Source organism: Lupinus angustifolius, chromosome LG06, assembly GCF_001865875.1.
Source record: "Lupinus angustifolius cultivar Tanjil chromosome LG06, LupAngTanjil_v1.0, whole genome shotgun sequence".
Classification (NCBI taxonomy): Eukaryota; Viridiplantae; Streptophyta; class Magnoliopsida; order Fabales; family Fabaceae; genus Lupinus; species Lupinus angustifolius.
The window spans coordinates 16,037,328-16,098,926 of NC_032014.1; the positions used below are offsets into that span (position 1 = coordinate 16,037,328).

General features: G+C 32.7%; 5 protein-coding genes across 8 annotated transcripts; 1 reads left to right on the forward strand and 4 right to left on the reverse strand.

Moving 5' to 3' along the window:
- LOC109350063 (probable glutathione S-transferase parA) lies at window positions 17,062-31,382 on the forward strand. 2 transcript variants are annotated; one of them, XR_002108065.1, is made up of 3 exons: window positions 17,062-17,588; window positions 17,971-18,376; window positions 31,369-31,382. XR_002108065.1 is itself a non-coding variant. In XM_019591190.1 (2 exons), exons 1-2 carry the CDS (start codon window positions 17,274-17,276, stop codon window positions 18,313-18,315), a joined length of 660 nt encoding a protein of 219 aa, XP_019446735.1. In that variant the 5' UTR covers window positions 17,062-17,273; the 3' UTR covers window positions 18,316-19,162. The 2 variants fall into 2 exon arrangements, 1 of the variants encoding a protein (XP_019446735.1); XM_019591190.1 differs by lacking the exon at window positions 31,369-31,382 and having other exon boundaries at window positions 17,971-19,162.
- LOC109350062 lies at window positions 19,075-40,959 on the reverse strand. Of its 2 annotated transcripts, XM_019591189.1 has the most exons (7): window positions 40,955-40,959; window positions 30,344-30,347; window positions 20,663-22,331; window positions 20,432-20,570; window positions 20,082-20,229; window positions 19,748-19,993; window positions 19,075-19,494 (listed from the first exon to the last, which is right to left on the reverse strand). In XM_019591189.1, exons 3-7 carry the CDS (start codon window positions 22,317-22,319, stop codon window positions 19,216-19,218), a joined length of 2,469 nt encoding a protein of 822 aa, XP_019446734.1. In that variant the 5' UTR covers window positions 22,320-22,331; window positions 30,344-30,347; window positions 40,955-40,959; the 3' UTR covers window positions 19,075-19,215. The 2 variants fall into 2 exon arrangements, with proteins under 2 accessions (XP_019446734.1, XP_019446733.1); XM_019591188.1 differs by lacking the exons at window positions 30,344-30,347; window positions 40,955-40,959 and adding an exon at window positions 22,798-22,875.
- Window positions 24,714-27,077, reverse strand: LOC109350065. The gene is made up of 5 exons (XM_019591193.1): window positions 26,901-27,077; window positions 25,330-25,439; window positions 25,156-25,218; window positions 24,968-25,015; window positions 24,714-24,872 (listed from the first exon to the last, which is right to left on the reverse strand). The coding sequence occupies exons 2-5, from the start codon at window positions 25,417-25,419 to the stop codon at window positions 24,807-24,809; spliced, it is 267 nt and encodes an 88-aa protein (XP_019446738.1). The 5' UTR covers window positions 25,420-25,439; window positions 26,901-27,077; the 3' UTR covers window positions 24,714-24,806.
- On the reverse strand, window positions 30,902-34,462 carry LOC109350064 (probable LRR receptor-like serine/threonine-protein kinase At1g56130). Of its 2 annotated transcripts, none has more exons than XM_019591192.1 (5): window positions 34,233-34,462; window positions 32,850-32,972; window positions 32,578-32,693; window positions 31,761-31,911; window positions 30,902-31,331 (listed from the first exon to the last, which is right to left on the reverse strand). In XM_019591192.1, exons 3-5 carry the CDS (start codon window positions 32,640-32,642, stop codon window positions 30,966-30,968), a joined length of 582 nt encoding a protein of 193 aa, XP_019446737.1. In that variant the 5' UTR covers window positions 32,643-32,693; window positions 32,850-32,972; window positions 34,233-34,462; the 3' UTR covers window positions 30,902-30,965. The 2 variants fall into 2 exon arrangements, with proteins under 2 accessions (XP_019446737.1, XP_019446736.1); XM_019591191.1 differs by lacking the exon at window positions 34,233-34,462 and adding an exon at window positions 33,050-33,647.
- LOC109350066 (DNA repair protein recA homolog 1, chloroplastic-like) lies at window positions 45,423-53,662 on the reverse strand. Its single transcript, XM_019591194.1, has 13 exons — window positions 53,352-53,662; window positions 51,489-51,580; window positions 51,265-51,340; window positions 50,666-50,728; window positions 50,452-50,581; window positions 50,264-50,349; window positions 50,036-50,161; window positions 49,756-49,860; window positions 49,544-49,600; window positions 47,937-47,999; window positions 47,785-47,861; window positions 46,679-46,751; window positions 45,423-45,897 (listed from the first exon to the last, which is right to left on the reverse strand). The coding sequence occupies exons 1-13, from the start codon at window positions 53,550-53,552 to the stop codon at window positions 45,790-45,792; spliced, it is 1,257 nt and encodes a 418-aa protein (XP_019446739.1). The 5' UTR covers window positions 53,553-53,662; the 3' UTR covers window positions 45,423-45,789.

Here is a 61,599-nt window from a genome sequence, read left to right on the forward strand (position 1 = left end):
CCTTATTCCGTGTAATTCAATTCATTCATTTTCAGTAATGAAAAGTATCAATTAACTAGTTAATCGATTAACTAGTTAGTATATAAAGGGTAATTCTCTTATTCCTTGTAATTCAATTCATTCATTTTCAGTAATGAGAAATATCAATTCTTTAAGCTTTCTTTCTCATTCTCTTTTCTCATCTTTCTTGTTTCATCAAGAAGATTCAAGCACACCTCCTACCATTTTAACATGGTATCAGAGCAATAATTATTGTTTTGATCGCTTCCACTTATGCTTCTATCATTCCAAGATTCAACAAAGAATCATCATCATGCATCAACCATCAAAGTAAGAAGAAGTTGGAGTTTGGAGTACAAAGCAAATCAAATCACCAACAATTTGTCTTTCATCAAGTTATTTTGGCTTCTTTGTTTATACCTACGTAAGATCTCTTCCAAAACCAGTTTCTAGTTTCTACAAGATTTTTTTCAAGAAAGATTATGTTTTTTATGGGATTAGAAGAATATGGTGTGAATGGTTAGGAAAGAGAATAATGGTCAACAAGATTTTGTGATTCTTGATTAAGAATTATTCTCTAACTACAAGGAAGTCTATGTGGTATAATTATGAGAATGATTTTGAAGTTGTCATGCACAAAGACACTTTTGCTTATTATTCTCAAAAGGCTTCAAGTTGGATTTTAGAAGATTCTTGTCCTGATTATATGCTTAAAGCTGGAGAATACTTAAAACGAGAGAAAGATAGGGTTGTTCATTGCTTACACTCTCATTCTATACAATTCTTATTGAACTCTAATCAAGTCTTCTTCTAATAACATGTTTAACATCTTATGCTTCAATTGCTTATCTTTTACTGATTGAAGTAAAACTCATGATTCAAGAAGGTGGATAATTACACTTGACCAATCAAGGACTCGTCATGCATTTCTTAAGTGACAATGTTTTGATTTTTCTTATCACACATATTACACATTCTTTTCTTATTCTTTATCATTACCCTCCAATTATCTCTCTCTGTTCTACTCTATTTTCTTTACATCTCTCTCATTAAACACACAACATTATAGTGTGTAATTTTGTTTCTCATTGAAGTAACATATAAGGATCAAGATTAAGGTCTACCTAATTTCTCTACTTCATATGTTATGATTGGTTTACTTTTGTCAAAAATATGGTTAAGCGTTGGATGAAATTGCTTCGGTCAAATGGTGGTTAAGCGTCAATATTGCTTCACGTTGGGATTTCAAGACTGGGAGACGAAGATTCGCTCACCAGCAAGAGAAGGTTAGAGTATGTGTGGTGTTCAACATAATTGTTTCAAGCTTGAAATTGTAAATACATTCTAGCTTGTGGAGGAATGTTAAAATAGTTGAGCTTTTATTAGTTGGTTAGTTAGTTTATTTAGGATAGTTAGTTTTTCTATCCTTTATATAAAGGATTTTATGTAATTTTGTTTTTCTATCTATGATGGTTAAGCTTGGATATAATTTATGTCATGAGTGGTTAAACGTTGTTATTACTTTGAATCAAACTTCATATTCACTCACGAGCTCGAGGGGATGTTAAAGTTGTTAGTTGATTTCGGTTTGTTAGTTGTAATATTGTTTTTGTTAATTGATTAACTAGTTAGTATATAAAGAGTGATTTCATTATTCCTTGTAATTCAATTCATATATTTTCGGTAATGAGAAATATCAATTCTTTAAGTTTTCTTTCTCATTCTCTTTTCTCATCTTTCTTGTTTTATCAAGAAGATTCAAGCATACCTCCTACAATTTTAACATACATGAGTCAAGAAATTAGGTGTAGCATCGTTTGTCGGCTTACCGTATAACACAATTGATAAGAGACCGATGCCCTCCATCGATGAGCGTTGATATCCATATATCAACATCTTACACCTGCCTATAAGCGAGATGAGCATTGAGATATGTCCCCATTATGACACATACTCGTATTTGGCACACTAGTCCCTCGATCAAAACCATATGAAAGTGTTGTTGTGGAATTAATGACATCATTGATGGATTTTTCTACATTTCATGCTGCTAATGAGACACGTTTAACCAATTGTGGAGTTGTCCATTTCCAAATAGCTGAGAAAAGTCACTTGGTGTTATCTCCTAATATTGATTGACTCCACTTCATTTTTGACAAGAGTAAGACATGTTAGGGAGCATGGTGTTATCTCTTAATACCATGGACTTATGAATGGTCAGAAAAATATTTAATATTTAAATTTTAACTTCAATATATTTTTTCTGACCAATCACATGTTTATGGGACATGGAGTGACACAAAATATGAGACAACAGATGTGTACCCGACATGTTAGGGGCTAATATCTTATGCATTTGACGATCTAAACATTATCCAACACTATGTTTAGGGTGCATGTGGTTTGTCACATCTTACTGGAAGCATAATGGTTTTACATTTTCAAATTAAAAATATTTTAGTGGCACCAACTTATTCATTTCATATTTTTCTGTTTATCATATGATTTGACGATTAATAAAAAATTAGATTTGAAAACCATAAACAAAGAAATAATCTTTGACGAATACAATATGATATTGTAGTTCGTGCTTAAAATTGTCTTTTACAAATAACATGCAATATACGAGGAATGTTTGATTTATGTGTCCAAAATCTATGTTGTCTGATATATTTTTTTTTTTTGAGGTTACTCAAACACATCTAGTGACTAATTATGTTTACTGATATTGCATTCAATGACAATTGCGTCCAGTCACATGTATGAATGAAATCAAGTCATGTTGTTTGAGACAAAGTGCCTCCAAATGACAATCATGTCTATTAACCCCCACATTCAATGATTTAAAGTGTATCACTTGCATTTTGACTAAATATTTACTCGTCCAATCTTTAACCTAAATATTAAATATGCATATTTATTGTGATAATTAATGATTCAATTAATAAATATTATGTTTCCTAATAAGAGAAACTTACTACTATTGAGATATGATGTGATGTATTCTTTAATAGAAAGAGACAAATTTATGCTCATAAAGGAATAATCAGTATCATGTGAGCAATGTATACGAATTACAATATGAAGTTAATGATCAAGAGGAAAGATGTTAATAGGTCAAGGAAGATAAACTTGAATAAAATGAATCAACCATATTTAATGAAGAACCAAACATGGCTCAATATACAATAACTTCCTTCTCAATATAAAAGCTCAATAAACCAATGTATTTAATGCATACTCTAAATGAATAATTTTGAAGATCCAACGGATATTCTCTATAGTAGTTGAAGCTCATATATAAAAGGTGAAGAATCTCAAGACACAAGATAGAGACATATATTTAACTCCATGCGATTATTGCAAGTACCCTTTAACAATAGGCAGACAAAGTGCTAATATCTTCCTCGGTCTGTAATTTTGACTCTCAAACCTAGAATTCTAGCTCATAGGTCAACCTTTCCAATATTTGGGCATAAAAGAGTTTTTCTATGTTTTGATCGCAACAATGTGGTAGCGACTCCAATAATTCACATAATTGGTGTTCAAACAAAGTTTGGGGCACGACGGGTAAAAATTAGTATGAGTGGATGAGGTGTTAACACTTTCCCTGACGCATAATCAGCCCTGTAATCTATGTCTCTGACTTAAAGATCACTACTTTCTAAAATTAGACATGAAGACAGTTTTTTATATTTTGACCACAAAAATGTGGAGACTCCAACAAGTCATGTAACTAGTGTTCAACCAAAAAAATAAGATGTGACAACTCGCAACTTCACTAGGATGGGGACCCACCTATGAAGTGCCTCAAAGGACTAATAGGGATTGTCCTCATTTGAGAAACCTGACTATTGAGACATATAATATACCTTTACCATAGGGAACTCTATGGTAGTAATAACCCAAACCTTGGGAAATTGGAAGATAAGTGTTGTTTGTTTGAGGAAAGATTGAAGGCAATAGAAGGGGCAAACTTCCCAAATTTAAAGAATGCATTCGAGATGTTGCTAGCGTCGAATGTTGTACTATCCCCAAAATTTCAAACTATGGGAGTTAGAAAAGTATAATGGGGCTACATGTTCTACGAGCCACATGCATATGTATGCTAGAAAGATGGCAGCTACCATAACAATCATAAACTCTTGATTCATTGTTTTCAAGATAACATATTAGGGGTTGCGACAAATTGGTATATATGACTAGATAAGACCCAAATTAAAACTTTCTTGGATCTACCTAATGCCTTTGTAAAGTAGTAAAAACATAATGAGGGCGTTGTGCCTGATAGGACGCAACTACAAAATATTTCCAAGATATGGACAAAGATTTTCACGGAGTATGTATAACGACGAAGGAGACTCATATCTCAAATTGTATCCACACTAGAAGAGAAAGAGCAATTATCGATATTTTCCAATATAGTATAAAATCGTTACGTTGAGCGTCTCTCATATGGAATGTGGCATCCAACTTTAATGATTTGATTAAGGTTGGGGAAAATATTGAATGAAGAATAACTAGTAGTATATCACCCGTATTTTCGGCTATATGACATTTTGGAGTTGTCATAATGTTTTTTATGGTTAAAACGTAGAAAACTATATTTAAGCCAATTTTAGAGTTAACTGATCTTTCTCTTAGAGATTTAGATTCAGGAGTTTGGCTCAGGGAATATATTAGCATACTGTCTGACCATACTAAGTTGAAATCTTCACTAATTGCATGAATTATAATTATATCGTAAGATTGTTTTATTATTTATTATTATTAAAACTAGTGTGTCGGCCGACACGAGTGTCGGACGACTCATATTCTTATTTTTCTAATATAGAATATATAATCTTCATGTTATATTATTTAAGAAAAAATAATTTTAATATAAGAAATGCAATATATAAATTCAATAGAGAGTAAAAACTTAAGAAGATAACTTGTGGTAATTGATATGATATACATAAAATTAATGCAAATTCTCATTTTGTGTCTCTTATAATCATTAGAGAGTTGTTGAATGTTTTTTTGTGTTATTGTGTATTCTTTTTGGGTTGAGAAATAGAGAACATAGAAATAAGAGAATATGTAGAAAATTAATGATATATTAATATAAAAGTGAAAGAAATAAAATCAATATATGGAAGTTTATAATAATTATTAATGAGAGAGATTACAAAATGATAAGTTTAGAATATAAATATCATATTATGATGGTTATTATCACTTGTTTTGACTTTATTAATAGTATTTTTGCTTTATTAACAATATAGATATAGATTAACAGTATAAATATGAAATTAGAAATAAGAAAGAGTAAATTTGGGAAACATAAATTACTACATGGATAGTTATTTTATGTTTTCCCTTTATCTATTAGTATAGATGATTTTTTTTTTGTGTGATCAAATGTCAATTAGTAGAAAATGTTGGTTTGTTGACATGTGTATAGTTATTTTTAGGAGCAATAACATGATCGTCCAAAAGATGATTTGAAATAAAAAACAAATACTCCATACATTTCTTCTCCTTGATAGATTTGTTACTTTTTATTTTTTATATTTTATTAGTTACAAATATATTTATTTTTTTATATATATAGGAGTAGAAGAGGCGTTACGCAATCATCCAAATGATGAGTTGAGAAAAGGAAGCAAATAATTGTGACATTTTTTCTCCATGCTTAATGTATTGTATTTTTTTTTATATTATCTATACTATTTATAAAGGGAAAACCCAAAATAACCACTCACCATGGTGTAATTTGTGGTTCTCCCTATTCTGCCCTTACTATTTTCTAATTTTTACAAAAAAATCATATATAACTCAATGTTCCTCTCCACCTAATATATGTTCATATTATTTGGTTAATTATTTCTTATTCTTACATTATGATTATCAATTTTTAATGTAGAACATGAATGTTACACCAATCGAATAAATTCAACTGTAGATTACAAATATTTAACACAAAATATTATATTTGACATTTATGACATACAAACTATACATTAAATATTTAATACTAGGAAATAACAATGTGGGTTGACAGGCACGAAATGTCTGTCCACACATACACTAGTAATTAATAATAGAGAAAATCTTTACTGATTTTGAATTAGGAACTAATTATAGAGAAAAATAATCTTTTAACTTTGTATTCATTATTTGCTAATAAATAATCAAAGTTGAGACATTTGGAAGTGTTTGTTGGCATAGACAGTATTAAATAGTTTTTATTATCAATTTTTCCTATTGATTATAGAAAGATATCCTATGAAATTAGCACTAAGTTATTACAAGAGTATTATTATTTATTTTTTTAATTCACCTAACTGCAACTATTAAATTGATTTTAATATTATACTAAAAGGGAAAGTTATTATTTTAGCTATTGTCATTGTTGTAAAATAAAATTAGAGTTTAAAATCTATGCATTGTCAATATAAAGTTTTTATACTATTAGTATGTTATATACTATTTATTTGTATTATTTTATTTCAAAGTCAATAATAATTAACATAAATGATAAATTATTTAGTGACAATGCAAAAACATTATACTTTCAGTGTACACATATCAAATTTATAAAATTATTATCTTTGTTAGAAAAATATGGGAACGTGTATACATAATAAATAACATAGGCTAAATATAAAACCAAAAGTTGAAATAACTTCTTTTGTGGTGTAATTTTTACTTTCTGTTTTGCCCTTAACATTATTTAGTTTTTACAAAAAAATCATATTATCATAAACAAGCACTACCAACACATTAATTAATCACATATCTCACCTTAAATTAAATATTATCATAAACATACACAAAATATAATATAAAGTACACTGTACACCAAATATTTTTAAAAAATAAAATATATAAAAGTTGAATATGTAGTATCATACAATACACACTAATATGAATAAAGGGGAAGACATTTATTAATCAGCGTCTAAAAAACATAACAATTTATTATTTATTACTGAAAATATTATCATAAACAATCACTACCAACACATTAATTAACCACATATCTCACCTTAAATTAAACATTATCATAAACGTACACAAAATATAATATAAAGTACACTGTATACCAAATATTTAAAAAATATATATATATAAAAGTTGAATATCTAGTATCATACAATACACACTATATGAATAAAGGGGAAGACATTTATTAATTACAGTCTAAAAAACATAACAATTTATTATTTATTACTGAAAATATTCATTTTATCAATTTTATAAAAAGGGTAATATAAAACTAAGTGATATTCTTTTTACAATTCAACACCAACAATTACCAACATACTTGCCGTAATCTCCATCGCATTTATTATTATTGCTATAGCCTCGAGTGGTCCCTTAGGTTTCTGAACACCTTGTTATTTCATGTGATGGTAAAAAGAGAATTAAGAAAGAGAAAAAGATATATGCACTCATAGTGTATAATATTTATACATCATTATTGAATCATCCATTATTGATGTTTAATTATTGTGATTTTTCAAAAAAAAGTAATACAAATGAAGAGTAAATGATAGTATGTATATGTATAAATCTTTACACTATCAGTATATAAATTTTACACTCATTAAGAAATCAATTTGTACATATTTTGCTTCAACGCAATTACTACATAGGTGTGTTTTCCAGAAGTACCTTTCCAAGTGCCCAATCAGCAGAATCAAAGTATGCACGTTCGTGGTCCTGCACAAAATAAAATTGATTTATGAAAGAAAATAAAAAAGAGAGCATATATCACTAAATATGTGTGGGAAATGAACCATCTTGATTTCATGAACTAAAGTTGCAAAGAAAAGAACTGTAAACAAACACTCAGACACGTACCTTAGATATGAGTGGTGGCTTTTTGGGCATCAATCCACCATATTTTTTCTTTACAGCTTCCTCCTATAAGATTTATGAACACAATAAGCCACAAAGTGCGAAACTCTATTGGTTAGGAAAAACTTATTGAAGTAAAGAGGTAATCTTTCCCAAAATCACTTATATGCATGAAAACAACACTTTAACTTAAAAGATTTATTAATTTAAACTTACCACTTTAAAAAGTAAGCTTTCCTTAACCAAATCAACACTTTATTATAAATCCTTTCATACTTAACACTTTTAAAACAACATTTTTTAACAAAATTTCCACTTAACTCATAAACATTTTAACTAAGAAAAACAGAAAAATAAATATATCTAATCTTGTCCAAAGCTATGGTTTTTTCAAGCAAAAAACAAGATGAAAAATCCAAGCTTTACATGGTTTAAAAACTCCTTAAAGGTTCCTTTAATTACATAATCATCACATTTAAATAAAATCAACGAAATACTAAGATCCAAAACATTAAAACAGCCCCATAAACTACAAAGAGTGCATGGTTTTAAAGATGGCTTTTTAAAGGGGAAAATTTCTCCATTAACCACCTAAACTCCAAAGGTTAAGTCTTATAACACAAATGGAGGTAAAAATCACCACTAAAAACACCAACAAAGTCACAGCTTGTTCATGTTAAATATGAGGTTTATTTCGAAGTCCTAAAATGTTATCATGCAAGAAACTAAAGCTAAAGCAAGAATGGTGGGAAGTGAGAACAACTTTGTGTGAAAAACTCATTTAAGTTCAAGAAAACACAAGTTTTAGGATTTTCATTACATACAAAGTTAGGAATATTACTTGGAGATTTCAACGATTGAAAATGTTCTTAACATACATATAAATAATATACTCAAAATTTATAAACATCTAATGGCTAGAACTTAAGAGATTAAGAAGCAAAATTTGAGAAAATACCTTGAAATCTACTATGAAGGCTTATGACTCAAAGAGAGCAAATGAGGAGGGAAAGTGAGCTTCCTCAACGTCAATGATGCTTTATTTATAGAGGACAAATCAGATCTAGGGAGATCAAAGGGTCATGTGTGTAAGAGAGTGGATGAGTGATTTAAGGGGTTATTTAAGTGATTGAAATCATGGTGATAAAGTGATTATACTTTTGCTTATTCAACAAGCAAGCTTAACTCATGAATGAGTGATGTGACTAATGCGATGAAATATTATAATTAAAACCATGCCCGAACATTTTCGGTTAAAACTCGGCCGAAGATTAATAATATCCCGATTTAGGGTTACGTTTGGAACATCAAAACTTAGATTTCAGAATGAAAAATATCTAGAGATGATTTATTGATAAACTTGGTGTCTATTTTGACTCAAAATAATGTTTTGAAGTCAATGGCGCAATCAGAATTCGATTCCGAGTTGCGAAACTAAAACAATCATATTTGGGCCGAATTTAGGGTGATTTTGGGCCCGAAAGAGGCCCGAAAATTTTCAGTCTCAGAAAATTATAAACATTTACCATAAGTTAGGAAATAACAATACAAGATTAAAACACAACTGAGGTTTAGCCTAAATCAATGCCGATTAATTTCTAAAATTAATTGCTTTTCAATTAAATAATTAATAAAACATGCACAAAAAATCATGGTGTTACAAGTATCACATAGTGAATTGAATTCTTGATTTTTGGTCTTTCTAATGATCTAGTTATACTATTAGACTAACATATTATTGATATAGGATATTGTTTAAACACACATAGTAAGAGAATGGATTCATAATCAAATATTATATGAAGTAATCAGTTTTGTCTTTGCTAATATAAATTAATTATGAGTAAAGTACATATCCCTTAGAATTTAACTTAATTATATTGATTTTTCCATTTTTGTTTAAAATTTTACACATCTTTCTTCTGGAGATAGTCAATGTTATGCATATTATAAGTTAGTGATAATTTGCATAAGAACAAAAAAACAGATATATTTCACATAATTTCACTAAATAGCATACGAACAAAGCTTAAAAATAGGGATGATAATGAACCGAACTAAATCGGTATTCGTTTGAAATTTGATTCGTTGTTTAGCTCGATAAACTTGGTTCATGAACCAAATGAGCTTAACTTCAGCTGGAAATTAAGCTCGTTAAATAAACGAGCCGAACTTGAGTTGGATATAGTTCGACTCGTTAGGGTCATGAACTAACTCGATAGATTTATATATATATATATCTATAAAGTAAATTTTATGTTTATTATGATTCATACATTATTTTATATTGTTATTATATATATATATATAAAGTAAATTTTATGTTTATTATGACTCATACATTATTTTATATTGTTATTATATTTATATATATAAAACTTTTTCAAGTATTTTTCAAAATTTAATTAATTATTTGAGTTGTCCAAACGAACCATTCGAACTGAACCGTACAGTTCACGAACTTTAACCGAACCGAATTCGAGCTAAAAAAGCAACTCGTATCGAACTCGAGTCGAGTTTCAAGCTGAGCCAAACCTATCGAGCTGAACCGAGCGGATCTCTAGTTCGACTCGTTTCCAGACTATTGATTATTAGCTAAAAGAAAATGACGATGAAAAGACTTTCTTGAGTCAAGCAAAGAAAGAAGTGGCTAGAGGTCATCTTGAAGAAATGGATAATTTCTAGCCAAGTAAAAAGAAGTGGTTATGGTGAAACCAACATTAATGCTCTTTTCCCTTTGGCCATATAATCTTCAAGAGCTTTGGCTATAAATAGGAGTGTTCCATGCCATTGTAAGATACACCAAATACTTAGCTTAGTGCATATTCTCTCTTCTTGTTCTCTTGTTCTAATTGTGTGAGAAATACTTGAGTGAGAGTGAAATTGGGTGTACTTGGATTTTGGGAAGTGAGTGAAACACTTGTAGTTCTCTTTTATCATTGTGGAATACTCCTTGTTTCTCTTCAGCTGTGGATGTAGGCAAATTATCGAACTACATTAAATTCTCGGTGTCATTTTCTCTATTATATTTTCTCTATGAGTCTTCTGCTAAAACAAACTGGTATCAGAGCTCGTAGAGCTCTTGCATGCTAAGTCGTATGATTTAAAACAAAATTCTTAGTATGCTCTGTATTTGCAGCATTGTCTGATCTTACACATCAGAAAAGAATTGTTCTTGTTACGGGAAATGTATAACAGTGTGAAAGTGCATGTCTAGAAAAATTTTGTGTTAGGAAAGACCTGGTATTTAAGCGTGTCTATTAAGACCCACCTCTCTTTCCTGAGAACTTTCCTAGTGTATGATCACGGATTACGATATTGTTCCGGTATACGGTTATCATGGCGAGTGCTAAACTTGATTTGGAGAATTTAATGGAGAAAATGATTTAAACCTGTAGCAATTGGAAATTAAAGCTCTACTTGTTCATCAAGGCTTGGGAAAAGCCTTAGAAAGTAGAAACAAGTTACCACAAAGACTAACCGAGGATGAGAAGGATGAAAACCTCGAAAAAGCACATAGTGCAATTTTGTTGTGCTTGGGAGATGAAGTTCTACGAGAAGTGTCAAATGATACTACAGCTGCTTCATTATGGTTGAAGTTGGAAAGCCTGTACATGACGAAGTCACTCACCAATAGGATGTATTTGAAGAAAAGAGTATATACTCTTCAAATGCGGGAAGGAAAGCCCATAAAAGATCATCTGGATGAATTTAACAAAATTATAATCGATCTAAAGAATATTGATGTTAAAATTGAAGATGAAGACCAAGAAATTCTTCTACTATGTTCTCTTCCAAGTTCTTATGAGCACTTCATTGACACCATGATGTATGGTCGAGAAGATTTGACCTTAGACGAAGTAAAGGCGGCATTGCACTCGAAAGAACTGAAGAAAAGAGTATCAGATTCACGATCTGAAGGCTCAGATGAAAATCTATTTGCTAGAGGAAGAATAGAGAGGCGAAATCAATTTGGTGAAAGAGGGAAATCTAGGTCCAAGTCTAAAGCAAAACCTAGAAAGTATAAATGCTTTCACTGTCACAAGGAGGGGCATATAAGAAAGAATTGCCCAGAGCGCAAAGGCAAGGAAAATATTTATGAATATGGAGATGCAACTGTAGCAAATGACTATGATAGTGCAGATGCACTAATAGTCTCAGAGCACGACTCAAAAGATGAATGGATACTTGATTCTGGATGCTCATATCACATGTGTCCCGTTAAGGATTGGTTTTCAACTTACCAACCCTTAGATGGGGGCAAGGTCCTTTTGGGAAATAATGCTCCCTGCAAGGTCATTGGCATCGGCACAATTAGAATCAAGATGTTCGACAGAATTGTGAGGACATTGACAAATGTAAGGCATGCTCTAGAATTGAAGAAAAATCTGATTTCCTTGAGAATACTAGATTCAAAAGGTTGTAGCTACAAAGGTGAAGGTGGAGCTATAAGAATATCTAAAGGCACTATGGTTGTAATGAAAGAAAAGAAAGAGAATAATCTCTATATGTTACAAGGAAACATTATGGTTGTAATGTATGTTGTCAAATGATGGATTGCCAAAGGAATTTTGGGCAGAAGCTGTCAGTATAGATTGTTACTTGATCAATAGATGTCCATCAACGACCATTGGTTTCAAAACTCCAGAATAGATGTGGTCGGGTATTCCGGCAAATTATGAAAATTTGAGGATATTTAGGTGTCCTGCATATGCTCATAACAAAGAAGGAAAACTTGATGCAAGAGCATTGAAATGCATTTTTCTGGGATATCCTGATGGTGTGAAAGGATATAAGTTATGGTGACCATAGAAACGAAAGTGCATTATTAGTAGAGATGTTACTTTTAATGAAGTTGAAATGTTAAAGCCTCGTACAGAGTCATTAAGTGAAAATGAAGATCATAATATCTTGGAGAATGTGGAGTTTGAGGTGGAGCCAACAAAAGAAAAATCACTTGATCAAGAAGAAGAAGTCCAAGATGCATGTACTAATACTGGTATCTCTCAATTACAACATTATCAGTTGGCTAGGGACAGGCAAAGGAGACATATAAAACCTCCAGAAAAATATGGTTATGCTGATCTAGTGTCATACGCTCTAAATGTTGCTAATGATATCAGTAATTATGAACCACAGTCATATGAAGAAGCTATCAACAACAAAGAAGCTTCCAAATGGATTTCTTCCATGACAGAGGAAATTGAGTCTCTTCATAAGAATCATACTTGGGTTCTTGTGAAGCGGCCGAAGTCTCAAAAGATTGTTGGATGCAAATGGGTCTTTGAGAAGAAGGGAGGAATCCTCGGGGTTGAAGATGCAAGATTCAAGGCGCGATTAGTGGCCAAAGGTTTTATGCAAAGAGAAGGCATTGATTTCAATGAAGTTTTCACTCATGTTGTAAAACATAGCTCTATTCGCATCCTACTTGCAATTGTAGCTCACTTTGATCTAGAACTTGAGCAAGTAGATGTCAAAACAGCATTCTTGCATGGTGAGTTGGAGGAACAAATCTACATGAAACAACTTGCATGATTTGAAGTCCAAGGGATGAAAGATCATGTTTGCTTGCTGAAGAAATCTTTATATGGCCTAAAGCAATCTTCTAGACAATGGTATCAACAATTTGACAGCTTCATGCTTGAAAATGGATATTCCAGAAGTGAACATGATAGTTGGTTGCGTCTACTACAAGAAGTTTGAAAATAAGTCATTCATATATTTGCTTTTATATGTTGATGACATGTTGATCGCATGTAAGAACATGTCAGAAATTAGAAACTTGAAAGCTCAATTGAGCTTAGAGTTTGAAATGAAGGACTTAGGAGTTGGAAAGAAAATTTTGGGAATGAAGATTCAGATGGATAGAAAAGAGGGGACACTCTTTCTATCACAAAAGAAGTACATCGATAAAGTGTTGGAACACTTTGGCATGCAAAATGCTAAACGAGACACTACTCCAATGGCGACTCATTTCAAACTTTCAATGGCATTATGTCCACAAACTGAGAATGAAAAAGAGGAGATTGTCAAGTGTACCTTCTGCTAGTGTGGTTGGTAGTCTCATGTAGGTCATGGTGTGCACTAGACCAGATATTGCACATGCAATAAGCGTGGTAAGCAGATATAAGCAAATCTTGGTAAAGTTCACTAGAAGACTGTGAAGTGGATTATGCGCTACCTGAAAGGTACCACAAATATAGGACTTTTGTATGGTAAAGTCAAGGATGTTGAAAAAAAGATCACTAGATATGTTGACTCGGATTGTGATGACGATATAGATAAGAGAAGATCGCTCACCAAATATGTCTTTATACTGTGTGGTTGTACTATTAGTTGGAAAGCAACACTACAATCAATTGTTGCCTTGTCTACAACTGAAGCAGAGTACATCGCAGTAATAGAAGCTGTAAAGGAAGTCATTTGGGAGAAAGGTCTAATTGAAGAGTTGGGTATACAACTCAAAGAAACAACCATCTACTGTGATAGTCAAAGTGCTATACATCTGACAAAGAATCCAATGTATCATGAAAGAACTAAACATATTGATGTTCAGGTGCATTTTATCAGAGACATAGTGGAAAAAGGGTTTGTTATAGTGGAGAAAATACCCACTACAGATAATCCATTGGTCATGATGACGAAGCCAGTTCCAACTACCAAGTTCAAACATTGTCAGGACTTGATTAATGTTCAGAATCTCTAGTGAGCATGAAGAAGAGTAGCAAGAGAATAACTATGATAGTCTTTTAGCCAAGATGGAGATTTATTGATTATTGACTAAAAGAAAAAGATGATGAAAAGACTTTCTTGAGTCAAGCAAAGAAAGAAGTGGCTCAAGGTCATCTTAAGAAAGGGAGAATTTCTAGCCAAGTAAAAATAAGTGGTTATGGTGAAACCATCATTATGCTCTTTTCCCTTTGGCCACATAATCTTCAAGAGCTTTGGCTATAAATAGGAGTGTTCTATGCCATTATAAGATACACCAAATACTTAGCTTAGTGCATATTCTCTCTTCTTGTTCTCCTGTTCTAATTGTGTGAGAAATACTTGAGTGAGAGTGAAATTAGGTGTACTAGGGTTTTGGGAAGTGAGTGAAACACTTGTCGTTCTCTTTTATCATAGTGGAATAATCCTTGTTGCTCTTCAGCTGTGGACGTAGGCAAATTGTCGAACCACATTAAATTCTCGGTGTCATTTTCTCTATTATATTTTCTCTATGAGTCTTCCGCTACAACACAACCCTACTTAAAAACCTAGGAAATGAATGATCTTTTTGTTTGACGAGTATGTGGAATAGTTTGATTTGAGTGTATCCTTTGGTGCCATTTGTTCTATTAAGGGTAAACTTTGTTGGGTCTGTTGCGTATATTGCTAAACTATAAAAGAAAATGAAAGGACTAAGAGAAAATCATTATTAGTATCTAAAATTTATTGAGCTACATTTAGATTTAGTTCATCTCAAATTTGATTGTAATTTCAATCAAGTGCGATATTTATGGGGACACGTATTTTTTATATGAGAATAACGTATCTCCTCATATAAGGAGATAACTTATCTCCTCTAGCCAGTAAAAATGTGACATGTGTGCTATTTTGTTTATTTTTAAAAATATTTTTATAGAAAATGATGAAACATGACACATGTCATGATTTTATTGGCAGAAGGAGATAACTTACCTCCTTATACAAAGGAGATACTTCATTCCCTTTTTATATAGATTTAATGACAGTGTAAGTGTTTTTAATTATTATTGACTTTCAAACAAAAGTATTATAAATAAATGGTGGATAAGTATTTCAAACAAAAGTGTAAGTGGATATATTTAAAATTCTTTTGATATTTATGGTGACACGTATTTTTTGATATTTATGGTGTAAATATAACCTTTATTAATACCATTTTTATTTTGTGGTATTTAAACATGAAACATGTACTTAATATATTTGTGGTCTTTATGTACCCAAAAAATATGTGTGGTCTTTAACATTTTTTATTTCCGAATAATTATTTTCTTATGAACAATAAACTTAGCCATATTTGTTTTTGGTCTTAATCATATATGAATCAATTAGACAAATTGTTTATGGACTATATATACAGTCTGTACTGCTAATTAGAGCTATCATTTCGGCTAAAATAAAAGTTAAAACAGCAGTCTTCCATTTAAATCTGCCTTTAGATAAATATTAGTAGCTTGAGTTTTGACTTTGTTTATGGGGTGGATTCTTAATTCTTTTTACTTATAGAATGTCTATTTATTAAGATTGTATATTTGTGTTTTATTTTTAGTAATACCAATAAGTACCTATGGGGTATGCACATGACAAAAGAGTTATAGTGTGTTGCATGGGCTTTAGTTATGCATTTCTACATACATGTGAAATGTATAAAAAGATAAAGTGTCACATGTTTAAATATTAATATTAATTATAAAAATTTATTAGATAAATAGACATTAAATCATAAACATTATAGAAATAAATAAAAAATAACGACCCATGTATGGTACAAGTTAAAAACTAATTTAATAAAAGAATTAAATTCAAATTAGTCATCCAAATAAAAAGACAGTATCAATTTAGCATTCAAAAAAGTGTCATCAAAATATTTAAAAAAATTTGGTACTGATATTTCTTAATTTGATGGATAAGGAACTAATCTATTTTAAAATACATAATTGTCCCTTCTAATGAGTGTTGCTCACATGAATCAAACCCTAACCTATTGATTGCCCTAAAGATCTTGCAGAGGATGAACAACTCGATGGTTAAAAGTTTAAAATTGTTATCACAATAGCTTAATTTAAATTTCCATACATTTATTTGCTAATCCTTTTCTTTCCATAATCAATAAAGTCACATAATAAGAATTCTCTTCATTAATAGAAAGACAACTATTTGATTTTATTTGTGTTTTTAATAAAAAAATGTTAATCTATTATATATAAAAGAATAAAAATATTTTAATGTAATATTATTTCCTTTGTTTTTTTTTGTTGCTATACTTGTCTATCTATTTATCCTTACTCGTCACACTTATAATATATTTTGAAGAATCACCTAATGCAAAAGTGATACCCACTAATTTAAAGCTAAAAATCAAAATCCACTAATTTAAGCCCAAAAAACCGGTGTTCCAATCAAAGAGACAAGGTGACACCTAAGTAGCTCAAAAATCATCTAAGAGTTTGAAAGCATTTTTGCATTGTACACAACTGTCAAGATAAGTTCTTGTTTGAATTTTTTAATAATCTACCGACAAAACCAGGAACCAGAAGCTCCCAGAAAAGTGCACACTCTTCATTCATCACCAACACTATACAAGTATATATAAATAAGAATCACTAGCATTGCAAATAGAAAACACCACCTAGAACTAGAAGCTTCAGAAACCATAGGCTTTCCAAAACAACCCTTCAACAATGGCTGATGAAGTGGTTTTACTTGATTTCTGGCCAAGCCCATTTGGCATGAGGGTCAGAATAGCTTTAGCAGAGAAAGGAATAGAATATGAGGGAAGGGAAGAGAATTTGAGCAACAAAAGCTCTTTGTTGCTGAAGATGAACCCTGTTAACAAGCAAATACCAGTTTTGATTCACAATGGAAAACCCATCTCTGAATCACTCATCATTGTTCAGTACATTGATGAGGTTTGGAGCCACGAGTCTCCTTTGTTGCCATCTGATCCATACCAGCGTGCTAATGCAAGGTTTTGGGCTGATTATATAGACAAAAAGGTATTTGGTACCTCTAAAACTTGTTATCATTTTACAAAGCAGTTCATATAACAAAATTTGCACTTCACTTTTACATTGACCACTAAGCCTAATTATAAAGTATAAACCTTGCAGGCTTGCACACTTAACAGTATATTGATCATCCTTGGTAATGGATTATCATCTTAATTATCAAATAGTATAAGCCACTAAACAACTATGTATATGTTATGATCAACTATGTAGAAGTGACTAGTTGTATTATAAAGTAAGTATACATATGCAAAATTTAGTGTATATATAAATTTTTCCATTACCAATTATATATACACAAAAGGGTATTAAGGAAAATAAAAAAAAACTCTTTTGTTCTCAATGATTAAAATTATGTCAAACATCACAGATTTACTCTACTGGGAAATTGGTGTGGGGAACAAGTGGGGAAGTTCAAGAACAAGCAAAGAATGAGTTAAGGGACAGCTTTAAGCTACTAGAAGGAGAGCTAGGAGACAAGATTTATTTTGGTGGGGACAAGTTTGGACTGGTTGATGTGGCTCTGATTCCATTCTATAGCTGGTTCTATACTCTTGAGACTGCTGGAAATTTCAGCATCATAGAGGAATTCCCTAGGCTTGTAACTTGGGCCAAGAGGTGCATGCAGAGGGAGAGTGTGTCCAAATCTATTCCTGATCAATACAAAATTTATGACTTCCTTTTGGAGCTTAAGAAAAAGATTCAGCTTCAGTAGCAATAATCAAGAAAGTCCTTACACATTGAAAGCAAAATATATCATCATGTATGCTACAAATGTAGATGATGAGTGTTTAGTGTGTCTACTATATATGTGTCTTCTCTTGTTTTTTTAGTGTCTTTTTATGGATAAGCATAAGACTATTAAGTTGTATGCGCTACATAGAATTTAGTTAAAAATCCTTCTTCATTTTAAATGAAGAAGTGTTGTTGAGTTGGTGTTAATAACATATCAAATTGAAGCCTTTGTTCCTTTTCCTTACCATGTCATCATCACAGATGTTCCATATTTTGCTTCTGAAAATTAACTTCGATAACATTTTGGATTACTAACATTCTTCATTCCATATGCTGCTCATACTATTACTAATTGTGACTATTACTAATTGTGACTGTTTTTATTAATCAAATCTGAAAAACTAATCTTGCAACTGTCATTATTCTTAGTTTCTTGTGGAATAGTTTTGTAAATGTTTTTATTACTATGGTTTCCATACCTACAGTCACAAAGCACTCATCTCTTTTTAGTCACCTGGTATATCTCTTCTCTCTAATATCTTTTTGCTCATATTAAGATGGAAACAACTTATCCGACTGGGTAAGGCTGCGTACATCTATGCTCTCCAGATCTTACTCAGTGAGAGCCCCGTACACCGAACAACCCTTTTATTTAGATGGAAAAAATAATCATAAAATTTATCCACTTGCTTCCCACCCTATTTTATTTCCTCCTAGTTTCTCTAAATCCAGACACATACAAGTGAAGAATTGGCTCAACATTATATAAAATGCAGTAACAAGTGCATTAGTAAGATCTAACATTATGGATAATTTATTAGGAAGACAAGAAAGTAGAAGTCAGGGCGAAGTACACCAAAAAAACCACGAACCTGATTTCTTAGAGTTGTGAAGTTAGTCTACCACTACTTAATGGGTCTTGAATACTAGCCAAGGTCAAATTATCTTCACCGATACTTTTTTTCGAGGCTGCATTTTGATGTGTAGCAGATGTGCAAAGGTAAGATAATGACTGCAACCATGAAACCAATGTGGGTTTTCGTATGACATCTTCAGAATCAGCCACTAGTGAATATAACTCATTAAGAACCATGTTCTGTGCATCTCGTGGCAATGCAGTAATCAGCTGTGGCAATTGTTTCATCAAATTGGGCAAGACCTAAAAACCAATAAAAAGATTTTCATAATCAAGTTTAACAATAATGTTAATGCATATGGAGTAAGAGAATTCCCAAAACACCAATTTTAAGCACTTAATCATTAAATGGGTCAGTTTTAAGAGGTTGTCCAACATAATAGCATGTGTCATACTAGAGGAATGGAAGGTGAATATTTCTTAATTTAACATGAAGTGGTAAGAAGCATAGTACAACTCAAAGCGGGTAATCATAATTAATTGATTAACAACTTACTTGTATATCAACAAGGAAAATAAGGCGTAAAAGCAAGTCCATTAATTTCTTGCTTGGCTCGGGCTCTCCTTGCCGCTTTTTCCATGCATCAACCTCATGAGTGAATACTTCAGAACAGAGCTGGTTGGCTTTTTCAACAAGACTGTGAATGCAATAAAAAGTGGCAGGGCTTCCAGCAGGAAGATGTTGGGCTACTCCTACAACACCAGAAGCCATACCCTCAAAAGGAGTAATGAGAGGATATCCCTACATTCATAGAACATGATAGAATGAAAACGCATTCGAAATAATCAGTCTCATATATAGGAACAAAATTATTAGTATAATCAAATACCAATAAGGATGTTTGTATGTAATGGAAAACAAGCTGCTCCTTCAATGACACTCTATCATTCTTTTCAGATTCCTTCCCCAGGGACATGAATGCCACGAACAAAGAATGAGAAGCTTGAGCTACTTTTCCATCCGGGTGCTCCAAATATCTAGTTTCAATTAAGGAAGCAATTTTTTTCCTCATGATGATGTGACCAACACCCCAAAATATTATTTACTGCATGTTTGAATTAGCTTATCTAGGGTTTAGAATAGATTATGTTTAAACGATGCGGAGAGAAGTTTTGGCTGAAACACTATTTTGCATAAAAATCAAGAAAACTAAATGTCTACTTAATTGATATAGGATACAGGAACATAGTTGAAGCTACCATGTTGCTGAATACATTGATGGGCAAGCACTCAATAAAGGTCGGAATGACTCGTAAGTAAAACAAAATGCGAGCTGTTTGTACTTCATCCTCGGACCATAAGTATTTGGTTTTCGGGTCTAGAAGACAAATAGAATCTTATACAATGTAAAAATAAAAACAAAAAGGAAACCAATATTTTAAGTCAAAGGCACAATGGAAAAAATCATACCTGGCCCATTTGTTAAGTCAACATAAGAAGGCATGGAGTTCAAAAAACTTGTACAAGTATGCTCATTACTGTTGACAGTTGCAACTACCTTGCGAATAGTCTCCATATACTCTGGCAAACGGACATGACGAAAATATTCCACACAAGAAAATGATACTAGTATCCTCAACGAGACTTCCATCTGTATTTCTAGAGCAAATTTGGAGTTTAACTTGTGCTTCGTTACAGCTAATGCAAATACTACAGCCATAAGGAAAGCAGATTCAGCAATTTTTTCCAATCCTTCAAGCAACTCATCCTGCTTGCCTTTAAGAACCAAAGCCACTTGTCTGTGTCCAAAGTATATCTCTCGGCAGTATTCCCATATAAGATTCTCCACTATATTCTTGTTTTCCTCATCTGCTGAAACATATTGATTGCAGAAAATTGCTGTTATGGCTCCTGCTTCCTGGAAGAGGATATTATCTAGATGTTCTTTGACCTCATTAAGCTTCAGTTCAAGGGGGGCATTTGATGGTTCAATGACAGACTTATAAAGACGGGGCAATGGAAATATTTCAGTTAACAATGCCAAAGCAAGGCACACAAACAAAGAGGAATGGCCTGAAAAGGAGCCAGTTCGAGCCAATGCTAATGAGACACACTGAAGTAAAAGCCTATTTTTATGATCATTGCCTGAGTTATTAAATCGCAATGTCCCAGAAACCAAATCATTAGTTAAAGCTTCCATCCAAACAACTGCAGAAACCCTCATTGTAGAGAGAATCTCCAATTTCACACCACTTGATGCAGATCTATTTACAACTCTTAAAACTCCAGCCGCAGCCATGAAAACAGCAAATGAAGCATAGTTTTCCTTTAAAGACCCAAAAGTTTCTTGGAGAATGACATTTATTTTATCCAAAAACTGGAAATTGATCAAGTTTGACATAACCCAATCAAACAAATGAAGAACTATTAGTCCAAGAAAAATATTACCTTGAGGCCCATCATCCTTATGCCAAATTTCAAACAATGAATTCAATATTCTATGACAATGAACAGTCACGGAAGATGATAGAGCATACCCAATTCCAGCTAGAAAATCAGGTAAAAGTTCTGTAAATGAACCGAGTATCTGACACTTCTCTATCAACTGTCTAGACAGCAAGTCCAAGCAGACTGTTTTACTTTTTTCAGATAAAGAAGGCACGAAAGAAAAGGCACCTAACAAGAGAATACCTTCAGAGAAGAAGACAGGATTGTTTGCAGAATCAAATTGAGAAGAGAAGAGGTGAGACAGAACCCCCATTGCTGAATCAATAATATCAGAAGTGGGTTTGGAGGCTTTTCGCACCCATATATAAAGAAGTCTAAAAAATAGAGGATAGGACTCATAAGGAAGAGAAAATTTTGAAGATGAAAGAATACGAAGAACAAGTCGTGCTTGGGGGTCTGCAACATGGAGAGATGTTTGTGAATTAATGAGGGATTTAAGATGCTGCAGATGATGTTGATGGAACGAAGGTTGTTGAAGGGAGTCTCGGAGCTCAGCCCATGCCTGAATGATGGCTCTAGCAGACAAGGGATAAGACTTTTTAGGGCTGAATCTCTTAGGATCACCGCTTCTACTCTTTAGCCACTCCTCCAGGAACAAGATGTCAGGTTGTCTTGACATCTTATTATAACACTGCAACATCAGCAAATTAGATGGTTATTTATCATATCGCCTAACATTAGATATAACCAATTGTAGTTTTAAATGTATCTATGCATGGAAAAATGTAATTCTCAACTTTCATTTAATAGATTGATATTTATATAGGTTTTACCAATCAGCAAACCGCTTTGTGAATAGGTCGTCTACTGAATTTCCTATCCCTGTCCGTGACACATTTTACAATCAACCCCATCCCGACCTTCAAGAGATATTGGAACACCTTCCATCCGTTTCCATGTTGTAGGACACTAGGACACTTACATCGACTTGGGTGCAAGCCATTAACATGCATTGCGCCCCAAATAAACATTTACGACAACTAACCAACTAAAGCATCATTCATGGAGAAAGCAAGATTGACTCAAAAAAGGAGGACTAAGAACCAAATTAAAATAGCCAAGCAAACAAAATATGATATTACCTATGGCAAACTTACTAGCACATCTTCAAATTCACCGAACACAAAAAAGTGCACATGCCAAATCACACAAAGTATCATTAGTTGTGTAATGTGCTATAACCTAATACAACAATTTTACGCCCCACAACTAACCAATTTCACTGAGTCTGACATCTTTTCCTTCACCTAGTCCTAAACTCTTGATACAAAATTGATAAATAAAAAATTGGGCACACCTAATGCTCATAAAAAAATGCCAAAAGCCTATTACAAAAATTGATGACATTATCTTAACTGGCAATTACAACACTGAAGCCAGTCACATCAAATCTCTCCTACACCAAACATTTAAAATCAAAGACCTAGGACCCTTAAAGTTCTTCCTAGGATTTGAAATTGCTAGAAATAAATCTGGCATTTCCATCAATCAGAGAAAATATGCTCTTGAAATCTTATTTGATTCAGGACTTCTTGACTGCAAACTCTCTTCTACTCCAATGACCCCTGACACTCATTTATATCAGGATTCCTCTAAACCTTATTCAAATCCCCCTGCCTATAGAAGACTTGTTGGTAAGCTAATATACCTTACTAATACAAGACCTGATCTATCTTTTTCTGTTAAACAACTTGCTCAATTTATGTCTAAACCCACCATCACTCATCATCTTGCTGCCATTAAAGTCCTCAGATACATTAAGGCCTCTCCTTCACTAGGCCTCTTTTATCCTAGCTCTTCTCATCTCCACCTAAATGCCTACAGTGACAGTGATTGGGCCTCCTGCCCTGACACTAGAAGATCAACCACTGGCTTCTGCATCTACTTAGGAAACTCCTTAATATCCTAGAAATCAAAGAAACAAAGAACTGTTTCTAGGAGTTCCTGTGAGGCAGCAGAGTACAGAGCCTTAGCCATCACCTCATGTGAGATCACTTGGTTAACTTTTATGCTATTTGATTTACTGCATTTACATATCCCTCCTACTTCCTTATATTGTGATAATCAATCTGCCATACACATTGCTACTAACCCTGTTTTCCATGAAAGAACCAAGCACATTGAACTAGATTGTCATACTATAAGAGAAAAATGTGGCAGAGGCTTGGTAAAACTTATGCCCATCAAATCTTCCCTACAACTTGCAGATGCTCTTACCAAGCCATTAGGCCCTAAAGATTACTCAACTATTCATCTCAAGTTGGGTCTACTCAACATTTGTGCCCCAGCTTGTGGGGGGTATTAGACAATGAAGACAATCAAGACCATCAATTTGTCAAGGACAAGTCAAATGCAACAAGAACAGGGGACACGCACCAATCTGCTCAAGCCAAGGCCAAGTCAGGCCAGGGCCAATCTACACCAGCATACAGGCCAAGCCAGGCCAGGGCCAGTCTACACCAGCAAGTCCAAGGCATGCCAAGACCAATCTGCACCAGCATACAAGGCCACAACCAGAGCACAGCAAAGCCAAGCCAACCAAGTCAGCACGCACGCAGGCCCCAAGCAGAGCAGCGCCAAGCCAACCAAGTCAGCACACGCAGGCCCCAACTTGAGGCCACGAGCACAGCAGGGCCATCACGGCCACCATACCAAGGCCAACTCAGCCAAAGCCCATACCATACATTGCAGCACACGATAGCTTGTGCCTCAAGCAACCGCTTTTAACTTTCTATTTTAGCACATTCTAGTTAGTTAGTTGGTTATTCTCTTTCCTATATAAGTAGTATTAGTGTAATCTTTGTAATTCAACTTAATCATTCATTTTAATCAATAAAGATTCTCTTTGCATTCTTGTTTACTTCTTTCTTCCTTCTCAAGCAAGAAGTGTTATTCACTTTCTTCTCATTCAAGGAAGATTGTATCTTCACATTCTATTAGTTTGGAGTGGTTAGCAATACACAAATCTTACATTTGTATTAAAATTGCAAATGACAATTTAACATAATACCATTTCAATTTTTAACAGCAGAATAATTGCTCATTATCAAGCTCAAAAATATAAATTTATAGTTGTCTATAATGTTAAAATTCAAATATGAAAGTATTACTGTGATACCTGTAATTTAGGCCGAAGAGCCTCGAGTGGTCCCTTAGGTTTCTGAACACCTTGCTGTTTCATGTGATGGTAAAAAGAGAATTAAGAAATCAATTTGTACATATTTTGCTTCAACGCAATTACTACATAGGTGTGTTTTCCAGAAGTACCTTTCCAAGTGCCCAATCAGCAGAATCAAAGTATGCACGTTCGTGGTCCTGCACAAAATAAAATTGATTATGAATGAAAATAAAAAAGAGAGCATATATCACTAAATATTTGTGGGAAATGAACCATCTTAATTTCATGAACTAAAGTTGCAAAGAAAAGAACTGTAAACAAACACTCAGACACGTACCTTAGATATGAGTGGTGGCTTTTTGGGCATCAATCCACCATATTTTTTCTTTACAGCTTCCTCCTATAAGATTTATGAACACAATAAGCCACAGAGTGCGAAACTCTATTGGTTAGGAAAAAATTATTGAAGTAAAGAGGTAATCTTTCCCAAAATCACTTATATGCATGAAACCTGATGCTCAGATGATGGCATTTTAGTTGACTCATCAGTCGCATTTACATCTATCTGTCCTTGTTCTTTCTTATCCTCTATGCCAGACATAAGGTCCTTACGTGAGTAAGCTGTACCTCAAATAACAGGAATGTTAGAATGTGATTTTCAACTAAATAAATGCCATAGCAGTGAATAAGCTTCAGACAATGATAAGAGTTACAAATCTCTTCAGACTACACAAAACATCAAGAACTTCTTTTTTCGTTGAAATAAGAATTTGAAACAATATCCTCATACATGTAAGCCATTATAGTCAAACTCATTTCATGGCAGACAAGGCGTGGAAAAGATTTGAGAAACAAGCATATGCAACTGGCAGGCACAACTCATCCAACACAATGACACATCTCAACCAAATGAAATATGGCAGGAAAACTGCCATGATGGGTGAAATGAATGATACCATTGGGTTATAACAGAAAGCCAAACTTTTGAGCAACCTATTTAAGAGAGAAAGACTCGTACGCATACAGGTCAGAGACTCGATAAATCAGTTCAGCCCCCAAAACATCATATCATTAGAATTTTTTTAGTCATACATAGGAGGGCATTGGCTGAATAGTGGTTGACTATGACACCACAATGTCCTATAATAAATCATGTCTATGACAAACCACTTACATCTGACCCTTCTTAAATTTTGCCTATATTTTTCTTGATCTCTCTATCTCACTATTGGCTATCTCACATCTGTTGTACTCTCCTTATTGAGGCCTCTATCGATCTCCTCTATACCTTCCCAGTTCACCTAAGGCGAGACTCTACCTTCTTTTCTAAAATAGAATGATGTCTCAAGGGAGCTTATGGCCTTATACTCGCATCAACTGCAAAGAAATGTTTTGGAAAATCGTAATACTGTTTTGTAATGTAAGTGCTACCTGGAGAATAAACATACTAACAAAAAATAAGTTTACACGGAAGCTGCAACAATGATTACTCCTTAGCAAGTCAGACTCTGATCATACCACAAATGTTTCTCCATCCTATCTATGAAAAAAGACTCTCCAATGAACATTACTTCCTCGATAATATATTGTCTAATTGTCTAGTTTACAAGCTGAAAAGCTAAAATTGCAATCAAAGAGACCAAAACAATTTTCAAAGGAAAACAAGATGGCATGGTATCCCAATGAATCATAAAACCTAATTGGGCACCACCACAATAGCAAAATCATCTCATTCTCAAATCTCAATCCATTTTCATATTATTAACATTAAGTAGTGCAAAACATTCAAACACAAGTTCCAGGCTCTATATGCATAAAAACACAACCTTTAACATTAAAACATTGATGTTAAAACTCAATAACCCAAAACCAATCAACACCAAAGCCTCCAACCCCATAAAAACATCTTGGGTCGAAGATATTGCAGCTGAATCATCAAATTATCATGGTGTTTTGAAGGAACAGAAGCTTAAAACAAATGAACCAGCTTTGAAATCCAAAAGAGAAAACATTCAAAGAATAAATCAGTGACAAAATTAGATGATGGAGGAAAAATGGCAGATCCAAACAACGATCACTCACCGGCGCAGTGGGGTCCACAACCGTAAACAGCGGAGGCTCCGATCGACAATCAATGACTCAATGTTATACGCGTTTCAATCCACCTGTAATGTTCCTTCTCTTGCTGTTATCTTAGATCGCATGGTTTTTATTTGCTTCATCAAAATTATTTACATTTTTATTTTTACCTCTTGCAAATGTAGTTTTTTCGGTATAATATTTGTTTATTATTATTCTAAGGTAGGCATTTCACATTTTCTAATTTTAGTAGTGTGAATACCCATTTTTATCCGACCCATAAAAAATTCAAACTTTATTTTAAATTTTTTTTAAAATATAAATAATTTCTAAAAATAAATCAACAAAAGAAATGAGTTTCCAAAAAAATAAATGTACATCTTTTTCTCAAAAGAAATTTAATCAAACTCACAATACAAAAAAATTCAAGTGAAAATGGACTTCTAAAAATCCATACAATTTTATCTTAAAATAAGAAAAAAAATAGTTAATAAATAATTTTATTATTGTTTTTCGAAATTTAAATTATAAATAAATAATTAAAACTATTTTTAATAATTTATATGATTTGTTTCGAATTTAATAAAATAAATAATTAATATGTCAAGTATCCCCATTTAAATTTTAACTAAACTATAGAATATTAATATTTTTTTTTATTTTTATTTTTCGAAAATATAATTTGAAATAATTAAAACTTATTCAAAGATATTTTTTATTATTTAATTCGGATATATAAATACATGAATCAATTTAAAAATATTATTTTAATAAAAATAAAAATAAAAAAAGTAATTAAAATTTAACCAAGTCAAATTTGACTTGGTAATGAGTTTTGATATCCAAAAAAAGGGGAAGTGGATAGTTTGATAAAACAAATCAGTTTAGATTTTTTAGGATTATGTTAGGGTTAGGTTTAGTATAAATATGTTAGTCTATTTAGTGTTAAAGGGGTTAAAAAAAACTAAGAAAAAAGCCAAAAGAGAGAGAAAGAAACCACAAAAAGTAAGAGAGAAAAAAAATTTCAAAGAGGAAGTGATTCGGTGCAACCAGCCACACGTTAGGCACCGTGAACTCTTCTTCTGGACAATCACATTGCGTCGTGTGGCATACTGGTCAACCAGTCCTTTTGACCACCAACGCAGCCAATCATCACGCAACACGTTCATAGGTGTACGGTTGCACACGTGAACGCGTTACACTTGCTCTAGCATTCCTTTGGCTAGCGTGTGATCAGGTGAGATCATGTGTATCATAGACACCGTGCACCCACTGACCCAACGGACGCGATTGCAACACGTAGGGTGCATACATTCCCTCCATACACGTAACTGTAGCGATCCATTCCCCAGACTCCTATCCGGTACATGAAGGTGCACTGCAGACGCAATATACCCTTCGGTCTCTGCTAATCAGGATCTGCTACGTGTCACATTCCCTACAGTAAATTTTCTAGCCACTCATTGCACGACACGTGGACGTTTACTTTGATCCTTATTACAATAGGTATATAATTTTAATATTTTCTTATTCTAGATGGCATTTTTATTTCTTTTAAAAATAGTAATAATTATTTTTTTCCACCAATAGTAATTTATTATTTTTTCTAATAAAAATACAAAATTTTAATAAAATATTAATTTTATTTATGCCTAAATATAAAGAACAAAAAGTATAAACATCTCTTTAATGTAACAACCAATTAAATACTTTTTATTGCTTATTTTATTTTATTTTTTTCTCATTGCTGTAATTAAATAAAAAATTGTTATTTGCACAAATTCAAAATATGGTTCAATTTAAAAATATTGTTAATAAGAGTGGTATAATTTGGAATGATTTCACATAACATTGTTTGTAACAAAAATTTAACTTTTTTGGGATTAATCAAAGAGTGGAAGTAGGTCGTATTACACTTATTGTCCTCATATCATCATTGAACGGTCGCGTTACGACGCTTCTTTTCATTCAATTAATCCCTAAATTAATAGCAAAAAACTGAAAATTATATTAATTCTTAAATTAATAATAAAAGGTCCAAAAAAAGATATTATAATTATTTTCAAACCTTTTTAAAATGGGATGCAGTGCGGACATTAGTTTATGCTGCTTCACTCTTTTTAAAGAGTTAATTATTTTACCAACAAACCATTTTAAAATTAGAAATACGTACGTCTTCCTAAAATGTATAGGAATACGTAGGAGCAAGTAATATTGTCAGACTTAAAAATAAAAAATAAGTAAATATTTTGTTACACACAAATTCAATTTTAAATAATTAAAGAGTATTTAAATCATACAGACAAGTAATTAGGATATGGAAGAAACATTAGTTTAGTCTTATAAGGTTAGATCTTTGTCATCATGTGAACAAAAGGAATCAATATTGTATAGTTATTATAAAAGATGAGAGAAGTGGAAACAAGTTAGACCGCCTATCTGGGGTTTATTATAATAGGTTAGGTCAGACAAGACTTTTTTCGTAAATAGGTCAGATTCAGGCTTTTTAAAAAGTCTATTTATTTTAACAGGTCAGACTTTAGGCCATCCAAAAGGCCTATTAAGTCTAACATACCAACCTATTTAGTTATATTATGCAATATATTTATATTAAACAATTTTAATATAAGTAATATTATAATATATGTAATTTTAATATAAAATGTATACAAAAATATAATTTAATTGTTAGGGTTAGAAAAATCTAATTAAAAGTAGGAATATTAACATATTTAAATGTATACATGATTACATAGTATAACATGCATTCAAACAGACTAACAGACTAGGCTAGACTTTTAAACAAATCAGACATAGGCTTTGAAAAAAAAATTAAACAGACTAACAGGCCAGACTCAGACTCCTATATGCTATATAGGCTAGGTCTGTTTAAAACAAAGTCTGACCTAACCTTTTTCCACCCTTAATTTAGAGACATCACATTTACTAAGATTTCTTGTTGATTAAATTTCTCAATTAGATTATATTATATCTTAGATTCATACTAGATTATGATGAATTAATTTCTTAATTTTAGTGCGTATCTCTCGATCAAACATTTATTCCTTAATGGTGATTTCCACTAGGTTATTTTATAGATTCATCTACAACATAAAATAAGTTGATCTTCTACCATGATTTTAAGGTTACGATTAATATTTAATAATTTATGATATATAATTCCATATAAATAAATTGTTATTAAGACAATTTTAAGATACCCTAACACTATATATCTCATGGCCAAGATGTTGTTTAAGGGTTCTTTATCCAAGGCTTTCACTGTTTTAGTATTGTCACTAACCATTGAGAGTGAGACTCTTCTCAAATGAAAAAGAAAGAATCAATTTTTTTTTTATATATTTTAAGGGTAAAAATGTAATATCATTTTAAATAAAAAAATATAAAGATGTTTTTCCTTTACGAGCACCACCGGAGAGGACTACCAGTCTGCTATTGATAGGCTAATCTGGTTAAGGTGACAAGTTTACAGGTTGGTCTATTTGAAGTCTAGAAGTTTGGTCTATTTCAAATATTTTCCTTTTGTCCATTCAAAAATCCTTATCAAGACATCCCCTCAATCCTTCCTTATTATATCGTGTATTCTCCTTTTGCATGAGAACTCATTGTGGGGTATCAACAGTTTAACTCAGACTCAGGTATTGTCTGAAGGTTTTATGTAACCTTCACTCATAATTCGAGCCAGAATCTTTTCAGACCGAGGACTTGGAACGAATATTTAAGATCCTTACCAGTGGGAGTCTAGACTTACTCCTTTCTAATGCTACCATTTCACTTCTCGATCCACCTTACAATACAAAGAAGACATAGAAAAATGAAAAAAAGAACTTCAAATTCGTCATTCGAGTACAGTCACAGACTCACAGTCCATATTTACAACACGGTACATTTGCAAAACCTCCTAGTCAAGTAGCAACCAGAAAAAAGGAAAATAATAATAACTATGCAACTGTTGCAAGTTTTACGTTAGATCACAAGCCACAGAAAAATGAAATAAAGTAATATTAAATCAAAGAACAAATCATAGTTGATTGAAGTTTATGTGATTTAATCATATTGTACAGTGAAGGTTGTATTTGCAGCAAATGACATGGTATTACCCTGGCTGTCTGAGGCAGAGGATGCACTATATGAAGATGAAATCTTCATATCATCATTACCTTTTTGTTCTTTGACTTTGAGGTCCATAATATCTGATATCAAGCTTGGTTTTGTTATCTTACTTTCACCAACATCAATTTCTCCAATGAGCATCTTAACCACAGAAGACATGGATGGCCTGAGTTTTGGATTATCTTGAGTGCAAAGAAGGGCAATCTTCAGAATTCTACAAGCTTCTTCGGCATCAAAGAAGTCGTTTAGTGATATGTCTACCAGCCCTACCAATTCCCCTTTCTCATAAAGCTCCCATGTCTGAAAGAATAGAAACTTATATAAGAGGGTGTCTGAGAAATCTCAAATATATAATGCTACAGAACATGATTAGTTGATTATACTTATGCAATGAAATGCTTGTGAGCAAATGTGATGATAATGATTCAAGATTATGAATAAGTCACAACAACTGAATTTTGTTTTTAAATTTTCATAATTCTTCTATGTTTTGCTTCTAAGTTAAAGTATAATTCTACAATCATTTTTATCTGGCTTTTATGCTTAAAGAACAAAAAATATTCTAAATTCTCTCACTTGTCATGTACTTCTGCATATATTATTTGTGTTTAACTACTACATGTGGAATGTGCACACTTAAATATTCTGGACTTTCAGGTTTAAAAAACGAATATGGAGACTTGGTTTAGTTGGAAAACTAATACAACTTTGAACATGGGATACACATACCTTTTCCAGAATGAATTGATCTCCTATAGGTAATCTTGCATTTGTGTTACATCTTCCACTGACTATCTCCACAAGGAGAACACCGAAGCTGTAAATATCCGCTTTTCGTGTCAATTGCCCCCTTATTGCATACTCCGGTGCCAAATAACCGCTGAATTAAAACACACAGCATTAAGTTCCGAATATTATTGGTGGAAAAAGGGAGATAATATACATATGTGAAAGCAAAAGAGAGGCTTTCCTCCTTATAGGTAAGGAATTGAAAGTTGATTACTGAATGGAGATAATATATCCTGAAGAAAATATGTGTGCTTCCGATAAGTGAATTTAATTGATCAAGTTTAGCAGCATTGTCAATGATTAGGTTTAGTTGACACATGAATTTAATGCCAGCTATTTATGTGACTTGTGTTGCATTTATCAGACTAGAAATCAGATGAAACATCAAAATGGATTGATATAGGTTATTGTGGAACAACATCAATCTAGCTAATTAGATTTAAATCTTTTAGTATAATAGCACGTAATTCTTAACAATCGGAATATTATAGTAGTGTTATGTTTCATGCAAAAGTTGGATATGTTAACTTCAAAACTGGGAAATCGAAATCGAGGGACGAAGTCATACTATTGAAAGGGTAATCTGAATGAAGACCTTAAATTAGAATGCGTACATTGTTCCTGCTACACGTGTGCTGACATGAGTCAAGTGTGACAGAATAAGCTTTGCAAGACCAAAATCTGAAATCTCGGGAAAAAACAATGACCACACCATTTGATATGGTGATAGAAGCAATACTTGAAGTGGTTTAGTTACCTTATAGACAGAACCAAAACCACCCTCGCCGATTTTATTGGCTGAACTGAAATTATCACAGGCATTTCTTAGTTCTTTGTAGGTGAAGAGTCTTACGTTTTGAAGGCCTGAAAGTTCTGTTCACAGGAATATTCAATTAACATAAATCACTGTAAATAGGTTTTTGTTGAATACAATCACATTCCTTAAAATTATTCAACATTACTAAACTCAAACAATTTCAACTTAGTATTATCTTTGGTTATTTGTTATATAACATTAAGTTAATTTACCTTCATCTATGTCTGGATCTCGTCTAGCTATAGAAGACACCTTCTTACCACATAATAAAGGAAAACAAGTCATGACTGAATAGAGTATTGTCTTCAAATCAAACTACTTCCAAGGTCACCTGGCTGAAGCATAAAAAATTGTCAATTTATTGAAGAATAATAGAGTAGTAGACTGATACAATGAACAAGAAAATTGTTACCCATGGCATTGTTACTACGGAGTCACATTGTTACTCGGGTATGAGAAGAGTGAAGAGCAGAGACACCACGTCTTGAACCAAAACCTTAAGGTAATGGTTCCATGGATCTTTTCCACATATAGACTCTTCCACTTATATCCAATCTGGGACTTCATACTTGAATATGTCCAACAGAAAAGATAGCACGAAAACTTCAGCTCTTACAATACTAGAGCAGGACAAACTAAATTCATGGAATCATGGCTTGCTACACAAGATGTGACATACAAAAAGTTATAGCTGATGTTACATCTCTAACATTTTCATCAGTTTTCCAATGATAGTATTGCAAGAGGGTCCAGTCATAAAAGAGAAATAATGCAAAAGAATCTAAATCCTAGTCATATTTAAGCTACAACTCAACTTAGAGATTCATATTTCTGTTCAAGTAGAGCAAATTAAACTGATTTGGACAATATTTTTAAGTATAAACAAAATTCTCAGTCATGTGAGGCCATCCTAGTAGAAATATGTTTGAATTTGATTGTTGTTCCAAAAGCAATAAGACTGGAAAAAAACAAATGGAATTTGATCAAACATACAAATACTCTCTATCACTCATCAACTCAATCCATGATTTCATGACCTCAATCTACACTCTTGCAATACCTTTATACATCTGCATCTCAACCTCTAAACTCAGAATTTTCACAAATTGTTGTTTGAAACAGCTTAGTTTCAAATCAAAACCATTTTATGAACTGTACTTTATCTTTTTCATACTTCATTTTCTCTAAAACAACATGGTTTTGCATCTCATACTATACTTAGGGGTTAATATATTCAGAATAGTTCAATTAGTGCAGTTTTTCACAGCTTAAGCCTCAGAGCATAGTGAGGATGAATTTGTGAACTGAAATCCTCAGGAACTAAAACCACAAGAAGAAATCAGAAGCATAATTACAACAATTAAAGCACTAGAAAACTAAAAGTAGAAAAAAAAAATATTAATAAAAAGAACCTATAGCTACAGAAAAACACTGATCACTAATTCACTATCCTTCTCAGGCAACAACAAAAAACAAAACAGAACAAAAACCATGAGTGAAGGGTAATCAATAGAAAACAGAACACAAAAACATAATTGAAGGGTAGCAATAAGGAGAAAAATAAAATAAAAGGGCAATATATGAGTGAAACAAACCTTTGAAGCAAGAAAGGTGACAAGAAGAAAGAAAATAGAAAAGTGAGATAATAGAGAATTAGTTAAGAGATTGGTTTGGTGAAAAGGGAAGTGTTTCTGAGTGTCAGAAAATTGAAGTTGTCAACTAAACTCATCTAGTGCATTAATGGATCAGCTTGGCGTGTGAAAATATATCTCTCTCATCATTGACTGAGACTAAATGCAGACTTCAACAATTATATACTAACTTTTAAGATTCTTTAAGCCATTGAAACATTATCTTCATTTAATCACAATTGTAGGCTGACAGTTTAAATAGTTATACACAGTTAGTATATTATTCATCATTCATTTATATTATTATAAAATCAGAATCATTGTATACATCTTTTCCCCTACAATAAAATAGATGGAAAACTAATGGAGACAAGAACTAGTATTGTTCAGTTTATTATACAATCTAACTCTATTCTTTATCCAAATGACAAAATTTAAACTCTCCACTCCACCACATATTCTTTGTTTAACAAAAGCAGAAGGAAAATGAAGGCTCTATTCTGGATTATAGGTCAAAACTGTGTTATGTTGTTATTTCCTTAAATGTTGGGAAGAACATGTATAGACTTTCCTCTTTGACAAAGTTAGAGTTTTTTGGTTGATAAATAGTCTTCTCTGTAGTAAAACAGATGTCTGATGTGACTGAAGGTTAGTAGATTATTGCAGTAAAAAACACATGGCATCTCATCATATTATTGCAGTAAAATCGTTAAGAGTATTACTTTTGTAAATTCGTTACTGGGTTGGCGGGTCGAACCACCCGAGTTATTCCAAGTTGCACTGGTTTAACCTAGTTCTATATGATTTACAATAGAAAAGTTACTTGCATGGTGCACCTTGACAAAAAAATTACGGTCTTGGTGCACATTGATCAAAAAATTACGGTCTTGGTGTACCTTTTTGGAATATTACTTGGTTGGTGTAGATTTTATATAAATCGGTAACTCAGTTGCCGATTCCATTTAATTACTATTCCACTCCCCCCAAAAGCCATTAATTTTTTTTATTCCTCCCCCTAAATCGGCAATTGGGGGGAGTTTCTTATATTATTTTTTTCATTCCTCCCTCTAAATCGGCAATGGGGGAAGTTTTTTATATTTTTTTTTCCGCATTCCCCCCTAAAACTTGCCCACAGTTGACGATTTTGGGGGGAGTGGAACGGTAATAAAATGGAATCGGCAACTGGGTTGCCGATTTATATAAAATCTACACCAACCAAGTAATATTACAAAAAGGTGCACCAAGACCATAATTTTACGGTCAAGGTGCACCATACAAGTAATTTTTTCGATTTACAATAGCCAGAAACGGTCGAACTAGTCCTAACATCCTTGGTTTAAAGTAATATTCTTATATGAGAGAAAATTCATTTACTCTAACAGCAAATAATTAATTTTAAAAAACTTACATCTTAGTCGCTAACTCTGTTTAGATATATCAATTCTGGGAGAATATTTTCTTAGATCTTGTCATGTCTTATCCAAGTATTTTTTTTTCATTGAATTATCACACAACTTATTAAATACTGTCTTTGCTCCATATTTTTTATTTTACAGTTTTTCAAATTGCTACAAAACTTTTGTTGAAGTTGTACAAATCTTTTTCCAATGTATATTAAATGAATTTATTTTAGTCAAATTATATTAATTTTTTAGATTAGTTAATAATTTTTAAAACTATGTGTATGACTATGTAACAAAAAACTATATATGTGTGAACGCCATTTTGTTAGACCAAAAAAAGCCCAAAATATTTTAAATAAAATTAGTAAAATGACTTTACTTAATTTTAATGAATAAAATTAATTAAAATCATTGTATGGAGTTTTTATAATTGTTGTTGAAATTAATTAAATCAGAGAAATAAAAAAAATACTTGGCACATCTTTATAGAAGCTTCATTTTAGAGAAAGGTAAAAAAGAAAAAATATAACAAATAATAATACTAAATCTATGTTGATAAGGTTCCTAAATCTAAGTGATTGGGTTGACCGAAAATTCAAAAATAATAAAAATAAGAAAAAAGAATTAAATTAAAATAGACCTAAAAACCCTATAATCATTTTTCCAAAAAGGAGGGATAAAAATTATCTTTTACTATTATTTAATTTTTATTTTTTTCGAATTTTATTATAAAATAAATAAAAGATAATTAATTTTTTTATTAATTTTTATAATTAAATTCGAATTTATAAAATAAATAAGATAAGAGACATATTTAAAATTCCAAATAAACAAAAAATAATTTTTTATTTTTATTTTTTCGGAGATATAATTAAAACATATTCAAATATAATTATTTATTATTTTTTCAGAATTTATAGAATATAAAAAATAATTTAAATATATTTAATTAGATTTTCAAATGTAAAATAAATAATAAAAAACACCAAGCCAAATCTGTCTTGATGGTGGTTTAAATCCCACTAAAGTGGGGATAATGGGCTAACAAATTATTTTTTCTATTAGTAAAGTTTCAGATTATTAGGTTAGATTTTTTTCTTATAAATAGGTGAGTTTAGGTTAGTATTAGGGGTTCAAAAAAAACACTGAAAAACTAAAAAAACACCCAAAAAATACTACTAACGTCACTGTGAGAGAGAGAAAAATGTTCCCTTGCCAGATTATCCAGTGAGGTCGTGAGCATCATTGCAACGTGCATCCTCACACGTAAGCCGTTTGATCTGTATATTTCTCTCATCTTCACGTTGACCTAGAGATCCATCCAATAATAGGACGAAACGCGTCCTAGTCCTTGTGCACCTCGCCACACACGATCCTGCACCAGTGAAGAAGACGAGATCCGCTACACGCAGGTACACAAATTCTGTCTGTGCGCCCCCTGTCCAGCCTGCCACAGTCTGCCATGCGTCTAGGCGCAGCAAGCCCCCTGTACTCGTCCAACCAATTCTCGCCACGTGTCCAGAAATTCCCAGGCAAGCCACACACGATCCAGGTTTCCACAGTGCAATGTTCTTTCACTTAAAACCAGTTTTTCTCATCTATTCTAATCTATTTTATTCTTTTGTGCACCGTAACAATAATAATAAATCTGTAAAAAAATAAATTTTGTACTAAAAGTTCACTAATTATATTTTATAAAAATTCATCAATAAAAATACACACTAAATTAAAATTTCTTAAAGACTTTGGATACACACAAAAACAAAAGAATCTCATTACTTTAGGGAATAATTAACAATATGATTTTTTGTTTATTCCTTTTTATTTTAGCAATGAATCTTTCTTTTGTTTATTTTATGTAATTACACATAAAAAAGTAATGACATCCTAAAAGATAATTTAATAAATGATTGTATGGCAAAAGAAATCACTTTGGTGTATTCTTGAATTAAATCCAACATTATTGTGATTACATGGTAATTAATAAAAATTCTTTTTGTAAATAAGTCAAATTATGTTTTAACAAAAATGAAATCTCTCAATAAAATAGAACATTACAACCTTACGCATTTTCAAAATGAAATAATTTTAGGAATTAGTCAAAGATGGAGAGATGGTCGCCTCGTAGGCTTCTTTCTTCTCAACTCATCTTCGAAAGGTCATGATACGCCGCTTTCTTTCACTCGATTAATTCCCAAAATTAATAAAGAATGTTATCTTCAATTAAATTAACAACCAAATAATTTTTTTTTTCACCACCAAATAAACATGTGAACTAAACATTTTTTGACAAAAAAATATATTTTCCTTATTTAAAATACACTTAACCAACAAACATTTTTCTACTAGAGAACTACGTAAGCCTTGATTTTCTTAATAGGGATACGTAGGACCGATGTCAATCTTGTCAGACATAATAATAAAAAAACTAATTTTTTCTTCTTAATAATTGATTAATTAATCATAAAATTTAATAATAATAATAATAATGAAAAAGTCATATATTTCAATGAAGGATATCGCATAAGGCGGGCGGGTAGGGTGATAATACATTCCCTACCTCGTAACCGACTTCCAAACCTGGATATCAAAAATCCAAAAGCCCAATGTAATTGGGCTTAAAATATTTTTCTACATTTTTAACTATAAAATGTAGTGACAACTCTAATCAAAGTCGTGCAGCCGAAAATCGGGGCGCGACAGCTGACGACTCTGTTGTGGACTTTTTGAGAGAGTCAGACGCATAATCAATAAAATGTGTTACTGATTGTTTATTATTATTATTATTTTTTTCTATTTGGTTAATTAGTTAATTTTCAACAACACGAAAATTGCATGCTTAATTATTAATCTTATTTTATCATATAAATTGCATGCTTAAATATTAATTGTGTGCTTAACTATTAATTGTATGTTATAAACATGAATTGCATGCTTAATTAATAATTATATGTTGTATGTCTGAATTATATGTTATATAATTAAGTGCATGTTTTATGTATGTATTATTTTTGGGTGATATATTATGTACACATTTTAGGTTCACACATATGCTCTACACCCGGGTATTAGTGATACCATTTTTGGATAGAGGGGACACTAGCCTTACTGGTCAAGGTCTTTGCCGTTTCTAAGTGTTGGTGATGTAGACCACTCATATTGTTACCTCTTATTATGAGTTAGCCGCTCGAGCTGGTCTCTTGTTTCTAACATCATAACATTTGAGTTTTTATATTCGAGAGAGATGCAATATGAGAACCTTTATAGGAAGTCTAGAACTTGTAAAGGGCGTCCATTGTATGTTAAAACCTTGTCCTAGGACGTTATACTTGTTGTGAATCTTGTGATTTGTATCATGTTTGTATTATAACACATTGTTTAGAATTTTGTATGTAAAATAAAAATCCTGTAAAATATCACACCCTTGAGGGGAATTCCTATTCCCCTGACAAGGAGATTATCATAAAATAAATATGACAATTTATGTTGACCATAAGCTAGTCTGAACGATAGAAATAAAAGAAATATAATTTAAAAAATATATATACATGTTCAAATTGTAATGATAGCTAAACCACTCGAAGATATGGTCTATTACCCAAAGGGGCATGCATTTTGTATTTTTAGATATTTTATTCGTCATGCATTCATAAAAAAAGACATCATTCAAAAAATTCATTCATGAATGCATAAACATAAAAATACATATTCAAACATTCATTCAATTATCCATTCATTTATGCATTCGAAAAATAAAAATATCAATTGATTGACTTATTCATTCATTCATGCATTCAAAAAGAATTTTTTTATTGATTGACTTATATGTACATTCATACATACATAGATGTATGAAAATTGATCACCCACTACTTATGCATGCATTTATTTATTATAAATACACACATTAAAAAACATATCATTCAAAAGAATCATTTCATCCATGCACACGCTAACTCAAAACAAAAAACTATCATTCATAATAATTCATTCATGCATACATTATTCATACATTCCTTTAATTTGCTATCAATATATGTATTTTAAAAAAATAAAAATTATCATTCATACATTCTCTAATTTATTCACATATCCATCCATTCACTCATGCATAATTTTTTTATACATTCATTCATGTAAAATTATACATAGAACTCAAACATTTATTCCTCCATTGATTCATTCCATTACTCATTCACGTATTTAAAATAAAAAAGAAAATACATCATTTGAACACTCATTGACTTATACCTTCATATATTCATTAAAAGAATATATCACTCACACATTCATTCATGCAATCAAAAAGAAAAATTCATTCATTCATTTAATCATACATTCAAAAATAAAAAATTTATTGACTTATTCATTCGTTCATCAGATTAGAAAACATCTTCATTAAGTGGCTTATGCATTTATTCATTCATTCAATTATTCATGCATACATTATTCATACACTCTTCTACTTATTCATTCAAGCTTACACACATTTTAATAAAATAAATAATAAATCATACATTCATTCATACACTCATTTAAAAAAAAATACAATGATCATACATTCATTTATATTTTATCATTCACTCAATCATTCTGAAAAAAATTATTCATGTATTCATAAAGAAAAGTAATCATTCATTGACTTAGGCATTCGTTCGAGTATAAAAAAATATTAAGCATTCATTCATTCATTCATGCATACATGCAGTTTAAAAAATAAACAAATTACTCATATATACATTCATAAAAAAAACATTCAAACATTCTACTTCATGCATTACTATATCATACATTTTAATCTCATACGTCACCATATCATTGCATTTATCGTGAAAAATCATGTCATCCCATTATAAAAAAATTCATACACCTTCTCATAGCCTTCATGCATTCAAAGTCTCATACATCATAAAAAATCAATCACATGCATACATCATATGCTTTAAAAACACTAGTCTCACATCATTCATACATCAAAGCATAAATAAAATGCATCATCATTTTTATGTATAGCCTCAATTAATATCTCAGGCAAAAGTTAAGGCATAAGTGCAATATCAATGATCATAAAAGGAACCCTTCATGAAAAATTATCACCTTAATCATAGGTCATCCTTATCAAAACCTGAAAAATTATCTCAATAGTTGAATGTCATGTTTGAAAAATGTTGGAAATAGGATAAAGAAGAAAGGTGAATGATGGATATGGGAAACACAAATTTTGAGCCTTATATCCTTTTCTTGAAAACCCTTAGCCTAGCCATGATACAAGCTTAAAAAGACCTTGTTGAAGACTTATTTGCCTAAGATGTGCATCATGACAAAAAACTGACTCCACAAGTCTTATAAAATTTTGATAAAATATCTCATCTTTAATGCATAAGTTAAAATTCATTATCACCATAATTATATCAACACAAGCCCAAACACAAATTAAATATCATCAATCATAACCAAATATCAATCATTTATCCTTCATACCTTCACCATTACTATTAAAGCCAAAGACAAATTCAATTCTATCATAGCCACCATCACATCTACATTAGCCAAACCTAAATTGAATTCTATCTTCATCATCATCACCATATCTACCCAAGCCAAACCCAAAATTTATCATCATTACCACATCACCAATCATAGCCCAAACACTTACCAAAATTTGCATGATCATTATTTTAGAAAAAAGTTATGTATGAAATAAAGAGCATAAATGCAAAATAAAATTGGAAGCTTCTCAAACTGGACAGATTTTAAGATGATTCATGGCCTAGAACTTGACAATCTAAGCTTACCAAATCAATATGGATATAAGAATGACTTGGATTATCTCACACTGGGGTAGTGGAAAATCACAAGAAGACCAAATTGGGGCAAATTTTGGTGTTGATCACATTTTCTAGTGGAAAGTCAGAAGAAGCCAAAACTGAGGCAGTTTTTGGGTTGATCCCTTTTCTTGTAAAAAATTAAAAGGAGCTCAAAACTGGAGCAATTTAGAAGTGATTTCTCATGATGTATTAGTTAGATCAAACACAAGAAGTTAAAATCTCTCAATCAGATACAAGAAAGATCTTCGATTATCAAACATCTTGAAGAAAGAATGACTAATTGTTCAAAGCTTCTACTTTCCATCGAGTCAAGACATCTAAGGGTATTCAAAGAAAAGAAAAGAAAAAAAAAGGAAAAAACAGAAGAAAAAAAGAGAGTGCTAGGTTGAAAACCCATGTAGGCAACATAGAAAAAGGTGAGTGGTCTTAAGTCGAAAACCTACAAAGACGACTTGAGATCGTAATAAAATGAGAGAATTCCCGACAGATACCTACATATTGAAAGTGTGCATGTCAAGAGGAACACTTTGGAAAGCTCTCCTTATATGTCATGGTTTTGATGAGGACAACCTATGCCTATAAGAGCTTGAAGATCATCAACAAATCAACGTGCTTAAGTCTTTAATTGGTACTAGGCTTAGACTATAATCTAGTTTAAGTTGAGTAAAGGCTTAGGGCACCTAATACATGTCTCATATGCATAAATCTTTTTAAATCATTTCATCCTTGAGATATGTCATTCATAATAGGTTCATGCATTACATAAATACATGTATATGTGCAACATGGATGCCTCAGCAAATCCCTAAATCATTTTTGGCAGCTTGGGTGTCTCAGCAAATTCCTGAATCATTTTGGCAGCACGGGTGCCTCAGCAAATCCCTGGTCCATCACGGCAAGCATGAAAACTGCCTCAACAAATCCATGGTCCACCAGCAAAGCATCGATATGCTTCATCAAAATTCGGTATCTTCCCAATGGTCTTTTTTTTCTGAGCCTTAACAAAAATAACGTTCATTTCTTTACTGGTTACTTACCATGATATTTCTCAAACCTTGGTTTTCTCACTATCAGGTAAGCAACAAGTAAAGAGGGACAGTTGTGAACGCCCATTTGGCTAGGCCCAGAAAACGCCCAAAATGTTTTAAATAAAATTAGTAAAATGACTTTACTTAATTTTAATGAATAAAAATAATTAAAATCACTGTATGGAGTTTTTATAATTGTTGTTGAAATTAATTAAATCAGAGAAATAAAAAATAATACTTGGAACATCTTTCTAGAAGCTTCATTTTAGAGAAATGTAAAAAAGAAAAAATATAACAAATGATAATACTAAATTTATGTTGATAAGGTTCCTAAATCTAAGTGATTGGGTTAACAAAAAATAATACTAAATCTATGTTGACAAGGTTCCTAAATCTAAGTGATTGAGTTAACCGAAAATTCAAAAATAATAAAAATAAGAAAAAAGAATTAAACTAAAATAAACCTTAAAAACCTATAATCATTCTTCCAAAAAGGAGGGATAAAAATTATCTTTTATTATTATTTAATTTTTATTTTTTTTCTAATTTTATTATAAAATAAATAAAAGATAATAAATTTTTTATTAATTTTTATAATTAAATTCGAATTTATAAAATAAATAAGATAAGGGACATATTTTAAATTCCAAATAAACAAAAAATAATTTTTTATTTTTATTTTTTCGGAAATATAATTTAAAAAAATTAAAACATATTCAAATATAATTATTTATTATTTTTTCGGAATTTAAAGAATATAAAAAGTAATTAAAATATATTTAATTAGATTTTCAAATGTAAAAAATAATAAAAAATATCAAGTCAAATGTAACTTGGTGGATGGTTTAAATCCCACAAAAGTGGGGATAATGGGCTAACAAATTAATTTTCCAGTTAGTAAAGTTTCAGATTATTAGGTCAGATTTTTTCTTACAAGTATGTGAGTTTAGATTAGTATTAGGGGTTGCAAAGAAACACTGAAAAACTAAAAAAACACCCAGAAAATACTATTAACATCATTGTGAGAGAGAGAAAAATGTTTCCTTGCCAGATTATCTAGTGAGGTCGTGAGCATCATTGCAACGTGCATCCTCACACATAAGCCGTCGGATATGCATACTTCTCTCATCTTCACGTTGACCCGGAGATCCATCCAATAACAGGATGAAACGTGTCCCAGTCCTTGTGCGCCTCACCACACACGATCCTGCACCAGTGAAGAAGACGGGATCCGCTACACGCAGGTACACAAGTTCTATCCGTGCGCCCCCTGTCCAGCCTGCCACAGTCTACCACGCTCCAGGCGCAGCAAGCGCCCTATCCTCATCCAACCAATTCTCGCCACATGTCAAGAAATTCCCAGGCAAGCCACATACGATCCAGGTTTCCACAGTGCAATGTTCTTTCACTTAAAACTAGTTTTTCTCATCTGTTTTATTCTTTTGTGCACCGTAACAATAATAATAAATCTGTAAAAAATAAATTTTGTACTAAAAGTTCACTAATTATATTTTATAAAAATTCATCAATGATAATACACACTAAATTAAAATTTCTTAAAGACTTTGGATAGACACAAAAACAAAAGAATCTCATTACTTTAGGGAATAATTAATAATATGATTTTTTGTTTATTCCTTTTTATTTTAGCAATGAATCTTTCTTTTGTTTATTTTATGTAATTACCCATCAAAAAGTAATCACATCCTAAAAGATAATTTAATAAATGATTGTATGGCAAAAGAAATCACTTTGGTATATTCTTGAATTAAATCCAACATTATTGTGATTACGTGATAATTAATAAAAATTCTTTTTGTAAATAAGTCAAATTATGTTTTAATAAAAATCAAATCTCTCAATAAAATAGAACATTACAACCTTACACCTTTTTAAAACGAAATAATTTTAGGAATTAGTCAAAGATGGAGAGACGGTCACCTCGTAGGCTTCTTTTTTCTCAACTCATCTTCGAAAGATCACGTTACGCTGTCTTCTTTCACTCGATTAATCCCCAAATTTAATAAAGAATGTTATCTTTAATTAAATTACCAACCAAATAAAAACTTTTTTCACTACCAAATAAACATGCGAACTAAACATTTTTTGACAAAAAAAAAATATTTTCCTTATTTAAAATACACTCAACCAACAAACATTTTTCAACTAGAAAACTACGTAAGCCTTGATTCTCTTAATAGGGACCGATGTCAATCTTGTCAGGCATAATAATAAAAAAACATGTTTTTTCTTCTTAATAATTGATTAATTAATCATAAAATTTAATAATACTAATAATAATGAAAAAGTCATATATTTCAATGAAGGGTACTGCTTAAGACGGGCGGGTAGGGTGCGAATACGTTCCCTACCTCGTAACCAACTCCCGGACCTAGATATCAAAAATCCAAAAGCCTAATGTAATTGAGCTTAAAAGATTTTTCTACATTTTAACTACAAAATGTAGTGGCGACTCTAATCGAAGTCGTGCTGCCAAAAATCGGGGCGCAACAGCTGGCGACTCTAATCAAAGCCCAATGTAATTATTTATTTTTTGTAGCATTAGATTGGTTAGAGAAAATTCCAGGATCATTTAATCAAATTGGTAAACACCCCTTCCCTGATTATTTATTTTTTGTATATCTTTTGAGTTTCGTCTCATTTACATAATACTTTGCAATATCATCAAATCAATTTCTACTGTACATCCAATTCCACGTGGCAAACCGTGAATATTAAACATATCAATTTTTAATGTTGTGAATATTTTTAATAAACCGACCTAATGTTATAATATTAATATCTACTATGTGAAAATTTTGAATTGGATTATGCGTATATGATGCAATTTAATTGTCCAATCGATTACTGGAAATATCTGGACGACAATTGTTTTACCTGTGTTCAGTCTAGCTTTTAACAACAAGAGTAGGTTTACCAACTAACAAGATCAAAAAGAGAGAAAAAAAACTAACAGAAAATGCATGCAATAGGAAACAATTATGGCAGTAAATGGGAACCAAATATAGAAAATCAAGGTGCCTTGATTGACACACATTGAACCCTTTTCTGTATTTCTGATGCTTCTCATGCCATTAGCTTCACTATCATTTACTAATGGAACAGGATGAACCAAAAAAAATGATCTAATGATCAAAGCCTCCTCCACCTTCATTTGTGGAGAAGAAATATTTTTTCCAACTTTATCAGCTCAAAGTTTTTCTCCCAAGCTAGTCAGACATGACAAGAATTTGCTTGGTTATCATTGATTTTCCTCAAATATATCATCATCTTGATCAAGTACTGGACTATTCTTCGTGTATGCATGGCTTGTTTGGTTAGTTCCATCTAGCAAGGAAGACCGAACTACCTGCAAATTCATTCATTCTTTTTCTTCATGATTTTGATAACTATACATATCTAGAATACAGTACTAGTGAATTTCAAAATAAGTTTATCCCTACAAATACAATCAATTGCACCTTTTACCAGTTAACCATAAACTTGTAAGTTGTAATATATGTGTGTGGACGCAAGTGATAACATATGGGCATCACTAATCTGCCGAATCTTTAATATGATCAACCCTAGCTTACTCCTGAAGTCTACCAACTAAACACCTAGAAATAAAGCGATAAGTCGATAACTGTCTCGGCCACTTCTAAAACCTACTATGAACCTACCTTTATCATGGAGAACCACCTTCAACTTGGCAAAAGACCATAAAGTCATCCTCCCTCCATTTAGCCTTCACTTTTTTCATGCCATAGATAAGCTCGATACCTAATTGTTAAGGACTATTAATAATGACTGCACACTTGTGAGTTTTGTGGCATTATAGCTAGATTCAGAGACCAGAACTACACTATGACTATAACCAAGTATCCATGAATTGGTGTTGGTGACCAGATGCATTAAGGAGATTAATAAAAAATGAAGTTGGGCACCCGGATTATACCATCAGATTTTCTAGGCTCGATCATTTGATGTTCGGGTTTTCTACCAGACAATGGAATGAATAAGTATAAAATGCTATGACCAGACAGCAAGTAAGCACACACTTTATTGCTTTAAGAGAGAGGGGGGATATAATACATCTAATTTATAAAAAAAAACAGTCAATAGCATTTAGCAGGTTCAGAACACCAAACCTTTTCAACTTCTTCTAAAAGATGTGTGTTCTCCTTTAGGTACTGTATTGCTTTTTCTCTTCCCTGCCCCAACCTGTTTTATGATAAAACCATGAGAACTCCTCATGTAAAGACAAACCACCATTGAAAAAAGTAGAGGAAAGACAAAAGAAGTAAGGAAAATATCAAAACAGAGAAGCAAAACCAAATCTTGTTTTTGCAAAGTTAATTTCCTCCACTAAATAAGAGGAAGAATTCTTGTAATATGGAAGGGACAAAAGTATAAAAAAGAAACATAGTTCACATGAATCTACCACTGGTGGAAATAAAGGACTAGGGGGGAGGGAGGAGGTTTGCATTATAATGAAAAGCTGTCCTTATATAACAGAAAAGCAGGTCACATCAGACAGAAAGCAATATGGTAAGGGAGTAAGTTTTTCTGGATGGTGGAAATCTGATATTATCCTTCTATTTCTTTACGAAGTATTTTCTTTCACACAGATGTTTGGATTTCTTTGATTAATTACTGCAAATATATTCTATACAACAACAAAAGAGCAACTACAAAAAGCCTTTTTGAACCAGGTAGGGTCAGCCACAACGATCAAACAAAGTCATTTCATCCTTATAGTAAATCATGTCTTCATAAATATCATATAAATCTAAGTCCATTTTAATTGTTTCGTCTATATTTTTCTTGGTCTCCTTCTGTCTCTAATAGTTAGCCTATCCTCCACTTGTTCTACTCTGATTTCTAATAGTCCTCTCCTCACATGGTTAAACCACCTAAGGAGATCTCTAATGCATTCACTCGTGATCCTATTTTGTCTTGTATTTCTACTTACCCAACACAACATCCTCATTTCTGCAACTTTGAGCTTATGCTCGTGTTGGCTTTTTATTGCCCTACAATCAATACCATAGAACCCAATATTTAATTCTCTATTATTTATAACTTGTTCTCCCACACAGAACAGCAAAGTTATAATTAACTCTCTTGTATCAAGCTGAACTAAAAGCGCCTTGTGAAGTCATTAATTCGGAGGCTGTAAAAAACATAGCAACAGCATGAAAGAGATCATCGAAAAATCAATACTCGGGTTCAAAAGCATGTTCTGAGATAGTACCGATGATCCCCATAGCTATACCAAGAGCCTTTCTTTAAGACAACATCCATCATTTCTGCACAATCTAAAATGCAACCCTGCATTCAAAATGAAGAGTCACACAATAGTGATATAAACTTAAGTTTAAAATGCTTTTATGCGGCAACACTCACCAGCTTACTGACTCCCTCACCAAATATAATCTCGAACTCAGCTATTTTGTATGGCCTTGATACCTAACATAACTGATTAAGTTAAGGATATCCTGAACGAAAAGTAAAGTCAATGATAAATGCAGCATAATAACGATGAAGAAAACTGTCAGCACAACAAGAATCTGCTACCAAACTAAATATAGCAAATAACATTAGAGGAGTCACAAGAAATGGCCTTGACAATTTCATAGCCTGTTTAGATCTTCCCGAAGAAGCGATAAACTGATGGAAAAAAGACTCAGAATAATGAGAAGGGTAAAAATGTTTTTATTGTGAAGTTCAAGTGAAACCAAAAACAGGGTCAAGCAAAGTGCAGCTCAAGAAAAGAAATCAAACTGCCATAAGTCACCAATGTGTACCTCCTAAAAGGACCATGGACATTCTTGGACTTGCTTTCGGATAACAAAAAACCAAAACTCTACTGAACGACAACACTGTTTGTTTCACCAATTCAAACAAAAAACAATTGGTCTTAGAAGTTCAAAATAAAGGTCGGAGATAAAAAGAAAGAACTATCCAAAATTCATGGATTAGGGTTCTATCATTCCACACATTACATGCTGAAGCTACCTTTGTCACAAAAGGCCCTTTCACCTTCCACGATTTTCCTGTCTAAGAGTAGCTAACATACTGTTGATGTTAAAAACCAAATCTCCTTAAAGCTTAAGTTGTGAGGTGGAAGAATATCTAATATATCTACGACACTGCCACGAGCCCTTGGGGCTTGAAGCAAGACCAATACATAGGCTCACTTTACTTTGTGCACAAATATAATTTATAAGAGTGTATGCAACATAGGTCGAACTTCTGACCACACTTGATCATACAAGCTATGATACCATGTTAATATCTTTAATGTCCAATACAATCACTAAAGGATGAATTATGCTCTTCAGGACACAAACTAGTTGCAATGACCACAAGCAAAGGTTTTCAAGATAAAACACCATCTATGATCAAGCTGCCATGGTAGTCACAATCTATTGGGTACAATTACAAAGCTTAGATTTCTCAGCTAATATTTGCAATGGCTTAAATGTTTTCTATATTTTTCTTTCAATATACTTTTTAAAGTAAGAAACACATCTTAAACTGTTCTTTTGTTCCTGGGAGATAGTTCTCCAATTTAGTTTGAATGCCCTGCAACACATCCTCTGGCTTTATTGTGTTTAATTAAAAAAAATCAATGACCCTAAACTTAGAGTAATTTGCCAAAGTGTTAATTTTTTGACAAAAAAACATGTTCCAACTGCAAGTTCAGTGAACAACACAAACAATTGAATATAGGCAGAAACAAACACAACTCTTACAATTCAAGCCGCAGAGAACTTTTATGCAATGGTATGCAATTTAGATTATCAATGTATCATATATGTTTAAAGTAAATTCAGGCAATGTATTTAAATAACAGATAGATATGTGGCAGGAATGAAAAGATCAATGTTGCTAACTAAAAAAATAATTAAAAATGTCAAGTTCCAAATAATTTGTGAAGCAACCTTTCAGAAATGATAATAAATCACATAAACACACTTTCAGATATGTATTCAAAGAGTCTAGCTTGCCTTGCTCTTTTGCACCCTCACACGAACTTTAAGGCCAATTTCTTCATCTCCTTTAGCCTAAAGGGAAATGAAAATGCACATTATATATTGAACATCATGTCACTATAATCTAAAGAATATATTAGTACCAGCTAACAGGTAAATCTTCATGTGTAAAAGGTACTGGAATTTTGGAGAAAGACTGATGCCAAGGTTTAAAGATGTGTGCTTACAGACTTTATCTTCCCTATAGAACGAACTTCTAGTCGAAGTGATGCGAAGAACTTCAATGCAATTCCACCACTTGTCACTTCTGGATTTCCATAATAGACACCAATCTACAAAAGCAAACAAAAGGTCAAGCCATATCAACAAAAACTAGAGATTTAAATAATCTTGACATAATTCATTGAACTCGTGATTAAGTGAGCATTCGCAAATTTAAAGTACTCGTCATAATTAAATGCATGCAGTCTTCCAGAAAGAAAGTTGTAGCTAATCACATAAAAGTACCTTATATCGTATTTGATTCAAAAATATAAGAGTACAACCAGCTTTAGAGGCATTTCCAGACATCTTACGCAATGCTTGGCTCATAAGACGAGCCTGCAATCCCATTTGCTGCATTCCAATCTCACCCTATGTATTTATATGAAAAAATTAGTTAGAAATGAAACACAATCCCCTAAATTATAAAACACATGTACCTGAAAAGTAAGAACAAGAAAGTTATTTGTTTACTTCAATTTCTGCTCGTGGAGTGAGAGCTGAGACAGAATCCACACAAATGAGATCTACAGCCCCAGATCTGCACATGCGATCTGCGACTGTAACATGGAAAGTTCAATCAATTTATATACACCATACAGCACACTGCCAATATTATCCTATCCATTCCAACATGACCACATTAAAGGCAAATATATTACTCTCAAGACCCATCTCTCCATGATCAGGTTGGCAGACAATCAAATTTTCAACATCCACTCCTAATGCTTTAGAATATGTTGGATCAAAAGCGTGCTCAGCATCAACAAGCACAGCATTGCCACCCAACTTCTGCACACCATAAACATGTTTAGATCAAGTAAACCATCATGAACAGGAATTAGTGATTGAGAAAAGTCCATAGCGATAAATTGCCTGCACTTCTGCTATAGCATGGAGTGCAAGGGTAGTTTTACCACTGCTCTCTGGTCCAAATATCTGGAAATACATATAGCATATAATGTCATGTTAGAAATACAGCTCAAGCACCAAAAGTCTCACAAACTACTCCAACATGTTACAGTATAGCTCAATCACCACATATGCTGCACAACAGGTCAAGGAACCAGGAAAAAGTAGACTGTAGACTGATGGGGAGAAACAGAAGTTTAGCAGTGGTTTCAATTTATAATATTCTTTTATTGGTAATTTTTTTACGGAGGAGGGGGAGAGAGGAAATTTTGCAGTTGGTGGGGGTTTCAATTCAATATTAGAGTTTAAGTATGCAACTATTGTACATAGCAAAGAAATAGCCAAATCCAGCTTGATAACCAAGCAACCCTAGCTTACCAGAATCCTCAAATAACACCAAAGTTAATAACAAATACCCAAATTTAAATAAACCCCCCTCCACACGAATCCATTCTTCCTAATTTATCCACCATTAAAATTATGATTCATATTCTATCAAGAACCCAGTGAATGCAGAAATGATTAGAAAAAGAAGAGAATGAATAAAAGCATACAGCCAATACCTCTATAATTCTTCCTTTAGGAAGACCACCACCTAAAGCACAGTCTAATGTCAAACAGCCACTGGGAAAAGTTTCACTGCAACATTCAAGATGATAATTACATGTGAACTGCTCTAAACAACAGAAAGTAGCAGCAGAATACAGTTTACTACTTCTCTAAACTGTAACAGTTGAGTGGGAAAATATGTGAGAAAGATGGCAAAGAATGTGGAGAAGATACATACACCAAAGCTCCACCAGCACTGCCTAATCTTGTAACACTTCCCTTTCCAAATGAGTTGTTGATATCATTCATCGCAGCTTCCAGTGCTTTTTGCTATAATGAAAGTTGCGTTGTCAGATTGAATATACTTTTAAATTAGTTTAAGCCACAAGATGGGAATATGTCCCATCAACAATGCATTAATCCTTACATGAAAGTTGAAACCATAACAGAAGAACAGAGTACTATTTTTATGGACCATACATCATGAAATCAAGGAAGACTACATTAGTCTAGGATATGAAATTATCAACATAGAAACAAGCGCATGAAAGTCAAAAAAGGAAAATTAACTAGGCCTAATTCCTGAATTGATGTGAGACATCCCATCAATTTTGGTGAGTCTGTACTTGCTCTACATAGCTTGATGCCAAAGTGTATATGATTTTCCTGGAAAATGACATGTCAACCCAAATATGAAGATCTTCTTACAAGCCAAGTTTTCAAGACCCAGCCCTATTCCCTGTAACATGCAAAATAAACAATCCATTGACAAATGATCCCTCTTGGTAACCCCATCCCCTAACCAAACGAAGACCCCCATAATCATCTCAACCAGAATCTCAACCAGAAACATAAAGAACAATGTAAAGAGGAATACGAGACAAGGATGCCTGCATGATAGTGATGTGACCTTGTGGGGAGAAGAAACCAAAAAAATCCAAGTCAATTGATCATAGGCCTTCTCAAAATATATTTTGTATATTATGCCGTTTCATCTTCTTTTATAATAATTAACCACTTCATTAGCATTAGTACTAAGAGCTACCTAACAAATGTTCTATGTAGTAGTGTAACGGTATTTCACATCACATCTTTCTAAAGATGATGTTTTAAGTTAGAATAACTTAATACCATTTATCAGTGCATGATTTATCAACTGATGAAAAATTCATTTCTTTATTACAGTATGATTGAAAGGGTTATGAAGTTGCTAGCTGCTAGGTTTTCCTTTTATGTCCAACTATGATCCTAGCATCTGTACAACTATGTTCTGGCTGATACAAGTACTGCAGTCCCAAAGATAAGAATCAACTATAGATTTCACAAGTCCAAATACTTTTCTTTGCAAGGTTGTGACATTTGGAGATGCATGCTCCTTTCCCCTTCTCTTCACAAAAAAGAAATACATGAACAACAGCATACTAAAGTCTAAAACCATGCATTTTCTCTTAAGCTGCCAATGCCAGTTCCTCCAATTTTCTAGAAGCTGTTCAGTTGTTTCAGTAGAAGATGCCACAAAAATGCAAACAACACATTGTCTCAACACTCTGACTGCTTATTGTCCCAAACTATGTAGGAACACCAGGTAACTGATTTGGAAACGAAATAAAGCATTAAAGAGCCTACTAAATTCAACTAAGCTCCTAAATCAAATGAGATCCTGTAGTCACTGTCTATAACTAAATGCCAGGCCTAGCTTTTGCTAATTGCTACATTCAATGTCGCTGTTGAGTCAAATAAGTGCAGCATAACATTTACAGCACTAAAAGTTCAAACAAGAATAAAAAAACAATGATAATAAACTCTTGTTCAAGCCTCAAGGTAAAAACTATAAAGTATAAATAGACAATAAAACCACAAACTGTTCTAAATAAAAGCAACTTTTTCCCGAAGAGAAGTCAATGATCACTTCCCTAATAAGTTGTAATAGATTTTCAATGATCACTTCTCTAAATTTCACTTTTAACTTTTATACAATTTTCACACTAGTTCAATGGAATACTAGTTTCGAAGTAAATCAAAGTAACAGTGAAAACGTTGAAGTTTAAACCAAACCAAACCTAACCTAACAATACAAAAGGATAGAAATAAAGATTCATACCCTATCAAGAAAGCGAGTGTCAGAGTCACCAGAAAGAGCGCCATTGATTCTTCTTTCAAACTCGCAGTGAATCCTGGCGTGTTTGGAAGCAGAGAGAGGACGAAGAGAGTGGAAGCTGAGAGGAAGAGAGAGAGGTGAATAATAAGGTGCTTTCAGAAACACACTGTGACTATGGGGTTTCAGAGAGAACACAAAATCCATTGAACAGTAACGGAAAAAACACTATACTATGAAGTACTAATACTTCTATAGCGCAAGAAAAACATGAATATGTTGAGACAAAAGAATCTATGTTTGGGTTGGGTTCTTCGTCCTTGGTAATATACCATTTAGTATTTACATATATTCTATTATTAAACTACTTTTAAGTTTTATGTAAAAATCTTATAGAGTCGGATCAAATATTTTTATATTTCATCCTCTTAATCGTTTTTGGTGCGTATTCATATTCTAATAAGTTGAATTTTTTGGATTGAACCTTGGATGAAAGTGCATACATACAGTGAATTAATTGATTAATTCGGAGAGCAGTCTACCAGTCTAGCTGCATGAATTGTAATGTGAGCCCAATCTTTGCGATGGGCCATGTTATTCTATAATAAAGAAGAGGGTTCATTATAACCCAACAAAATTTACACCCAATTTTAGTATGAAATTTCCAAATCCTTTTATTCCCATGTTGCATGTATGGTGTGTTTTTCTAATGCGCCTTATGATGTGGGATGTGTTTACTAATGGGCCTCATGCTATATTTGATAACTTGGTCCATATAGCAAGAGTCCCTTACCTTAAGCCTTACATGATCTTCAAACCTTATGGTTTATCTACAAGTTGATTTTTGAATGTTAATGCAAAGAAATGAAAGAGTTTAGAACTATGAAATATATTTTTTAAGATAATTTTTAAATCTTCATTTTCTATACATTTTCCTTCAAAAAGTAACCTGTTAACGAACCTATGTGACGATCCTCCTAAGTTAGGCTATATTGTTTGTTGGCCTTGCTTAACTCGAGATAATAACACTTGTACTCATCTTAGATCGATCATATTAATAAGGCGTTGATTTAATGATGTAAGATTTTGCTAGACTTTAGAAAGATCCAATGATCAATAGTTTAATTCCCGTGAGCAACACTTGAAATAACTTCTTATTGTCACGGGTTAGTGAAAACAAAGCCAAGTTATATCTACCATTATCATCCGGCCAAAGATCAGACCTTATGCCTATTTCTTTCAAATCTTTTTGGGCTTTAAGATTGTCTTTTGATTTAGACTTATCATGGAGCAAAGTATATATGATATTGCCAAAATATTTTTTTCAATATGCATAAAATCTAGACAATGATGCAACAAATTAAACTCCCAATATGGAAGTTCAAAGAATATGCTTCTTTTCTTCCATTGTTTAGGTTCTTCTCTAGATCTTTTTCCAGCTAGTTCATCTACAAATAGAATAGAACATGGTTATGTCGAACCACAAGGAATTGTCTAATAGAATGAATCTCATGAATATGTCACTACACAAATAATGAGTTTAAACATATTTTTGGTTGGTTTTGTTGAATTGAATATAAATAATTAACAATAAACATAAAACTACATATTAACAAATTCTTGAGGAGATAAGATCTTTTTGAATAAGGAAAATATATTTCTCAACTTCTTGTGAGTTTGAACTACTTAGACAAGTTCTTATGTTTTACTTTGATTAACCCCACACACCAAGTTCTAAAATCCTCCTTTTAGGATTAGGAATTGTCTAATCCTCCTATTAGGCAATTCCTGGTGCACACCACTCAGCGCACCTGCTTCACCGCTAAGCTGCTTGTTCAGCAGCTTCTGATCGTGTTGACTAGGACGTGGCCTGGTGCTTGCTGATCTGGTCAGGAGTCTGGTTCTCCGCTGAGCTGCTTGGTTGGACCACTGAGCTGCTTGTTCAGCAGCTTGGGCTTGTGCCAAGCTCGTGTATGACCGTGTCAAGCTGAATTTCTGACCGTGTCAGGCCTAATCTGGTGCTAGGCTGAGCGGCCAAGCAGGTCCGCTCAGCTGCTTGGTTGAGCAGTTTGGTCCAGGTCAGGCTGGTGGTCATGTCAAGCTGGTGTCTAGGTCAGCTCAGCGGAGCTTGGTCCACACTTAGCTGCCTGGTTGAGCACCTTGATTTTTGACTTTTTTGCTTTTTGCCATGAGTCTTTTTTCTTCTTTTCTTCATTCTAAATCCTACCAAATACATAAAAAAAAAGAAACACAAACACAAATATTCTAGATTGTGATATTTTATACAAAAAGTATTGTTTTAAGTTGGTTTTACTCAATTATGCTCAAGATAAGTGCCATAAAAGTGTATGAATTTTAGGTATATTTGGCACTTATCATCATGCATGACCTCACTTCAAGTAGTTCACCATAGGCTTTTCAGGAGTAGCTCACCATAGCTGGTCCCATCGCTCACAACTAGCCTTGTTGAGTCAAGCTTAAGGAGGTGACCAAGCTATTTGATCAAGCGACCAAACCCATGCTGAAGGGTTTGGTCAGCTGCTGAGCGGTGCAAACAAGCACCTCAACGGTGGCAGGGAAATTCTATAAATAGGAAGGCATTTCCGTCATTCAAAAAAACTTGGAGAATAATCTAGCCAAGAACTTCTTCCTTGAAACACAATTCTCTCTTCTTATTTTCTTAGCTTGAAAGCTCGGTTCATAGGAGCTTTTTGTAAGTAAGTTTTATAATTTTTAGTTTATAATTCAAGAGGATAAAGGAGAAGGCAAATAAGATGCAAAAATCCATTTTGTAATCTCATTTGGAACTTAAAGCATCCAATCCTTGGATGGATGTCTCATGCTCCTAACAATTTCATTTGAAAGTTGATTATGTATTTCTTCATCCTCTTTTATTCTAAATTTGAATTTTAATCATTCAAGTTGGTTTTACTTTTGTTTTTGTTTTCTTACCATTTTCCTCTCCCATACATACAAACTAAGAAGTGCAATAAATTTTGTACTTGAGTGAGTAAGAAATGAGTTAATACTTTCTTTGGTTGAGGAGGAGAAAATGAGAGAATGGGGATTAGTGAGAAAGAGATAGAGGAAAATTATAATAGTTTTTTTATGTTTTGGCATGCGAGAAAGAAAAGAAAGAGATAAAAATAAATTTTTGAATGTTAAAAATATTTTTACAATAAAAAAAGCATAAAGAAGTGTTTTACTACTAATTAAATAATTAATATTATAAAATGTATTTTAAATTAAATATTATAATGTAAAATATTAAAACATGTTCATTGTAATATATTTGCCATAACATTTTTCCATTAAATTGATTAATTTATTGGGTCGTAGTTTGTATAAAAAATAAGATAAATGAGGAGTATTTTTGTCATTGTTAAACATTTTTGTTTTCCTTTATAACCCTATTTCTCATGTAGACTAAAAGAAAAAAAAATTACTAACTCTCTCTTCTTTGTCTCTTTACCAAATTTTAGAATTTGATTGAAATTATTAATCTTGAACCATATATTAATTTATCATACAAATGACATAAACTACTGTAATGAATAATCTTTAACAAATCAAACACCTTAATCAAATTTAGTCTTTTTTATTAGACAATAGAATTACGCCTTAATCAAATACTTCAAGTCACCTCTAATACAACATCTTACCAAAACATCTATGCTCCATGTCAACAAATAAGTGCTTGAAATATATAAACGACTCCGCAAAACAAGTGATTGATGTTTTCCATCCCTAACTCACACAACACACACCAGGAGCCAGTTCTTGGTATCTTCACCTTCCATGAGAAATGGAAAAGATCTTGCAGTAGCCTATTTTAAATTACATACCTCTATAATTATAGTCGCAATATTGTATTTTTGGATTCTCCACAATGATATTGCCACTACAATTGTAGCAGGATCTACTACATTCTTTAATAATTTTATGTAATTGTGACACAATGTTACTTCTACGATAATTTAAAGCCTCGATTGTGCATCATGCAACAAAGTGAGTAATTCCCGCTCTATACTCAACCATCAGCCTTCAATGATACAATCTTCTACACAATTGAAGTACCCAAACCAGCCTGCCCTCTATCGATGAATATAATTTTCCACACACCTATTTTTTTGCAAGGACATCATGTATCAATCTGTAGACAAGTTCATAAACCAATAAGGTGTTAGTCTAGTGTATAAAGCTTCACTATATCTTCAAGGTTGAAGGTTCGATTCCTGGGAGCGACACTTGTTGGGAGGGACAACCATAAACCCCGAAAAAGATTAGTTCCTTGCCAAAAAGGTAAAGGGATACTCTTGGCAGTACAAAAAAAAAACAATTTCACACAACTTTCATCACCCTACCGTTTCTCCTCTCCAAGCAAAGAGTTATCATCACACCCTATTATTTTAATCAAACATTCAGGGAACCAATCACTACACCAAATAGAAATCCCAACATAATTCACACCTCTATTAACCACTATCCATGACTAGTCAAAAGCACCATACCACATTTCCATTGTTCAAACCTACATAGATTCTTCATTTTAAAGTATACTTCATTTCCATTGGGCTAGTAATGACAAACTAAAACAACAAAAGTCCCTAATAGGTAAGCTTCTCTTTTTAGGGTTTGTTTGGGAGTTGAATTTTGGAGGGGATGGAAGGGAAATGGAAGGTTTATGAGTCATTGACAAGTGTATTTCATGACTCCCAATCCTTCCATTTCCCTTCATTTCTCTCCAAAATCCAACTCTCAAACTAATCCTTAGTCGATTTACAAACTAGGTCCAATTTAAACCAAGAAATTAGCCTCACCTCCTTGGAACTCCCCAAAAAATATTCCTTTGGACTAGATTATGTAATGGTTGCAATTATTCCTTTGTAATAAATTGAAGTTGTGGTTGCAATTATGTTATGTTTATCACAACTGCAAACAAATACTAGAAAATATGGTTGCAATCTTAGTCTACATAGACTCCTAAAACTACAATAATACAATAGAATTTGATGTTGCATGATGCAATTTAAAACCATCATTCTCATGCTAAAAGTGATTTCAACTTTGAAAAGTAATCTAGTAGATAGGTATACTATTTAGAATTGAATAAGAATTATGATAAATTCTTATGTATCTTTCCAACCATATGTAATAATGTGTAGTAACAGAGGGACAATGGATAGAATATTAGGGTATATTTGCTTTTAATATTGAAATCAACTCTCCACCAGGTACAACTAAGAGGAACAGTACATTGAGTGTGAAGTAAAATAGAAAAAGAAAATAACAAATAGAAGGACACATAGAGAAAATAGCCAGGGGAGAGAGAAAAGATAGAAGGAGACATAGAGAAAATACCCCTTTTCTTTAAATAATAAAATCACTCATTTTGTTATTGGTCCTATGCACTCTACTGCTTTTCCTCACACCCATGTTTTCTAGATTGGTTGTAACTAACTTCTTTTTTCCTCTCTTTTCTGCTGAATCAGCCCTCCCATGTGCATTTTCAGGTGGCAGGTTCATTACATTGCCTTCCCCATTAGGAGGAACCATTTCCTCAAGGTTGAAATGTGGATAACTTGCTCGAATTTCTGTAGCATCCTCCTAAGTTGCCTTTTTTGCGCTATAACCTTCCCATTGAAGGAGTAATTGATTAATGGAAGTAGAGCTTTGGATAATTTCCCGAGTGTCAAGAATGACTGCGGGGCACAATATGGGTCCCATATCAGACGTTGTAAGAGGTAGTAGAAAGTACGGCTATGTGGAAATGCCACAAAACTCTTTGAATGGAGAAATGTGAAACACATGGTGAACTTTTGCTCAACAAGAAGCTACAATATATACGTCACAACTCTAATTTTCTCTAGCACTTTGAATGGGCCAAAATACTGCATATACAATTTTTTATTCTTCCTTAGAGCTGCCAAATGTTGTCTATATGGTTGGAGTTTAACAAGCACTTCATCTCCAATTTGGAATTGACTTGGTTGCCTCTTCTTATCAGCAAGAAGTTTCATCATTGTTTGTGCCTTGGCTAAATTGCCCTGCAATTGCTCCAATAACAATTCCTCATTGCCTAACAGTTCTTGTATTATTGGAGTGTATATCTTGAGAACTTACATTGTATTGAAGTAGTCTTGGTAGTTCTCTTCCATATAAACCCCGAAAAAGTGTCATTCCCAAACTAACGTGAAAATAAGTATTGTACTATAATTTAGCCCAAACTAATAGTTTGGTCCAAGCTTTTGGATTATCAAAGGTAAAATACCTTAAATACATTTCCAAACATTTATTGAGAGCCTCAAACTGTCCACCTGTTTGAGGATGGTAAGCGAAGCTCATAGCCAAAGTAGTCCCATGTAGTTTGAAACATTGTTGCTAAAAAATACTGGTGAATACCTTATCCTTATCTGAAACAATGGACTTGGGAACACCATGTAACTTAACTATATTCAACATAAAAGCTTCAGCCACACTTTTGTGAGAGTAGTCAGAATACATTGCCACAAAAGATTGTATTTGATCAATCTATCAATCACTGCTATAATAACATTAAATCTACTAGAGTTAGGCAAACTAGTGATAAAATCCATAACCACATCTTCCCATACCTGGTTGGGAATAGATAGTGGCTACAATAAGCCCTCAAGTAAGGCATGCTCAGATTTGGCCTTTTGACTAATGGTGCAGGTTTTGACAAACTCCTTTACATCCTCTCTGAGTGTAGGCCAATAAAATTGTGTAGAAATTCTAGCCATTGTTCTCACAATTCTAGCATGACCACCAATTAGAGAACCATGGTACTCCTCTAACACTTTTAGATAAGAGGGTTGTGAGAAGGTAACATCAATTTTCCTCTCTGAGTGTGACATGCTTATGAACATTTGAAATCATGTTGATCATCTTTAAACTTAGCCAAATATGAGTTTGGATAAGCTTTACCTTTTGTTTGAGGACAAACAAAGTTTTAAGTTGGGGGGAGTTTGATAAGTGCTAAACATACCTAAGTTTCATACACTTTTATGACACTTATCTTAAACATAATTGAGAAAAACCAACTTAAAAACAATACTTTTTGGATAAAATATCACAATCTTGTATATTTGTGTTTGTATTTCTCTTTAATGTGTTTTGTGGGATTTAGAAAGAAAAAGAAAAGAGAATAAAGACTGATGGTCCAAGAAGAAAAAGAAGTCAGACTCAAGGTGCTCAAGTAGACAGCTTAGCATGGACCAAGCCACGCTGAGCTGACCTGGACACCAGCCTGGCACGGTCAGACCCAACCTGGCTCTGTCAAACCAACCTGGCACAGACCAAGTTGCTCAAGCAGACAGCTTAGCGGACCTCCTTGACCGCTCAGCCTTGCACCAGACAATGCCTGACATGGTCAGAACATAAGCTTGGCACACGCCCAAGCTGCTCAAGCAGGCAGCTCAACGGTGCCACATGTGTACTCAGCGGTGAACCCGACACATGACCAAGTCAACAAGCACTAAGCCACGTCTCAGTCAACACGATCAAAGCTGCTCAAGCAGACAGCTTAGCGGTGCCACATGTGTGCTCATCGGTTTGCACCTAGAATTGACTTAGCCATCAAGAAACCATGAAGTCATGCATGATCTTACTTCAAGTAGCCCACCATAGGCTTTTCAGGAGTAGCTCACCATAGCTGGTCCCATAGCTCACAACTAGCCTTGCTGAGTCAAGCTTAAGGAGGTGACCAAACTACTTGACCAAGTGACCAAACCCATGCTAAAGGGTTTGATCAGCTGCTGAGCGGTGCAAACAAGCAGCTCAGTAGTGGCAGGGAAAATTCTATAAATAGGAAGGCATTTCTTCATTCAAATCCATCATCTTCCCTTAAGAAAAAAACTTAATTCTCTCTTCTTATTTCTTAGTTTGAAAGCTCGGTTGATAGAAGCTTTTGTAAGTAAGTTTTATAGTTTTTAGTTTATAATTCAAGAGGAGAAAGGAGAAGGCAAATGAGATGCAAAAATTCATTTTTTAATCTCATTTGGAACTTAAAGCATCCAATCCTTGGATCGACGGCTCAGGCTCCTAACAATTTCATTTGAAAGTTGATTATGTATTTCTTCTTCCTCTTTTATTCTCAATTTGAATTTTAATCATTCAAGTTGGTTCTTTGGTTAATTTTATTTGTTTGAGAAGTTCTTAATGCTCTTTTTAGATTGATCACCTAAAAACCGATTTCAAGTCATGAAAAATTACTTGTCTCAAACACTTAACAAAT

Excerpts from the sequence above, each read along its gene's own strand:
- LOC109350063 (XM_019591190.1), top strand. The coding sequence starts at position 17,274 with ATGGCTGATGAAGTGGTTTTACTTGATTTCTGGCCAAGCCCATTTGGC. Across the intron at positions 17,589-17,970 it reads CTGATTATATAGACAAAAAG|ATTTACTCTACTGGGAAATT; the intron begins GTATTTGGTACC and ends CAAACATCACAG.
- LOC109350062 (XM_019591188.1), bottom strand. The coding sequence starts at position 22,860 with ATGATACTTTGTGTGATTTGGCATGTGCACTTTTTTGTGTTCGGTGAA. Across the intron at positions 22,332-22,797 it reads GTGAATTTGAAGATGTGCTA|TGTTATAATAAGATGTCAAG; the intron begins GTAAGTTTGCCA and ends CTGATGTTGCAG. Across the intron at positions 19,994-20,081 it reads ACATACAAACATCCTTATTG|GGATATCCTCTCATTACTCC; the intron begins GTATTTGATTAT and ends CTATGAATGTAG.
- LOC109350065 (XM_019591193.1), bottom strand. The coding sequence starts at position 25,419 with ATGTCTGGCATAGAGGATAAGAAAGAACAAGGACAGATAGATGTAAAT. Across the intron at positions 25,219-25,329 it reads TGCCATCATCTGAGCATCAG|GAGGAAGCTGTAAAGAAAAA; the intron begins GTTTCATGCATA and ends TAAATCTTATAG. Across the intron at positions 24,873-24,967 it reads CTGATTGGGCACTTGGAAAG|CAAGGTGTTCAGAAACCTAA; the intron begins GTACTTCTGGAA and ends CACATGAAACAG.
- LOC109350064 (XM_019591192.1), bottom strand. The coding sequence starts at position 32,642 with ATGCCTGTGATAATTTCAGTTCAGCCAATAAAATCGGCGAGGGTGGTT. Across the intron at positions 31,912-32,577 it reads GTTTTGGTTCTGTCTATAAG|CGGTTATTTGGCACCGGAGT; the intron begins GTAACTAAACCA and ends GTTTTAATTCAG. Across the intron at positions 31,332-31,760 it reads ATCAATTCATTCTGGAAAAG|ACATGGGAGCTTTATGAGAA; the intron begins GTATGTGTATCC and ends CTATTCTTTCAG.
- LOC109350066 (XM_019591194.1), bottom strand. The coding sequence starts at position 53,552 with ATGGATTTTGTGTTCTCTCTGAAACCCCATAGTCACAGTGTGTTTCTG. Across the intron at positions 51,341-51,488 it reads AGTGCTGGTGGAGCTTTGGT|TGAAACTTTTCCCAGTGGCT; the intron begins GTATGTATCTTC and ends TGAATGTTGCAG. Across the intron at positions 50,162-50,263 it reads CTCCACGAGCAGAAATTGAA|GGTGAGATTGGAATGCAGCA; the intron begins GTAAACAAATAA and ends ATAAATACATAG.